Source organism: Citrus sinensis, chromosome 9 (genome assembly GCF_022201045.2).
Source record: "Citrus sinensis cultivar Valencia sweet orange chromosome 9, DVS_A1.0, whole genome shotgun sequence".
NCBI lineage: Eukaryota > Viridiplantae > Streptophyta > Magnoliopsida > Sapindales > Rutaceae > Citrus > Citrus sinensis.
This window is the reverse complement of record NC_068564.1, coordinates 20,965,591-21,037,679: the sequence shown is the minus strand read 5'-3', so window position 1 is coordinate 21,037,679 and position 72,089 is coordinate 20,965,591. Positions and strand designations below refer to the sequence as shown.

General features: G+C 34.1%; 2 protein-coding genes and 1 long non-coding RNA gene across 6 annotated transcripts; all 3 read right to left on the bottom strand.

The window, feature by feature from the left end:
- Positions 1–614: 614 nt before the first annotated feature.
- Positions 615–1,031, bottom strand: LOC127899932 (S-protein homolog 2-like). Its single transcript, XM_052434078.1, has one exon. It carries the CDS (start codon positions 1,029–1,031, stop codon positions 615–617), a length of 417 nt encoding a protein of 138 aa, XP_052290038.1.
- A 29,903-nt stretch (positions 1,032–30,934) lies between these two features.
- LOC102614431 (coumarin 8-geranyltransferase 1b, chloroplastic-like) lies at positions 30,935–36,298 on the bottom strand. Its single transcript, XM_006494788.3, has 12 exons — positions 36,102–36,298; positions 35,692–35,894; positions 35,506–35,589; positions 35,355–35,429; positions 35,181–35,264; positions 34,987–35,076; positions 33,912–34,013; positions 33,606–33,701; positions 33,424–33,495; positions 31,717–31,812; positions 31,258–31,362; positions 30,935–31,155 (listed from the first exon to the last, which is right to left on the bottom strand). Exons 4-12 carry the CDS (start codon positions 35,406–35,408, stop codon positions 31,114–31,116), a joined length of 741 nt encoding a protein of 246 aa, XP_006494851.2. The 5' UTR covers positions 35,409–35,429; positions 35,506–35,589; positions 35,692–35,894; positions 36,102–36,298; the 3' UTR covers positions 30,935–31,113.
- An 8,525-nt stretch (positions 36,299–44,823) lies between these two features.
- On the bottom strand, positions 44,824–49,326 carry LOC107178223 (uncharacterized). 4 transcript variants are annotated; one of them, XR_008052000.1, is made up of 4 exons: positions 48,998–49,326; positions 48,318–48,407; positions 45,229–46,508; positions 44,824–45,084 (listed from the first exon to the last, which is right to left on the bottom strand). It is a non-coding gene; the product is annotated as an uncharacterized LOC107178223 (long non-coding RNA). The 4 variants fall into 4 exon arrangements; XR_001509011.3 differs by having other exon boundaries at positions 46,284–46,508; positions 48,998–49,312; XR_008052001.1 differs by having other exon boundaries at positions 46,346–46,508; positions 48,998–49,308.
- Positions 49,327–72,089: the final 22,763 nt, after the last annotated feature.

Below are 72,089 nucleotides of genomic sequence, written 5' to 3'. Positions count from 1 at the left end.
CCTTCGAAATAAATTGAAAATTTAACCAAAAAATAAAACCAGTAATCTTTGAAATTTCAGATTATTAGTTTGCAATGTTTTTTCCTTAAAAGGTGTGCTTGTCTAGAATTTGGCAATAATAGGAATTAAACAATTCTCAAATGCCGGCTCAAGAATTAATTTTCTTAGCTCATTAGGGACAAACAACTTTGAAATAATTTTTTACTAGGCATTCAAGTCCGCAGTGGGTAATTACTTGCGACTCGTTAAGTTAGAAAAGTTTTTTAACGTTGGGGATTATTCAACTGTTCATTGCAAGCTTTCTGGATTTCATTATAAGCTTATATAATACACCCACCCTTGCGCCCTATTAAAGGTCGTATATATATTTGTTGAGATTTCTATTTTTAAAATTTTATTTTTATAGCCTGAATTGGGATGAGAAACCTGGTCCGGTTGTCCCTTAACCTCTACTGCTACCGATCAGTCAGATGTTGCCTATATCTATCCTTTGACATTAAATACATAAATCATACAGAAAGAATAGAAGAAAAATAAACCAAATTATGAAAACAATAGTTACGATCAATTATTGAATGTAAAGGAGTACATGGTCTTATTTCATAGACAATTCATCAATCTTTCCACTCATAAGCCATAAACCTAATTTTACCATCATTTAGCATCAACCGTGGACCATCTTCTCTTATTTTCCAATCACACAGCTCTTCGCAATAATCATCATCCCTCAGTTGGTTGTAGATTTCGAACCAATGAAACGCACCGTTCCACGCAAAGCTGCAATAGAATAATGTGTCGTCCCTGTATACACTCTTTCGGAAATGAAAATCAAAGGTCTGCCCATGAGAGAGAACACGTTCTCGAAGGTCATTATCCCCAGATTTACAATGAAAGGTTAGATTTAAGCCTGGCTGTAAATCGTTGGTGATGTGAACGTGCACGTTACCACTGAAATAAATAGCATTGGACAAAGTAATGGAGAGGACAAAAAGTGTGAGCAACAACAACATGTATTTGGTGAAAGCAGCCATTTTCTTTTTCTCTAAATTTTGCAATTGTTTTGGACGACTTTGGGAAGTCAGGACGTAGTATTCTTAAATAGAATTGTTCATGCGGATTGAAGATTGATTTATTTTTGTTCTTATCCCATATTTTGTCAATTTGGTAAGGATGCATGCATATATGGTATGTTATTAATTTTTTGCATAAATTACGACTTTGCCTTGGTGGATTAGAGAAACGCATTCACCTCAGTGATGTCATTTACTATTAGAAGGAATATAATAATCGATAGTACTCTGTAGGTAACATAGAGTACACTCGTGTATCTCACGTCTCATGCATATTACAAATCACTAGGGACCAATTACGTATAATGTTACAAGGTCAACTTTATGGGCTCCGAACCTTTGATTTCCTAATATTAGTCTTAATTGTGATTCCAATTCCTAAATACTTATTGTAAGTATGACAATCGAAACATTTGTCTATTTTTTTTAATTACCAGAAAATAGTTAGAGGATAATAGCCATCAGAAGATGTAGAGTTTAATAATGAAAGCAAAAGTAAATCGTACAAGGTTTTAGATGACATATGTCATAATCTCCAATAAAATGTAAGGAAAATTAAGTTAGAAGAGAATGCAAATTTTTAATGTTATATCTTATAAAATTATTAATTACTTCATTTTACATTCAAAAATACAATATTGATTGAAAAATATAATATTATTCTTCATATTACTAGTGGAATTTAAATCCAATGCTGATCTAATTCAAAACAGTAAAAGAGTTTCTCTACATAGTTATTATTTTGTTATAAGATAATTTAGGACCGTTACAATGCCTGATATTATTTTTGTGTTGATTTGTTGAAGTGTAACCTGTCATTTCGTTATGCCTTAATTTAGTCTTTATAAGCATTGCCCAACGCTACCCTCTTTAATGAGCATTAATTTGTCACTCAAAAAATGGGAAGGTTTTATTTAACCCGATGTCATAGTAACTATTATTGATAATAATAACTATTATTTTTCGTTATGACCGAACATATACAGTGGTCTCATAATACCTTGTTTATCCGTGTCCTTGACAAATGAAATGGGGTCCTTTCATCTTACATGAATTGTTAGTGACCCTTATTTTTTTTTGTTTTATTCTTTGCATACGTGATTGGCGCAAAATTAGAGTTAAAAGAAGACGTAAGGCATAATAAGATTGGCCCAGGCGTTTGTTAGGGGCGCTAATATGTATTTGGTTTAATTATTAATTTTAATTCTTATAATTGGCTTCAAATTAGTGAATAACTGTAGTCCTGCAGATTGCTTCTATATTTTCGTAGGAAATGGTTGCAGTAGGGAGTAGATTGAATTCTTTTCCACTTTTTGGGGAATTATAGTCTGAAGCAATAATAAGAATATTACTAACATAACATCTTTCACAATCTCTAGAGATAGTTCACCAATAGACTGGAATAAATAATTCTCTCATTCACATTCTGACCATGAATGTTTGGAACCCATATTATGTTTGGAACCCATATTATGTCAGGTGACATTGCTTTTGTTAATTCAAGTTAAAGATTGATATTAAAATCGACCTATTTCTGACATCATATTAATAGTCAGCGCATTCATCATAGTAAAAAGCTCCAGCTCCATATCAAGGTCACAATTAATATGGTCACTAGCATTGATATCGTTACTGTCATCATGGATATCATTAATAAGAAAATCATTAGTCTTGTTATTCAGGAACTTGTTTAGAAATACTGTAATGAAAGGAACATAGGAGGTTGCTGTCACGTATCTGACCAAATAGGAGCATCTGGTTGAAAAGAATTGCAACTACTCCCTATTGCAACCACTTTCTACGATAATATAGAAGCAATTTGCATTAGACTAGGACTACAAGTTATCCACTAGCTTTTGTAGCCAATTATAAGAATTAAAAATAATATCTAAACCAAATACGTATTAGTGCCTCTAATAACTAATAGCAAGATAATAGCTAAAAACTGTAAACAAACTCTTGACGCAATCTAATGCATAAATCGCGCTAGCCAATGGATAGAAACGAAGTCCTCCATAATTCTTGACAAGCTGTCGTCAACTCCATGCATGCCTCAATGCACAATAACTTCAACCCACGTAGTTATGATTCTACACACCAACATGCTGAGACCTACATGGAAGCTTATCAATACCTTCCTCCTTCATTGGATCCTTGTACTCAAGGTCTAAGCTAATGAACCTCCCTTGATGTTCATTGGCATTTTCCCAAGTGGCTTCGTCAGCAGGTAGCCCGCCATTTGACCAAACTTTCCTCGATGAATTTTGCTCCTCTTTTCACCTAGCATGTATCCAATACAGCCTCTGTAAGAAATATTGTAATATCTCTTTGAATAATTAATTAGTTAATTTATTTTAAATTATTAAATGAAAAGATATATCTACTCTAAAAGGTGCCTTTATGTGAAGAGTTGTATTATTTATGAATAGATGTATTTTTTCATTAAAAGGTTGTGTCACTTGTGTGTAGACAAGTCTCTTCATGAATAGACCCTTTATTTCCTATAAATACTCCACCTTATTACAGATTCAAAACATGTTCTGAAATATAATTTTACTGCTAGAGATTGTATTCAAGATTTGTTGTATTTTGGGGGTAATTTACTATTCAACTCTATAGTAAACCAAGTATGGTGAGGGCAAACAAAACCTTAAAAGGCAAGTGTCTATCCACGCCTCAAACCTATCTATTTGCTTTTCCTCGTTTGCTTCTATATTATTAAAAAAAAAAAAAAAAAAAAACTCCAACAGCCTCTTGCTCCAAAATCATTTCCTTCTGGTCAGTAAAAGAGGTAAGTCAGGACTTGGGGTGCAGGAGTCCCGCAGCTTCTTTTTAAGTAACAAAACATGAAAAATTGGATGGTTTCGAGATCCAGCTAGACGCTTGAGTTGATACGAGCTTGCCAATTATCTTTTCAACGAAGTAAGGACCATAGAGCCGGCTTGCTAGTTTTTGAGCTGCTCTCTTGAAGAGTGTGTGTTGGCGGTAAAGCTTAAGGTAAACCAGGTATCCCTCTTGGAATTCGATGTCGCATTGATGACCATTAGCTGTCTGTTTCATGCGGTTGTTGGCAGCATGTAAATGTTCCTTGAGTTGGAGCAGTAAGTCATCTCGTGACTTAAGGTTTTAGACTACCTCATTCACTGGAGAGGTGCCCGCCTGTTAATGAGTAATGGTGGGAGGCAAAAGACCATACAAAGCTTGGAATGATGTCATTCCCATCGATGCATGATAAGCCGTATTTGTTGGAGAATTAACAAATAAAACACATAAAAAAAATATTATTTTATTTCTTCAACAACACTCCTCACCAATTACAACTCTTATTTTTTACTCTCTACACCTTAGAGATTTTGTTACTTCACTTGATGCTTAAACCAAAGGGGAGAGGGGATATTTATACATGAAACAAACTAATCACAACCATTCATTTATTCAAATAATACACAAATACTCACCATCCATTAAAACCTACCACTCACCTACTTCACCAACCACACCTACCACACATAACACAAATAATTCAAACCTCACCAATCATACCTACTCATGGAACCTTCCATGAATTGTGCTTAAATTTATTCATCTTGGATCAAGTTTATGATTCAACACCCCCCCTTAAACTTGATCCTGTGACACCAAGCAAACTTCTGAATTTTACGAAGTCTTCTTTCTTGAGTGGCTTAGTGAAGATATCAGCTGCTTGATCTAGTGATTTTACATACTTGATTTCCACTTCTTCTCTTGCAATACACTCTCTTATGAAATGATTGCGAGTGTCTATGTGTTTGCTTCGATCAGAACGACTGGATTCTTGGATAGGGCAATTGCTGATTTGTTATCAACACAAATCTCAGTTGGCTCTTCTTGTGGCAAACCCAACTCCTTCAGCAAATTTCTGAGCCAAATTGCATGACAAACACTTGATATGGCAGCTACATACTCAGCTTCACAAGTGGATAGCGTGACAATAGGTTGCTTCTTTGACATCCATGTGAAAGCAGTATCTCCCATGAAGAACACAAATCTTGTGGTGCTTTTTCGATCATCTACATCTCCACCCCAATCGCTTTCGCTATATCCAACAAGCTTGTAGTCATTAGAAAATGAGTATAACAAGCTGAAATTAATTGTACCTTTGATGTAGCGAAGGATTCCTTTTGCAGTTTTAAAATGGGTGGTCTTTGGATTCTCTATGTATCGACTCACAAGTCCAACAGTATAAAGGATATCTGGTCTCGTGCATGTCAAATAACATAGGCTTCCAACCAAACTTTTAAAGAATGTTGGATCTATATCTTCGCCTTCATCATGTTTGGATAACTTGACTCCATATTCCACTGGCGTGCTTATAGGCTTACAATCATTCATCTTGAACTTCTTGAGAATCTCCTTTGCATAGCTTTCTTGGGAGATAAATATGCCTTTTTCCTTTTGTTTGACTTTAATGTCGAGATAATATCCCACCAGTCCGATGTCAGTCATCTCAAACTCTTTGATCATCACTCTCTTGAACTCTTCAAACAAGCTTGGATTACTTCCAGTGAAGATGAGATCATCCACATACAGGCACACAATCAAAATATCTCCATCTTTTTCTTTGATGTAGAGAGCATGTTCATATGGGCATTTGGTGAAGCATTTCTCTTGAAAATACTTGTCAATCTTGCTATTCCATGCCCTTGGTGCTTGCTTTAACCCATAAAGAGCTTTCTTCAATCTCAAAACTTTATCTTCATGTCCTTTCACCACATAGCCCAATGGTTGTTCGATGTAAACTTCTTTAAGGAATCCATTCAAGAAAACAGACTTGACATCCATTTGAAAAATCTTCCATTTATTCTGAGCAGCCAAAGAAATAATAAGTCTAATAGTTTCAAGTCGAGCTATAGGAGCAAATACCTCATCGTAGTCTATGCCAGCCTTTTGACTATAGCCTTTTACAACTAGCCTCGCATTGTGCCTTTCAATTTCTCCCTTCGCATTTCTTTTTATTTTGTACACCTATTTGACACCGATCGCCTTATGCCCTTTGGGAAGAGTAGTAAGCTCCCAAGTATCATTCTTCACAATGGCTTTGATTTATACATTCATTGCAATTCTCCACTTCTCATCTAGTGCAGCTTCTTCGAAGTTGACTGGCTCATAATCAGCAAAGAGGTAAAAGAGAGTGAGATTATCATGTCTCTTAGTTACCTCATAAAGATCTTGAAGACTCCTTGTACGTTTTTCGGTTCTTTCATTTAAGAAAGATGGCGGTGAATCTCCACATGTGGTTGATGCTGGTGAGATAGGTGGAGTAGCTGGCTCTTGTTGTTCTTCTACTTGTTTTATCTGTGTATGATCATCTTCTTCAATGGGAAAGAAATTGAAGTCATCCACACCAGAGCCAAAATCTTATTCTCCTTCTTCATCAAAAACTACATCTCGACTGATCACGATTTTCCCGTTGTTTGGATTGTAAAGCTTGTATCCTTTGGAGTTGTTGTCATAGCCAATGAAGATGAGCTTCTCACTTTTGTCATCCAGCTTAGCTATACTTTCGTCTGGTACATGTACATGGCAATACTTCCGAAAACTCTTAGATGAGTGATGCGGCTTTCTTCCACTCTAAGCTTCTTGTGGTGTCTTGCCCCACACACTTCTTGTTGGAAATCGATTGGATAAGTAGACTGCACATGCAACAGCTTCAGCCCAAAATTCTTTAGGTAGCCTCTTACTTTTAAGCATGCTTCTTGCCATGTCAAGGATGGTTCTGTTCTTCCTTTCTGCAACACCATTTTGTTGGGGGGATCTTGGAACTGTCAAAGGGCGTCGAATTCCATTTGCTTCACAAAACTCTAAAAATTCTTTGGAAGTAAACTCTCCACCTCGATAAGATCTCATGGCTTTAATTTGGTATCCACTTTCTTTTTCTACTGCAGCTTTAAACTTCTTGAAAGTTTCAAAGACTTCTGATTTCTGCTTTAAAAAATACACCCAAGTTTTTCTTAAAAAATCATCTATGAAGAGAAAGAAGTAGTTACTTTTACCAAGGGAGCTTGGCTTGAATGGACCGCACACATCAGTATGAATGAGCTCGAGTGGCTTCTGAGCTCTTGAGTTTGACTCCTTTGGAAAGCTCTTTCTGAACTGCTTTCCAAGTAAATATCCTTCACAAAGTTGATCAGGGTAATTGATGTATGGTAAGTCTTTCACCATGTTCTTCTTGAATAGTAGCTCCAATCCTCCAAAGTCGAGATGCCCATACCGAAGATGCCAAATCCAGGATGGATCTTTGTGACAGGCTTTGAGACACTTTGCAACATCATTTTAAATATTTAAAGGAAACATTCTATTCTTCGACATTTTCACCTTTGTAATTAGATTTCCTTTGTCATTTCATAGGAAAACACTACAATCTTTTAAGTTAATATCATAGCATTTTTCTAAAAGTTGACCCAAACTAAGGATGTTGCTTTTCATATTAGGCACATAATAAACATTCAAAATTATTTGGTGACTACCATCTTTTGCACAAAAACGAATGTTATCTCTACCCTTCACTGGTACTTTTGAATCATCTCCAAAAGCGACACTGCCATTCACAGATTCATTTAGTTGCACGAACATGCTTTTGTTTCCACTCATATGATTGCTAGCACCTGTGTCAAGATACCATGTTTTTTTTTTACCTCCACTTGTGTCATTGCGTGCTAGTAAAAGTGTGTCATCTTCACCATTTTTCTCTTTAGCATAGTTCACTTTCTCCTCAATTCTGGTGCTTGGAGCTCTGTATTATAAAGCATAATGCCCAAACTTTTGACAATTATAGCACTGTACTTGAGATTTGTCATACCTCGATCTTGGATTGCCTTTGCCTCGTCCTTTGGTTGAGCTTTCTCCTTTGGCATAATTGGAGTTGTTGTTGAAATTCCAACCTCGTCCATGACCACGACCTCTACCTCGTCCTCATCCTCTACCTCGGACATAGTGCATTTTCTCGTTGTCGGAACTTTCTTCTCTTTTCTTTGGATTGACCTCCATCTTGAGAAGTTTTTTTTTGATTTCTTACTTCTTTTTTAGTTTTTCTTCGTTGGCTTGCAACCTTCCTTGAAGTTGCTCGATCGTCATATCCTCTAGATCTCTTGTTTCCTCAATTGTCACAACAATATGGTCAAATTTCGAGTCTACTGATCGAAATATCTTTTCAATGATCCTTACCTGTTTTAACTCCTCGACATTTCTTTTTAATTCATTAGAAACGGTCACAACCCGAGTAAAGTAGTCAGAAATTGACTCAGACTCCTTCATGTGTAAGGACTCAAATTCTCCTCGTAATGTTTGGAGACGAACCTTCTTAACTTGCTCCGCTCCTTTGTAAGAGGTCTCTAGTTTCTCCCATGCTTCTTTTGATGAGGTTATACCAGTAATCTTTTCAAAAGCATCTTCATCTAATGAATGAAAGATGAGATACTTTGCTTTATTCTCTTTCTTCTTCAAGTCTTTTAAATTCTCCTTCTGCGCCGCAGTTAAAGTGGCTTCATTTTCTGGTACAATAAAGCCTTTCTCCACGATATCCCATACGTCATGTGCACCCAATAGAGCCTTCATTTTAATACTCCAATTATCAAACTTACTTCCCTTTAATTGTAGAAATTGAAATGACATCATAAAACCGTTTGCCATAACTCACAAATTGAGTGAGAATTTAGAGATTCTGAATGCACAGATGAATTCGGCACGTCGAAAAACCTTGGGAAGGACTCGAGTCAACTTTCGGTCAACGGTCAATGCCGGTGAACGGTCAACGTCGGCTTAGTAGTCTTAGTTTGGTCCGGGTTGGTTCGACTGGAGTTAGCTCGGTTCGACTTGATTCGGTTCAGCTCGGCTCGGCTTGGTTCAGTTCGGCTCAGCTCAGCTTGGTTCAACTCGGTGAGTCAACTCAGCTTCAGGACAGAAAGCTTCTGGTGGCAAGTGTGGGCGCGTCCGGTCTCGGATCTGGATGATTTTTAGGGCGCCACGTTCCTCTTGTCGAGATCTTCGATTTGATATGCTATATAACTATATATAACATCACGTACTAGCTCGGATACCACTTTGTTGGAGAATTAACAAATAAAACACACAAAAAAACACACTATTTTATTTCTTCAACAACACTCCTCACCAATTACAACTCTTATTTTTCACTCTCTACACGTTAGAGATTTTGTTATTTCACTTAATGCTTAAACCAAAGGGGAGAGGGGGGTATTTATACATGAAAAAAACTAATCACAACCATTCATTTATTCAACTAATACACAAATCCTCACCATCTATTAAAACCTACCACTCACCTACTTCACCAACCACACCTACCACAAATAATTCAAACCTCACCAATCATACCTACTCATGGAACCTTCCATGAGTTGGGCTTGAATTTATTCATCTTGGATAAAGTTTATGATCCAACAGTATTGTACCATAATTTTGCCCAAGAAAGCATAGAGCTCCACTTTTTGCGCTATTGATGGACAAAACAGTCGAAATATTGTTCTATACATCTATTGACCACTTCCTTTTGGCCATTGGTTTGCGGGTGTTAAGCAGAAGTCATCTTTAATTAGTTCCGTGCCAAAAAATTTGAAGAACTCCTGCCAAAAGTTGCTATAAAACACAGGATCTCTATCAATAGTGATGGACTACGGCATGCCATGATGTTTGACCACTCCCTCTACAAATCTGTCAACCAACATCTGAGCTATAAATGGGGCCTTGGAACTGGAGGCTTTTTACCAATTTTTTGCCTCATCATCTACTTTTCAAAATTACTGTGATAAAGCCTCCCAATGTGTATGATGAGGATGATCAAATGTACTGGGCTTATTCCAAGTCAGGAGAATTCACAACTAAATCGGCATACCTAGATTTGTCAAAAATGACGGTTAATGATGAGGACTCCTTTTGGAGCTTTGTTTGGTACTAGAGAGGACCCCAACGTATCAGAATCTTTCTGCGGGTGGTCGGACAGAACAGACTGAAAACTAAGGCTGAACATTTCATAAGGCACATTGGAGCTGATATGAGTTGTGCGAGACGTGGCTGTTTCATTGAGAATACTCTTCATGCTTTGAGAGATTGCCCCGGTGCTAAGCATGTTTGGTTAGCTTTGCTACCCTTTGAGATCAGGCAGCAATTTTTTAATCTGAATCTCAGAGATTGGATGCTATATAATTTGAAGAACTTGTGGAAGTATGAAGGGTTTTTTGACTGGACATGTCTTTTTGGAGTCACAATTTGGAGGCTTTGGTTTTGGCATAATTAAAAGCTTCACAACGGTGTAACCAACAGCACGAGCCACATAGTGATGGATATTAAGTGTCGTACAGAGGAAATTTAGAAGATTAACCAGAGCTTATTTGGTCTTGCTGACATGAAGGTTGAAAAACATTTTGGATGGGTGGCCCCGAGCTGGCCATGGTTTAAACTTAATACAGATGGAACCCATAAAAGTTATGGTTTATCTAGTGCTGGGGGCTCAATTCGGAACTGTGATGGGGAATGGATAATTGGTTTTGGCATGAATATTGGTGTTGACTCCATCATTGGAGCTGAGTTATGGGGCCTTTACCAGGGATTATACTTGACCTGGAATATAGGAATTCGACAGCTTCAAGTTGATGTTGACAGTATTTGCGTTACTCAATTGGTGGCTAATATCGGTGTTAGGACAAATGCGTATGCCTCACTTATCAGGAGCATCAAAGATTTGTTGAACAGAGGCTGGCAAGTGCAGATCAAACATGCCTACAGAGAAACTACTTTACAGCTGGCTTCCTTGCAAACTCTGCTCTATCTTTACTTGTTGGTCTGTACATTTTCAATTCTCCTCCAGTAGGGGCTGATTTATGGCTTCTGCATGATTGTACTGGGGTTTCATACCCTCGTTCTGTTTTGCCTTAGCCTTTAGATAGGCTCGTTATTACACCCAAAAAAATAAAAAAAAGATGAGCTAGAGCCATAATGCGCTGATTTACTAAGTCGATCGACCACAATGAGAATCGTATTCTTGTTGTTGGATGAATGAAGTATTTCGATAAAATCCATGGCGATGTCCTCCCATTACTTGGCATGGAATAAGCAATGGCTGAAGTCTTGCTAGTGACAGCGTGTCGCTCTTCACCTTCTGACAAACATCACAGAAGACACATAATCACTAGTAGAAAATGGTCCTCACTATCATTAGAATAATATCAGTAAAGACTTCTAGTGACGCTTGCTCACGGTGTCAGTAATCTGGCAATAAAAAAAATAGTCATACTTATTTGTGGTGTCAAAAATATGGTATCAATGATAACTATTAATATAGTATTACAACATCTATGACACCATGTGTTACTAGTTACTAATAATTTTTGTATGTCAACAGTAAGTTTCACTATAGTATCACGAATATTATGATACTCTTTAAATATAGTGTTTATTAACAAACAATGATATAATGAATGACAATAATACTTTAGTGTTAGTAATTAATATTACTATAGTATCACTAGTATTATGACAAAGTGGAGTAGTATGTTCTTATAAATTTTTTAGTGTTAATGACTATTTTAATTAAATTTGTGTTTTCGCATTTCTGTTGTTAGCGTACTATTTTCATTGTTCTTTTAGTTTTGCCAATCAAATGATGTTATTCAAAGAAAATAACAAAATTAAATTGAACTAACCTGAACAATTAAATATAATCTAATGATGTTGTTTAAAGAAAATATTAAAATTAAAATAAACTAATCAGAATAATTAAATATAACATTCTGATTAAAATTTAAATAAGTATCAAATGAAAGACTAATAGAAAATATCTAAAATATAGCTAAAAACTTTTCAAATATAATTTGGAAACAATATAATGGCATATTGTATTTGACATATTGGAAACAATATATGAATCAGTTGTCCCCAACTCATCTACTTCTTAACCTTTACCTTTCCCACCTACAAGTGTAGTATATTGAACAATTAACTTTGCAGCATACATGGTCCACTCGTCGCGAAGTTGTGAAAGGTCGTTTATAGTAACTCATCTAGCCATTGCACTTATATATATATATATATATATAATTATATCTTTTTCAAAATAAAACAACAAAATATATACATATATTGAAGAAATTATTTTGACTAACATCAAAAAATCACCACAAGCAAATAATTTATAATAATTTTTTTCATTCACTCAAAATTTATAATAGAACACACAAAAACTTAGCATCAATTTTGCCAAAGACCATACTGACTGCATTCAACAAAATTTTGATCAATTATGTTGAACTAATTAATCTCCCTACTCTATTTAAAAGTACAATAAGATAAAATCAGGATATAGTGATGTGGCTTTGACCTATAATAAATATGGCAAGTAAAGTGCATGTGATTATCCTAAACATACAAAGTACCCCTAGCTACTATATATGTAGATATTGCAAATTTCAAGCACCAAGCAACAAACAATTCACCCATTAAACATCTTCACAATTCATATAATTGATAAGTAATTTCTCATAAACAGTGGCAATTGATCAATTAAACACAGTTGTTAAGCAAATTCATCTCACAACTTATATTGTTTTCAAGAATGTACAAATTTCGAACAGTATCTCCGAGGTACTTCATCATATAATAGCCACATTAAAAGGTTTCAGGTTGTTTTGGAAACTAAAAATAAAACTTAGTTTCCAAAAAATTTGATGAAAGTAACAAGGAATATTTATAACTTTGTTTCGTTAATACCTTGATGGAGGCTTATTGCACAACCTTCTTTTGGTTAATCTTCATTTGATGCATTGTTATCCCACTATAAGAAATAAATAACGGATGTCAATAAATTAATCCACAACATAAAAAAAATTTTAAAAAAAGGTAAACTAATGAAACTTCCTTATTGACCTAAGCCTGAGATCGATCTCAATAGTCTCCCTCCCCGGGGAGAAGAAGAGATTCAAGCTCCTATAGATGCCGATGGGGAAAGGAAAGGGACCGTCTTCGACTTTTTTTTTTAGAATCAACTCCGCGAAAAGATCTCTCAAAAGAGGGATTCCATACGCGGAATTGTGGAAGACATCGTGCGAACCCAAATTCAAAAACGAGGGGCCGACCCCGACTCGGAGATCGTCGATCTCGAGGGTCACGTAAACGACATAATAAGGGAATTTGTTGGCAAATTCCCGGATGGAGATTTAAAAAAAGCCTCACTATCTTGCTTTTTAAAACGACTTTCCCGCGACCCCCACAAAGTGATAAATGCTATCACAAAAGTTGTTCGGGAGTCATTATAACCCTGGAGCGCGGGGAGTTGTATTCGCTATTTCGTGACGTACTGGAGTTATACATCACTGGATTATCACCTAATGGATCAAGATAACATACTTTGCGCATCATCATATCTATCACAACTAGCATCTAATGCCCACTAAATAAACAATTAGAAAATTAACAAATAGATTAGAAGATAAATTTAAATCATTCATGTAAATAAAGAATATGGACAAAAAATAAATAAACTATTTCTTTTGTTACATGGGAATGCAATGATCTAGGCTATCTATGTCTTGTCCAGAAGGTTTGAAATATATGAACTTAGATATAGTTGAATGTAACTTAGCTATACATCCAAATTCAATTGGAATGACATCACCACCATGATCTATCTCCTCATACAAGTATTTATGAAAAAAAAACATATACCACTTATAAATATAACGGATAAATTAACATATCTCTAAAATTAAAAACATAACATAAACAAAAATTAAGTTTTTTTCTTACTTTCCATATCTCAATGACAGAATTTGAGAGCCCTATAAACTCAATGGTCATTGCAAATTTATTTGTCCAATCAGCTCTCCTAACAGATACCAAAAGTTTTTAGATCATGTGCAATCATAATCGATCGTGGTAGGGAGCTTTCATTCATCAAAGAAAAGATGCTCGTTTGTGCACCCTTGTTCTCTTTTCTTGCTTTCATAGTTCCATGAGTGTTCTTTCTTATAATAAGTTTCCTTACTATCACTTATTCACAATAACAGGTTCTTTTGTTGTTCCTTTCTTTTTATATAGATATATTAGACCATTTACACGAGACTTTGGGCCATCAACTTTTTTCTTTGATGGTTGAACTGTTGTCCCTTCCAATTTTGGAGTCAATCTTGAAGATTTTTTTAGGATTAGTTTTGAAGTGGCTTTACAATGTACTTGGAGTGGATTATGTGTAAGAGCTAGTAGTGGAAGTGTGTTGATGTTTTTGTCAAAATGTGACAAACTGTGAGGTCATCGGTTACTGACTTTGGAGTAGGATTAAGGTTATTGGTCACTAACTTTAAAGTAAATTTTGTGGAGGATCGACGATTCATCTCCATCTCTATCTAAACTACAACCACCTTTAGAGTTATAAAGTTGAAACTGGCAACTTCATTGTTGTTGTAGCTATTTATCCATGTATTCATTTTATCTTATCGAGCTTGCATAAATTGAAAACTCTCCTGGTACATTCTCCATTTTTGCACCAACTTAGTAGGATCAAGAATATTTAAGTACATTGATGGGCTGATGAATTGACCTAATCCTTGTACCAGACTCCTATTAGACTTCTTCTTTCAAGGTTTTGCCTAGGTTATAATTTGGCCTTTGGGATTGGAATGTCGACTACTTAACCTGGCTTTTTAGCTCGCTCTACAAAATAAATACAAAAAGATTGATTAAAATTAGGAATAAAAAAAAAGTTACATGATGATAGTTGAAACATGCATGTCATTACTAGCATTTATCAAAAGAAACAAAGCGATCCAACTAGTTAGTTTAGATGCACTTGGATTATTATTCAGTAAAATTCATCAATAAAAAAAAAAGAATTAATTGCAAGCTTTTAATCAAACAAACTTAATAGATGCGAGTAATATGTCACAATTAGTGATTATAAAATCACTAATTAAATCGACAACTTTTTATGTACAATTAATTTTGTTTTATTGCTTGAAATATACGAACATAACTTATAAGCATGCAATAGCTAATAACAGTCTTTTTTTTTCCACTTGTTTCAATTATTGCAAGCACATTAATAAAGACTCGAACTTAAGACTTAAATCTTATATAGGACGCTAATTGTAATTGCAAATAAATCTTATGAAATTTGGTAAAAGCACTATACCAATTACGATATAATCAACAAATGCAAAGCAGTAGATGGATATATGAATTACTAATGAACGTCTCTAGGAATACAATTTAAATGTAATGAAAATGAGATATTTGTTCAACATAGTTTATGCGATAAAAAGTAACATAGCTTTATCTTATATAGTTGAATCATAAAATAATACAGCTAACTTTCAGTTTCAGGCAATTTGTATGTTTCATTTTCTTAAATGTACAATAGTGGTAGAAACTTGTTATTCGTTTAGCCACTTGTAGCACTTCGGGGGTGTAAGTTCCATCCTTTTTCTTGTGAGCCATTAATCATGCTTCACTGCAATCAATCTCTTACTCAGAAACATCGAGTTCTAATTTCTGCAATAATTTGATAAAAAGTAAAATGATAACTACTCTAACTCACCTTGTTGTTTGTATTAAAAATATTCTAAGTTTGTATTGTAGTGGTTATTGTATTTACTCTTTTATGCAATAGCTCAACATATACCTATGCTGCCTAAATGATGATTGTACATATTCTTTGCTCTTTTACTCTTTGCTGCCTTACTTTTTTCTAGCACAAAGTGGATAATGATTAAAATGGTTACAAGTGCTTAATAGTATTTTCCAACTAGTAGAATTTTAAACATAGCTAAAAGTCTTCAAACAAAAGCTTGTCAATAAGGCTCTTCCGGTCTGTTTTTCTAATCCCTTCATACTTAAAAAGAGGCTTTTTCAGTGAATTCAAGTTGTTTGCATTGGACAAAATATATCTGTTTGCCAGCTTACATCTAAAGCCCCTTAATGCAATTTCCATCTGTTTGAACACTTGGATTTTAGCCTTAAGGCTCAACTTGAACTTTTCCGGAAAATGAATCCACAATGTCCCATTGATGTCTAGTGGTATTTTCCTCTAATCATCATTTATGATTGGAATTCTTTCTCAGATAATCATCCCGATGTATTCTTCAAATTTTAACTGAAACTCCATACAAATTGTACATGAGCTCAATCTTGTCACTAGCTCATTTTTACAAGTCTTTCTTTTTTGTAAGGTTTCGTCTTAGCCATCCTTCGAGATTTGGATCATGTGTCTGCTCATCATTTTCTATCGTATCTCCAACAAACTTGCAAATGCATAAAGTTGGTAAGTGCATAAGATATCAATATAATAACTTAATAAAATAATAATATAATAAAACAGATTAGTTGCTTATTTATAGGAAGTAGTGCTAACAAATTACAATAATTGAATTATTTATTTTCTGCCTCAATATTTACATGAATAGCATCACCATATGATCTTACACAAATTTCTCATCATCCATATCCAACCTACATTGTGGAAGATTGTTAATAATGGTGTATACACATCCATGACATCACATCCAGATCTATTTGAATAATTACATTTTTCACTCACTAAAAGGACAATTTATTTACTATTATCTAGCTAGTCTTTCACATAAAACACTTACTTTGCGTGACTAGCTAGAATGAAATAATTAGATTTGCAACCTTTCTGATCCAAATTAACTACTGTGAATCTTAACTCATCAATGTTAAAACTGTCATCAACCCAATCATGCTTGAATAGTATTTTTTTAAGCCCCAGATAATGAAGCTACCAAATTTAATTGATAACCCCATAAAAAAGGCATTTCCTTAGAATAAAGGCTTTTTTTTTCTTTTAAGCTTAATATTTGTAAAGCTTTAGCAACAACATGTACACTACTATTTTGTGCTAGATAGTTGTTATCCCGATCTCGTAGCAAAATTAAAAGCATTAATATAGTAGCCTTCATGTGTCACCATGCTTGATTGTGGTTTGTTCGCCAGCCACCAAACTATTTTGTCAAGCAATACATTATTAGTTTATCAGTTGTTACCTATTGATTCAAATAATAAAACCATAGTAATTTGTTTCAAACCATAGTAATTAGTTAAAAAAAATTTTGTTTACATTTACTTGGATACTTTTATTAGACCTAATGAAGCTAATCTAATATTTTCTTTCAGCCAATCAGCAAATGTACGACAGTGCTCGGTTGGCAACCACAAAGGTTTTTAATTGAAAAGCATGCAATAAACCAAATGCTCCCTAAAATTATACCAATAGAATTAAAAAATTGAAAAACATTTAACATAAATTAAGAAAAGTTTTCAGTCACGTACTATATGTATGGTTGAATCTTGGGAGTGTTCAAAAAAATACATCGATGTGCTTGTGCCAATGTAGGTGCATCAACCACCTTAATATTTGCACCTCCTAGTGGATTTCAACTATAAAATCAATTAGACAACAAGTAGGCAGTCCAATTAATTCATAATTTGAAAGGTACTTAGCATAATATTCAAGTGCTTCCTTAGTAATATTGCACTCTATAAAGCAACCTTCTAGGCAGTTTTGGTTATGACCATAACACTTTATAGATTTTATTTCTCTTATAAATTGATACATCCATTGAAGGTAAATTGGGTCACAGAACTTAATTTCTTTCATTAGATGGTTTGTTAAATGGACCATTATATCGAAAAATGCAGGTAGAAAGTATTGTTCCAAATTGTATAAGGTGATTTTAAGTTCCTTTTGCAATTAGTTTAGAGAATCAGACTCTATTACTTAGAACACAAAGAACTAAAAAAAAGGTGCAACCAAATTATGACAGGTCTGACATTTTTAGGCTAACGACTCTGAATTGCTGATGGTAGTAATTGTTGCATCAAGGTATGACAATCATGAGACTTAAGCCTATGAAAATGACAAACATCCATTGAAACAAGATTTATAAATTTAGAATGATAACCATGAGGAACTTTAACACCTTATAAGGTTTTATAGAACTTTTTTTTTTCTTTCTTACTTAAAGTACATGGCGCAAGGGTAGGATTTTGTTTTGTTTATTAGGAGCTAATGCAATAAATGTTTTATTCATTTTTTTCTCTTAGCTTTAGATATGTATGATCGTTTCTAGCATTAATTCTATCTTTTTTCCCAATTGATGGAATAATGTGTCATAGATGCTCTCACATATATTTTTCTCAATATGCATCACATCTAGTGATGGCAAACTAACAAGTGTTTCCAATATTCTAAGTGAAAGAAGATTGACTTCTTTTTGTACAACAACAAGTGATGCAGCGGAAGTTTAATGTTCAAAATATTCCGTTGATTCTAGAGAATACCGGAATAAAAGAACAACTAAATTCACGTTGATTCAAAAGAATACCGCGAATTTAGGGGTTAAGACTCGTTGATTCCGTAGAATACCGAGAATTAACTGTTCAAATACTCACAAAGAGATTTGAAATTTGAAATATTATTGAACTCAAAATTCTACCTTCAAAGGTTACAAGAGGGAGCTATTTATAGTAGTAGTAATTATCCTAATTCATGAAGTAAAAACAAAATCCTAAATTGAAAGGGAAACAAAATTCTAAATTAGAAAGGAATTTAAAAGTCTTAAACTTTAGTTAATAAGGAAACTAATCCTAGTATAATATGGATTCCTACTCTTCATCATTCCCCAAGGGTGGAGAGAATTCGCCCTCGAATTCGGATTGTCAACAACAACATCTTCATCATGATCACCTCTGTAAGGAATAAGATGCTTAACATTAAATACATCTGCAGTGTGGATATGACTAGGAAGCTTTAATTTGTAGGCATTAGGATTTATCTTCTCTATAATCTCCAAAGGGTCGATTTTCCTGGTAGAAAGCTTGTTGTACTCACCAACTGAGAATCTATCTTTAGTTAGGACAACCCAAACAAAATCTCCCACTTGAAATTCCAAAGCTCGACGTTTTTTGTCTGCCATAATTTTATAACCTTCGGTCGTCTGCTTCAAAGACTTTTGCGTAGTTTCATGAATCTAATATCGAAACCTGCAACAACGTCTTCTAATATAGGAGCAAAGTAAGGATCAGAAGCATATAACTCTCAAAATGTGTCAAATTTGAGAACTTGATTATGCATCTGTGTCAATAAAGAAGTTCGTCGACTAAGTGCATCTGCTACCCGGTTGGATTCACCAGAGGTATGCTTCACCACAAAAGTAAATTGTTGAAGGAATGCTGTCCATGTGGCATGTCTGTGAGAGAGTTTGTCTTGACTATTGAGGTATTTTAACGCGGCATGGTCAGTGTATAAAACAAAGTCTTTATGAATTAGATAATGTTGCCAATGTTTTAACGATTGGACTACTGCGTAAAATTCCACGTCATAAGTGTTGTAGTGTGCCTTTGCTCCATTCAACTTCTCACTGAAATAAGCTATAGGCTTACCTTGTTGGCTAAGAATAGCTCCAATGCCGACCTTAGAAGCATCACAATGTACCTCAAAAGTGAGCGAAAAATCTGGTAGAGCAAGTACTGGGGCAGTAATCAACTTTTCTTTGATAATCTTGAATGCCTTAGTAGCTACCTCTATCCAAGAGAATTTTTCTCCTTTCATGCAATCTGTGATTGGTGCCATAATAGTACTAAAATGAGGAATGAATCGCTTGTAAAAAGAGGCTAATCCATGGAAACTTCTGGTGGCAGATAAAGTAGTTGGCGGAGGCCAATCTTGAATAGGATCCACTTTTGATTGGTCAACAGATATACCATCTTTCGACACCACATATCCCAAAAATAATACTTTCTCTGTTAAGAAAATACACTTGTTTACTGCTGTGTATAAACTTGATGCTCTTAAGGCTGAAAGCACTTCTCTCAAATGTTGTAGATGTAACTCGTGGCTGGTGCTATATATAAGTATATCATCGAAGTAAACAATCACAAACTTTCCAATGAAAGGGCGAAGAACTTGATTCATGACTCGCATAAAAGTACTCGGAGCATTGGATAAGCCAAACGGCATTACCAACCACTCGTATAACCCTTCGTGAATTTTAAAAGCTGTTTTCCATTCATCTCCAGGTCGTATTCGAATTTGATGGTAGCCACTTTTCAAATCAAGTTTGGTAAAATTTGTTGCTCCATTGAGTTGATCTAACAAGTCATCTAATCGAGGGATTGGAAAACGATATCGAACTGTAATTTTATTGATAGCTCGACTGTCCACGCACATCCTCCAAGAACCATCTTTCTTTGGAATCAATAAAGCAGGGACTGCACAGGGACTAAGACTTTCACGGATAAATCCCTTTTCTAGTAACTCTTCCACTTGGCGCCTTAATTCTTCATGTTCTGTAGGACTCATACGATAATGAGGTCGATTTGGTAATGTAAAACTTGGTACCAAATTAATTTGGTGTTGTATATCCCGAAGAGGTGGTAAACCCTGTGGTAGCTCATTGGGGAACAAATCTTGAAATTTCGCCAAAATAGGTGTCACAGCTTCAGGAATCTTCGAATCACCGTTACTCTCTTTTCCCAATAAAATGTAGACTCTCTTTGTCTCTGCTACAACATCTATAAATTGCTTCTTGCCTAACAAATAATTACCCAAGTCTTGCTGGAGAGTAAACTCCTTGTTAGGTAGGAGAACGATCTTGGTGTTGTTAAACATAAAGCTGTAGGTGTTTCTCTTCCCATCATGCACTATGTTTCGATCATATTGCCAAGGTCTACCCAGTAATAGATGACAAGCATCCATAGCCACAACATCACACCAAATTTTGTCTTTATAAATTAAACCAATGGATAAGGAAACTAAGCAACGTCTCGATGCTGTCACTTGATTTCCCTTCTTCAGCCATGTGAGCTTGTATGGAGTTTGATGAGGTTCTGTCTTTAAATTTAGCTTTGTTATGGCTTCTTCTAAAATGACATTCTCGCAACTATCGGAGTCTATGACCATACGACATACTTTACCCCCAATTGTGCAAGTAGTTTGAAAGATATTTTGTCGTAGCCACTTGTCTTTGTCTTGACCTTTAGGAGTGAAGAATGCACAGTTCACGATCAACATTGGTCCGCTATCACCATGTTATTCAACAGATTGAGCACTACCACTACTATCAAAAGTTGGTTCTATAGCAAACTCTTCAGTTTCTTCTTCCTGATAGTCTTCGCTTTCCTCTGTGCCTACGAATAAGCCTTTACCATATTTTCCTCCCTTTTTACATTCTGTCATTCGGTGCCCATTTTCTCCGCAATTAAAACAGCGTAATCCCGAACCCGAGGATTGGGTTTTGCTGCTTTGACCGATTTTACTAGGCTTACTAGTTTTATTTGGAGGATTTGGAGGAGTGAAAGTACGAAATTGGGAAGTCGGGTTTGAATTATCACGAACAACACTTTGAGCACCCCGAAAGCTTGAGTTATTAGTATGCCGAATAAATTGCTTCTCCAACTGCAAGGCTTGTTGGTGTGCCTCTGAAACAGAGTATGGGTCAAGTAAATTTAATTGGTCTTGAAATTGAGATCGTAGGCCTCCAATGTAGCGGGAAACCTGTTGTTCTTTTGTCTCTGTCAAGTCATTGCGTGCCACCAACCAATGGAATTCTATAGTGTAATCATCCACTGATCGATTACCTTGCCTTAAATTCTATAGTTGTTGGTATAACAGTTTGGCGTAATTATGAGGCAAGAATGCTCCACGCAAGTGCTTCTTGAACTTTTCCTAAGAATCAATCTTCTTTTTGCCTTGCCTAATTCTTGTGAGCTTAGTTTGTTGCCACCAAGCTGCTATTCTTCCACGAAATCGAGTTGCAGTAAGCGAAACTAGTTTATTTTCAGGAACTTCTTTGTATTCGAAAACTTCCTCAATGGCGTTAATCCAATCCAATAATTCTTCAGGTCGACCACTTCCTTGAAATTGGGGAATGTCAATTCTCAACCCAGATTCCCATCTTCTGTCATCAGTAGACTCAGTTCTAGGTCGACGCCCAGAGAATGGGTTAGCAAAGCTTCCACTTGATTTGTCTTCACGTTCTGCAGTACGATGGTGTTCGTCAAGTAACTCTGCCATTCGTGCCATTTGTACAGCTAACATATCAATTCTGGCTGTCAAATTCGGGTTGTAAAAAGGTAGTGGGGCTAAACTGGAAATAAATAAAAATTTTAGGTTGAAACTGTAATTAAGCAAAAGTTTTAGATTTCCGATGACGGTGGTCGGAAATCGAGTAAGGATGGGTGGATCTGAAAGATTTTGGGTTGGTAAGTATGATGGTGGTGGTGGTTTGCCTGAAAAAATGGTGTTTTGGCCAGAAATTGTAGATAAAGCCGACGATTTTGGTGGGCTTCGGTTTCCGGTGGTTTGAGCGTCGATCGGCGGTGAGGAATGGTGGGAAAGGTTCAGCTGATGTAGAGGAATGGATTGATGGTGGTGCTTCTGGCCAAATCGTGCCAGAAAGTGGTGAACGGAGGTGGCGGCGATCGCGGCTGTTTTGGCTCTTTTTCCGAAAATCTGTGGCTAATCGACGGTAGAAGATGCTTGGGGTTTGATGGCCGGCGATTTATGCTCGGTTTAGTGGTGGTTGCATCCTGATCGGTGACGGAAAACGAGAGCCGGCAGCCTTGGACGGTGGCCGCGGGCTAAAGGTTTTATTTATGTTCTGTTTCGGGTTTTTTTTTTTTTTTTAACTAAACGGAAAAAATCAAAGAAGAAAAAAAGGAAAGGTTTGGTGGTAGATGGAGTTAGATTGGTGATACCAGGTTTTGGCTCTGATACCAAACTGATGCAGCGGAAGTTTAATGTTCAAAATATTCCGTTGATTCTAGAGAATACCGGAATAAAAGAACAACTAAATTCACGTTGATTCAAAAGAATACCGCGAATTTAGGGGTTAAGACTTGTTGATTCCGTAGAATACTGAGAATTAACTGTTCAAATACTCACAAAGAGATTTGAAAATTGAAATATTATTGAACTCAAAATTCTACCTTCAAAGGTTACAAGAGGGAGCTATTTATAGTAGTAGTAATTATCCTAATTCATGAAGTAAAAATAAAATCCTAAATTGAAAGGGAAACAAAATTCTAAATTAGAAAGGAATTTAAAAGTCTTAAACTTTAGTTAATAAGGAAACTAATCCTAGTATAATATGGATTCCTACTCTTCATCAACATGCTACCTCATATTTACCCTCACCCTCATCCTTACTCTTACCCTCATATTTACCATTACCTTTGCACTTACCCTCATCTTTACCGTCATACACATCACATTTGAACTTGTTTTGGACTTTTTACCCAAACTTGGTGTCAATGTCAGCCACTAAGTTTAAGATCTCCACACTTGACAAAGGCTTAGAAGGGTTGTCAAGAAACTGACTATAGCCCATATATGACATTTTTCGACTATGTTGTAGCCAACATGCACATGTATTTATCTCATAAACTAATCAACCATAGTATCCTTTAACAGTACACCTGGACAGGTTCCCATATGCTGGGAATTTACTGATTATTCACATCAACTCAGCCTAGAAATTAAAAGTTTGTTTCCTATATGCATCAGGCATATAAACACTTACATCCCATAGGGTTTTCAAGTTCTCAATCAAAGGTACTAGATATACATGTATATTATTTCCATGCTATTTGAGGCCAAATATCAGTAGAGACAACATTATAAACTTCCTCTTCATACACAATCATGGAGGAAGATTATATGTTGTCAATGAACAGGCCAACAATTGTATGTCATGCCAAGTGTGCTATATAGTTTAATACCATTAGATGATAAAACCAATTGAAGATTTCTTGGCTCTTGGGCAAAATCAGACAATTTATTGTCAATTAGCTACAAAGCTGGTGAATCTACTAGGTGGCGAAACTTGCCATCTCTAATTCTTTTATTTTCATGCCATCTTAAGTTCTCAGTAATTTATAGTAATCGAAGCATCCTTTTGATCCTATAAGTTATAGAAAAACATCATAACATCATTTTAAGTACCCCATTCTTTATTTTTTTTTTAATTCATTTTTTCTTATTTGCCACCTAGATGCTCTATAGGTTAAGCATTCACTAAGATTTTTGAACTTTTTTCTATAAAGAATGCAATCATTTGGACATGTATGTGTTTTCACATATTCTAAGCCTAATCGCTTCATTGTTTTTTTGGCCTTATAGACTTAAGCATATTATTACCATTTGGTAATATCTCATTGAGGACTTTGAATAAAGTTTAAAGCCTACTATCAAACCATCCCCAATGTCCTTTTATATTGTACAATTTTATTAAACCTGGTAGCTTTGAATGCTTTGAACTCAAATATAAAGACCTTTCAACATCTTTAAGCATATCCTTAAAAGAATTTGGATCTTTGCCACAATGATCAAAAGAATCATGAACCATGTCACCTAAATTACTATAATCCTGACATTTAAAACATTGATTTTGTGGCTAGTCTTGGCACTTTTTAGAGGTAGGTTTTGGGTCCACCTTACCATGTCAATTCCAAACTAAATATTTTACTAGAAAATTGTTTTTAAATAGATGTAGCCTCACTTGTTCAAGAGTCAAAAACTCCATATTACAATAAGAGGTATAAGGATATCTAATCTACATTTATCTTCAAAATTAAGAATGGCAAACTCCAATAAATCATTAACCCCATCATAATACTCATTGGACAATCTATCCCAACATATCCAACTTTTGTCCATAACATGCATTTTTACTCGTTCATTAATTACATGTTAGCCTAACAAGTCTAATTATATTGCACAAATAACTTCAACCTTTTAGGTTTAAATTAAAAATTTAAATTGCAAAATAAAGCTAAGTTTTATTTGTTTAAATCATTTAAATACATGTACACATTCAACAAGCCAACAAGACAAGCCATACATATTTTTCAAAACTTTACTTTCATATTATATTAACAAAAGTATATGTATATCAAATAAACAAACTTTTTAATTCCAAAATAATCTATGCAACAAAAATGAAACTAACACCGTGTATGTAAATAATTAAAACAAGTCAATACACGTAAAACTCAAAAGTAGATAAATAATAAAAGCTGAATAAAAGCAAGTGATTTGTAAGACTTACCTCGAAAGCTGTTACACCAAATACTTTTGTGATTCTCCAAAAGCAAGAAATAGAACTAAACATATTGATTTAAGTGATCAAAATTACTCATTTTCAAGAAACATACAAGATATAACAAAAAGTAATAACAAACTAAATATTTTGGTCAAAAGTCGGTGATGGAATATTAAAAAGCAAACAAAAGTTTCCTATATAACAAATAAAAGGTTGCCTTCAAAAATTTATTAAGTTAAAGATTATGCAAAAAATAAAAAAATAAAAAACAAACAAGTCGTATGCCTTAGTCAATCATCCATGTTCAATTATTCACGTATCAGTCATTGAATAATTAATTTGTATGTGGTTTGTGGCATTAAAATGGCCAAAGCTATATCAAACAATAAAAATATGACTGAAGATTTCATTATATTGTCAATTACTATGTGATCAGTAGAGATATAGAAGGGAAACTACACAAAGAAAATAATAATGACAACGCTTGTAAGGGTTTGTATGGTGAGATATTGTATTTATACTAAATCTAGCTAAATCTAGCTAGTGTATAATGGGGAAATGACTGGTGAATTGACCCAAATTGGATATGTGTCTTTATCAATGGCTAATTAAATGAAACAAGTTAGGCTCAAAATTGAAAGTATCATGCAAAATTTAAATGCAATATCGATAAATGGGGAAAAGAAGAAGAATCCAAATCTACATTGACACTGTAATCCATCGAATGTAGTGGAAGCGTATATGAAATTCAATAATGTTGTGAAATATCTAATAAGTCTCCTTAGCTAGAAACCATAAGTAAACCCATTCTTTTGAACGTGTTATTTTGTAAATATGATACTAAAATCATAGTCATTAGTAACAAAACTCCACATGTACATAAACTAAGATCATTAAGCATGAGGTAATGCCTTTGATTTGTAAATACATAATCACCAACTTTCTATTATTTTGACTTGCGTTTAATAAAAATAGTTATTAGAAAAGGGATTAAACTCAACAATGGTACTTACGTAATGTCATTACAATATTGTCACTCAAAGTGGTACCATTAACCAAAAGTCTCATGAATTAATTTAATTTTAATTAAAGACAACCAAATGGTGTACCACTGATAATTCAAATCAAATAAAAATTTATTTCAACAGATGTCAAAAGCGAGTGACATGGCGAATAAAGAAAGAGAGAAAAAATTATTTGAATCAGGTACTTACAAAAGCATTGTTAATTAAACACCCTAGTACAAATGCTCAGCTTCAGTTGCCTTCATGTTTCTGCTCTGTTTTCGAGGTCTCAAATTACGAACAATCATGTTTGCAGAAAAAATAAGAATTTTAACATCCGTTCAATGGTTAAACTGCAACCAAACAATATGCATGAGCAAAATATAAACTATAAGCTAGAAAATTAACAATTAAAAACAAAAAATGGTACCTTTAGAAAGGAGTTGATCGGTGGGGAGAGGGAGAAAGAAAACCAAATCGTGATAGAAAGGAACTGCATTGATTTGGGCTTGGTTGGGAATTAAAGTGGGGCTTGATTAGAATGTGCAGTGTCAACAATGGGGATAGGATTTTAGGGTTTTGTTTACTTAGCTTTGTAGAGAAAAATAATCAAGAGGTGAAGAATGAGCAAATGACTTAGAAAAAAATTGCTTTGATTTTTGTCTTAAGGTTAGGATAAAAAGGTGCTTTTAACTTATCTTTTTTTTTTTTTTTCAAGTGAAACGAACCTGTTTCTACATAGAAATAATAAATTAACTTCAAAATTTTCGATACAACCCGCTAAAATGTTCAGTTGACCCCATTAAATGCATTTGTTTTTAAAAATTATATGAAAACTTTTTTTCTAACAAATACATTAGTGTAAATAACAAAGAGTTACAATGAATTTTATTTTAAACTTGAAAGCTTGGGTTTCCAAGGTCTTTGGTTCGAATTCAATTTGGAACAAGATTAGAATTAATTTCCTTTTACTGGTGTGTTATGAAAGTTCCAATGATCTTTTTCTTAAAATCAAGCACTTAAATATTGGAGGTCCTTGGTTTGAGTTCTATCTAGAACCTGATTTGAATTACTTTGTTTTTGTTATTGATATTTTAGTGTTAGAGATCTTTGATGTCTACCTTACAGATACTAAATTATCAGTAATTTGTGGCACATCTATGTTAAACATGGAAAATGGTTCATATATATGAAAATATTGATACTTTTTAATAAAGTGTCACAAGCCAAGTGTGAGTAAGGACCATATTTCTAATAGTGAATCTTGTACCACTTGATGCATAGATGGCCAATAAAATTGTGGGTCAGTCGTTTGTATATGCACAAACTGTGGAATGGCGGCCAATTGGTGAGTCGTGGAATTCTCGTAGAAGATGAGTAATTATTGATGGGTTTGGAGGTATCACCACACAATTCTTCTACATAACAGTCCATTATGTCGTAAGTAAAGAGCACCTGGATTTACAATGGCCATGTTCTCAATTTTCTCCATATATGGATGCCCAACAACAACTTCTTTGATCTCATCCTATATATGAGCCTACAAAACAAAAAGAGCATTAAAAGTAGGACTGCCCCTACTCGTAATAATACATTAGCTGCCGAACTTTCTCGACTTGGTTTATAGAGTATTACGTAGTCATATCCTAGGAGCTTAGCCACATTTTTATTACTCCAGAGTAACCATATGCTGCTCCAACAAATATTTGAGGCTTTGTTGCTCAGTTTAGATAGAGAATTTTCATCCTATCAAGTACAGCCTCTAGGTTCATATGGCTTAGATGATGGTTAACATCTCCTTAGCATTAATGGAGCATGATTGTTTCGACACCCTCAAAGTTCGGTTCATCTAAGCAGTTGGCTTTCTTTGTTGAGTTAAAATTGCTCCAATGCCATCCCCTAAAGCATCAGTTTCAATACCAAATGGCTCATTAAAATTAGGCATAGCAAGAGTTAGAGTAGAGATCATAGACTGTTTGAGTTCTATAAATGCATTTTCTACTTGGTCAGTCCACCCAAATTGCATTTTTCAAAAGGTTAGTAAGTGGGCCAGCCAATATGCTATAATTGCGAACAAACATATGGCAATAACCTGTAAGTCCTAAGAACCCACACAATTTAGAAAAATTAGTAAGTCTAAGCCAATCTATCATAACATTGATTTTGCCTAGGTGGACAATAGGAAGTAATAATATTGTTATAAAAGGAACAATAAAGCAAAGACAATTAGCTGAAAGTACACTATTTATTTATAATGAGATCACTTTAGTAGTACAATAACAAACTCAACATTGGAACTAATGAACCATTCTCCCGCGGATATTGCAGGTACTCTTGACTACTGTAACTATATCTAAAGACCAAGTAAACAATAACATCGCTGACGAACTCTCTAAAGATTAAGACAACATAAGTACTTTGTTGACATAACTAAAGAATTTCCAACAATTTCTTCCTTTAAGCTAATACCATTATAAACATTTAGTTTAAAAATAAAAAATTATGGAAATCCCCCCTTAAGTTGAATCCTCCAGTTTGCAAACTCCAAGTAACTTTCTCAGCTTCAAAAAACTAGACAATTTGAGAGGTTTAATAAAGACATCAGGAGCCTGGTCTTTACTTCTACAGTAGACAAGATCAATTTATTAAATATTTGTGAGATCCCGCAAGAAATGATACCGGACACCTATACGCTTGCCTCGATCATGTAGAGTAGGATTTTTAGAGGGTTTTATTGTTGAATTGTTGTCGTAATAAATTGAAGTGGCTTCATTTTACTTGAAATGCAGCTCGCTGTTGTAGACCATGCCCACAACTTGGCCACGTCTTCCACGCATGCATGCCTTTTGTACACGATCTTCCTTCACCCCACATGTTCGCATCCTCTAGGCTGATCAATACCTTCCCCTGGAAGTGGACTCTCGTCCTCAAGGTCCATATTTTTAAACAGATTCAATAGCTCCTTTATCATCTGATAAGAAATGCAATGAAATTTTTTGTTTAGCATGCTCTGTTGGTCTACTTGCATGCATGCCAAACAGATAGCTTCTTTCAAAGACTTTGGCTTGAACATCTTGATGCCATCAGATATCTCAGGATGAAGACCTCCCATGAAAGTTCCAACTAAATCTTTTTTGCCCAGCCATGAACCCGATTGCCTAATCTTTCAAACTCCCATTGATAATCACATAAGGTACCTACCTGTCACACCCTGGATAGAACTTCATCAAAATCTTTGCATTCCGTAGGACCAAAACGTGCCCGCAATTCTTATTAAAATATGTCTATGTCACCATTCTTCCCTTGTCTTTCTATGCTTTTTGTAGCTATTGCCACCATTGGTTTGCTTCCACCTTCAAGATGGAATGATGCCAATGCAACCTTTTGTGCCTCCATGGCTCCCTCGAAGTCAAAGAATAGTGAAATTTTGCTGAACCGCTCCGTAGGATCATCACCAGCATACCTTGGAAATTCTAGCTTAGCCATTTTTTATGAGAAAATCATTCAGCTTCCATCTACTTCCTCCTTGGTATTCTCGTTGTAAGAATAGCTAGTATGATTATTGATGCTGTGACTAAATCCTTCTTTGTTTGAAAATAAAGCCTCAGACATGTGATTGATGGTTTCTTCGAGCTGATGCATTATATCATAAACGCCAATCTCCATTTACTGCGTTCGATTTTGAAGTTCGTTAAGACCAGCTTCTAAGCTCTCAAAATAACGCAGTTCTGATATCAATGATAGGTGCCAGTCAGAACTACAGTTATACAATACACAAGATTTTCTTTGGGTGAATACAAACAACTATAATTGGATAAAATATTTTCCCCCCTTCTATTAATGCATCCAATAATTTAAATAACAATAAAATAACTACTTCTCCTAAACTTATTATTGATTATTGTAACATACTACAATAATCAATAATATAATAGACTAGACCATGCCCACAACTTGGCCACGTCTTCCACGCATGCATGCCCTTTGTGCACGATCTTCCTTGACCCCATGTGTTTGCGTCTCGGAGAAGATTTCAAATTATCTATTCAAATATATTTTTCAATATTCAACCTGCTAAAGATAGTTATTTTATGCCCTCTATTCCAATAGATTTAACAGCGCCTAATAAAATTGTGTTCGATTTATTATCATCCCGGATTTAACACAGCCTAAATTTGACAAAAGGATATACACTGATCATTCAAATCGGAGAAAGATTATTATAATTAAAAGGTTTGAATACAAAATGTATATCCTAACTAATAATTATTTTCAGGTGTAGGCATCTCATTTTTCTAATGCAAACATATTGTTAAACTGTGCAACTTAAAAGAGTTAATTTTCAATACATTATAAAATCGAGTGGTTTAATAAATTTAAAAATTAACTTTATGAAATCCCACATTTTAATAGTGTGTCTACAAAATAAAATAAAATAAAAATCATGAAGCCCCCACTAGAGAAGGACTCACCTAACAAATATGACATATGTTTGATTTTCATACAATTTACCATATTTTAATTAAAAGATAAGACCAGTAACCATTAGTCACATGACAGTTGTTTCCAACCTGTGTGGGCTCATTGTCACGGGAAGCCTCTATTTGCGGGAGATTTGAGCAGGTCGTGACATCATGCTGACTAGTCGTGTCTCTTCATTTCTGCGTACCCCTTTATTTCTCTCTTAACGAAGTCCCTTGCTTTGGCAAGGTTCACCCGGAAGAAAAATAATAATAAATACAAACATTTTTGGCTGTGTCGGTTAAAACAATCCAATTTGTGTTTATTGGATTCTTATTATTCTTTTACCGTGTACATAATCATCATTTCGGAAAAAAAAAAAAAAGGTATTACTTTGTTATAAGCGACGCAATGCTTGAGCAGGCAGAATCGCGAAAACTGTGTTGTAACAAGAACTTCAACTCTTCTTTCCTCTCAGCGTGCGAAGTGAATAAGGAGGTATTCAACTTCAAACAGCTGCAAACGCAATATAACATAAGAAGTCAGTATATAATTAAACGATTATCGAACTTGATTAAATTTGATTCAGTATTCACACATCAAATTAGAATCACTTGCCTTCCAAATGAACATGTAAAAAGAAAGGATTGATGCATTCTCTGAGAGATCAACCATTTGAGCTCGAAACCACAGAAAGGAAGCAATTGCACAATGGCTTATTATCTACAAGGAAGGGGGAAAGAAAGAAAGGGAAAAAAATGTATAAGTTTGGGAGAATGAGACTTTGGTCCTTCCTATAGATTAATTTTACAATTTAGGTCCCTGATAAATTTTTAGTGGAACATACATTGAATGATAAATTTGCCATTTTCACATGCAAATTAATATATCCGTGGCTTTTAAGAATTAAAACTAGTTAATTTGTTTGCGAAAACGATATATTTGTGACTAAATAGTTTATCTTTTGTGTTATTACTTTAACACTAAAGATGAAATGGTGTATTATAAATTTATTAGGTACTGAAAACAATTTCTAAGAGTGATAAAACTTCTTGTCAAAATTAATACAACTCTTACTGTGATAAGCTTGCTTAGCAAAGAAGATGAATAAGCTCCAAATATTGCAGCAGCTCCATAAGTAATTAACAGCATATAAACGCCAACCCGAAATACCTTCGAGAAGGAAACAACATTTGTAAGTAACCTCTTGCAAATAAAAATATCCACACACACCAATTGAAAGGGATGTAGATTGTAGCACGGTTTGATAGCGCATTTGTTTTGGGAATGAAATTGTTGATGGCAATTCAATCTGCTCTAATTTAGGTTTGGGCTGGGGAGCAAGGTTTTTTCCAAGACCAAATATTTTTAATTCTTTTAAATAAATAAAATTCTAAATATTTGTAAGCAACTTCTTGCAAATACACACACACACACACACCCCAATTGAAAGGGATGTAGATGGTAACACAGTTTGGTAGCGCCCTTGTTTTGGTATGAAATTATTTGATGGCAGCTCAATCTCCTCTAAGTTTGGGGTCGGGACAAGCCCGACTCTCGCTCGTCGGAGCAAGGCTTCCAAGCCCAATTATTTTTTTAATTTGTTTTAACAAATAAAAATTTTAAATATTTTTTACAGTCAAAGAAAGGAAAAAGAAAAAGAAAATTAAATGTTTAAATATTTCTAGTGGCCTGTCGGATTGAGCTTAAAAATTTAGTTATTAAGTGCATTTAGAATAAAAATTAATAACTGGCCCCGTTTGGGCATTTTATGTAAGCCTATGCCGAGGCCCAACATTTAAATTTAAAAATAATATCCTAGCCCGAGGTTGGATTCTTCTATTGGTTAGGCTTTTAACACCCCTCAAAACACCGTATACCCTTGTTTAATTTAAATTACCATAATAACCAAATACGATTTAAACCATTTTTATAAATAAAAATTCAATTAAACACTTAAACAAATTATTCTTTAGACAAAACATTTTACTTCTATCTAATTTAATAATTTTTATTTATTTATATTTTAATAGAAAATATTTTTTTAGAAAAGTATAACAACTTAGAGTTACGAAAATAAAAACTATATAACAAGAAGAAAATAAGTCAAGATTTTAAATTTTTTTATATAGTCTATAAATAAATGTTTTAAAAATATGCATCTTTAAGGTAAAATTTTTTATGGGAAGATTATGTGTTTATATTTTATGAATTAAACAAAGGGTATTTTAGAAAATAAAATTCAAAAGAAATTTGATAACTATTTTCAGGGAGTGTTAAAAGCTCCATTCTTTTCCTTAAGTAAGCCTAGCCTCCGATTCAGCCCAATCTACACATGAAAAAATTAAAATCCAAATGAAATTGGGGCCGATATGAGTTTCTTGCTATTACCCACCTGAGGAAGTCGAGGCTTTAAAAGTACACACACACATATATATACACACATACATACCAACTTTTCTATTATGAATACCAAAAACAGTTTGTCACACTGATTGAAAATTGTTAAATTGACGTCAACATTCTTTTTTAATTCATTCACTATTTGTCATATATGCATGCATATTATCATGATTTGTTGAAGTACACACATTATAGAAAGTGAATGAAAAAGGAAGAGTACTTTAGGAGCACCAATGAATTTTGCCTTAAAATGCAGTCAGAACTATTTAATAAATCACTTGTCGCATTCTAGTGTGCCACATGCAGCTAACTTTAATCCCTTGAAGCTTCTTGGAAAAGATAAATGATAACAATAAATAACATAGTATTTAATTTACTTACTCTTTCTTTCCCTAGCATGACACTAAATGTTCGAATGCCATATTCTTTGTCACCGTCTACATCATGTAAATCCTGTTAAAAGTACGAAGCAAATAAGTTAGAAACCACCAATTTTTGCTTTTGATGTCTGGCTATATATGCAATTAGCTTGTGCAGGCACACATAATTAACTTATGAATTACCTTGAGAAGTGCCTTTGCTAGGGACATGCAGGTTATGACACCAGTGGTAAATATCAATGATCTTGTAATTACTACGGATCTGCCGAGCACGTATTTCTGTATATAATAACGATATTAAGTTTAGATTCACAATCATTGATTTATATTTTAGATTATATTTGTGAAATGTTTTATCTATTACATATTCTTTCTTAACATAATATTGTATTTACTATAAAATATATAACAATTTTGTCCTTCTTTTCTCAAATATTCATACTAATGTAATTTTTATTAGAGACAGGAATAATCAATTGTTGTATATACCTGGATGTGTATGAAGAAGGAAAATTGAATTCCAACTCCATAACCAATCATGATAGAGATTGCAGCAAGAAAAGCATTTCTCTTCCATCTAAGAAAGGGAAGCTGCAAGATCAAAAAGACCAATTAGATCATGAATTTAGATCAGGTAATCAATTTTGAGAGAGATAAAAAGAAAAAGTTTGGCAAAAATTATACTATTAGGGGAATTTTTTGGATAATTCAATGGCTCCAAATTCTAATAAATATGCACCGTAGGCTCTAAGCTTTTGAATTACTATTAGTTAGGGAAAAGGGCATTTAGGGTTAATTTTTTAATGATGTACCTTTTTAGAATAATTGTGTTAGATGTACTATATAAATAATCAGCCGTCAAGAAAATCAGTTAAAGTTTAGTAAAATTTATTTTTAAAAGTACTGTAAGTTTTAAAAATAGTCGTATGTGTTTAATAAATCTTATTGTTAATCTACTGTAAGAATGTAAATGATTAAATAGTCATAATGTTGAACGGAATTTATTTAAGTATTTTCAAACATGTATATAAAATAATTTTTTATTGTGTATATATAATAATTGATAACTAAAATAAATATTTTATATCATAGTTTTTTATTATCTTAATATAATTGGTAATAAATAATAATCTTATTAAAACTAATAAGGATAATTTTATATTTTTATAATATATATGAGGATATATATGGAATTGTATTAACTATAAAAGTGATTGTCAAAATTAGATTTTGAAAAGCTACTCTTTCCCTCCTTTTCGAAATGTGTTATGGGATGTGATAATTTTACCAAAAGTAATTTCTAAAAAAATTTACCAAATACCAAAATTAACTTTTAACTTTTCAAAATTACTCTAAAGTCTCCCGAAAGTAATTCTAAATGGACCTTTAATATAAAAATATAAAATTGGACTATATCATGATAGGCTCAAGACATATTTATGATTTTAAAATTTTGTAGATTGGTGATAATAACATATCAGTTGTTTTTTTTAAATAAAAAATGAACTTGAATTTCAATTACTTTCTTCAAATATGCTATATAGAGAACCAATTGGGTGCTTACATCAATGGAATAAGCGGTTACAAGGATAAACCATAGGATGAGGCCCCAAACAAGTGGGGGAGATCCAATCATAATTCCCATCGCCAGACTCTAAAAATTTAGATAAATGGATGATTGTTACAAAATTTTGAATAGCACGCATATCTTCCTCTTGATAAATAAAAATTAGTAGCTATAGTGGGACATTTCCTTACCATCATTGCACATGTTAAAGTTATTGCAACTCCAGTTTTTATTGAGAAATCACCAGAAACAAGGGGAAGATCAGGCTTGTTAATCTTATTTAAATAATAAAAAAAAGTAAGTACATTTTAAATAATATAGCTTCAAATAACAATGATATTGACCAGCTCTAATGAATAAATAACCTTGTCGATTTTAACATCAACCAATTGGTTTATGGCCGTCATGTAAATGGCCATCAGTGCTGCCGGCACCACGGTCTGAAACGTCAACAAAAATAATGTCATTCAAATAACAATTACAACTAGTTTCTTCCTGGAACTCAAAATTAATCACCTTAAATACTTACATAAAAAATGTCGGAGTTAAATCACCAAGATTCTGTAGTGGAAGACAACAAATCGATGTCACCGCTATAACCTGATAAACTAAAAAAAAAAACTGTCAATCTACAGAAATTTCATTCATTAAAGCATATACAGTACTGATTCTAAAGAATAGTAGCAGCAACAAGTAACTCACAAGGCCATTCAAAGTGTTGGGACGGGTAAAACGGTATAGTGAATTTAAATTCTTGAGGAAGCCACCCTGAAAGATCTTCAATTTATTATCATCCTCGGATTTAACACGGCCTAATAACATTGTTTTTATTTTATTATCATCCTTGGAAACACAGCCTAAAATTGTCTTCAATCTATCATCATCATCCTTCGATATAACATGACCTAAAATTGACAAAAAGATATACATTTATCACATTAAATTCAAATAAGAGTAATATTACCATTAAAATGGATACAAAATTTATATCCTAATTGACATGACAAATATGTGATTTTCTTATAATTATCATGTTGTAATTAAAAGATAAGTTAAGTAACCATTAGACATACGGCAGTGTAGAATAACGCAACATAAACTTTGTATCCAACCTGTGTGAGCACATGCTGGTTGTAGACGAGCTGGGTTATTAACTTTGTATCCAAATTTTTTTATTCTTCTTTGAACTGATTTGGATCCAACCTTTGTAAGCATATATTGGTTGCCGATGAGAGACATACAAGGCTGTGCCAGAGGATCATATTTTGATAAGTACCTAGTACGAAGCATGATTTGCTCAATCCCTCCCTCTCTCTCTCTCTCTGTCGACTCTATCGAGCAACGAGTTTAACAAAAAAAATTTATCCAACACCAGATATTTATATGTGGTGGTATGGGGCTTAGTCAAAAGAGCCTCAGGACTTCAAAAGTTGTATTAAATTTCGCATTAAGGAAATGAGAGAATCTTTTGACTTCAAAAGGTAAAGGGTTTAATGGAAGAGAATCCCGAAGCTATTAAAATAGTTTTCCTTGCCTACTGCTGGAAAACGACTTATTCAATTGTTACAACTTCAGATGAAGGCTTCAAAATGGATGAAGTTTAATTACAGCCTGACAGGGGCGTAACCCACCATTAATTCGCCAGCATTCATCTTGTAGATGGTTAACGCCTAACATAAACGTTCTTACAGCAATATGAGAAGATTCAAAACCCAAATCCTTTACTTTAGGATTAAAGCCATAAAGGAAAGAGGTGGCAATCATAGTTATCTTTTCTTATTAATAAAGCAGCATAACTTTAAATTTTAGAAACAAACCATTGAGAGTAAAACGGTATAGTGACGGTATAGTGACTTTAAAATAACATTTAAAGTTGTAAAGAATGAAATATAAGTTTAAAATTGTAAAGAATGAATAATAACTTAAATTAATGAATTATGGGAGAATTATCTTTCAAAAAGAATTTAAAATTAACTAACTTTTAAAGCTTCCAATGTATTTTTTTTATCTTGGTTGTTAACTTAAGATAAAAATTTTAGTGTAAAAAATTTATCCTATACGCCTCTTTAAGGTAAAAATATTATTATCACATGATAATTTGGTAGGTCCAAGCTATGTTATTCTTAGTTCACTTATTTATGCCAAACACTATATTAGGATTAAATTTTAGTAAAATAAGTGTATCCCACCATCTTTAATTGTAGGGTCTAAGGGAATGCAAGACGCTCCTTTCTTATTACATTGGTAAGAAGAAAATATAAACACAGTAGATATCTTTTAAGAGAATGCAAGAATTATTTTTATGAGGTTTTGTGTTTAATAATTAACCTAATTTATGTCATTAAAAATCTCTCTGTTCTTTTTATATTTTAGAAGAATTATATGTTTGAGAATGAATAAATAAAGATTTAAAGAAGGACGGATTGATTGAGAAGGAGATAGAGATAATAAATTTTTTTTAAGAATTTTAAAATTGTTATATTGGGGCTTATTATATAAAATTATTGAAACTTATAATTTTTATTATTTACAGAAAATAGTAGCGAATGCTGAAGAAAATGTCAAATAATTTTTTAAGAATTATAAAATTATTATATTTTCATTGGGGCTTATTGTGTAAGATTTTTAACTTATTGTTTTTATTATTTATAGAAAACAATAGGGTTGCTAAAGAAAATGTCAAAATTGAGTGTTTGGTACAACGGGGGCAACATAGTTTGGTCCTATATTAAAACATACGCATAGGTGCCAAAACTCTACATTTGGATAAATAAATTTCATAGTAAATTAAATCATATCTTTATGATAAATTACCGTTACGAAGAGAGAAGCAACAAATAAAAGCTATAAAATATACATCTTTTATCATGGGCAAAGTCAACGACGAGAGACACTTGTGTGAGATAGACGCTGAGGTGGTTCACCTATCTAATAATGACCTATCATTTGATAAGTCTAAAGGATCTCTTTATGGGAAGTAATTTTTTAGTTTTCATTTTTAGACCCTATCATATGTGCTGAGGTTATCCCACATTAGTTGTGGAAGGAGGTGGTGGTAACTTTATAAGTGTAAGGGAAAATCTCACCTCATGAGCAAGCTTTTGGGGTTGAGAGAAACCCAAGACAACCTAGCACCAGTATCAAAACCCTAGTTAACCAACATCTCAACCCAACAGTCTAATATGGAGAATGGGTGTCTATACTTTTGACCCTATGTGAGGGAGAGATTGTTGGAATTATCTCACATTAGTTGTGGAAGGGGTTGGTGGTAACTTTATAAGTGTGAGGGAAAACCTCACCCCTTAAGCAAGCTTTTCAGGTTGAGAGAAGTTCAAGACCACCTACCAATATGTGAGTCCCACTATGAAAAATATATATTTATTTCATGGGTGCATTGCCTAACATTTGTTTTTGATATATTGATATATTACAATCAGAATACTACTGATATTATACAATGAGAAATCAGTCGGGATCTCCTATATTATTCTATTGTGGCACAGCCCAAAAAACAACACTCACTTTAATATTGAAGAGAGATCTAGACTACCCCTAATACAGGGAGCCAAATAAATCCCCATTAGAATGAGCCCATTGGCGCCTAACATTTTTAATAAAACAACAACTAGAAAGTTCATTAATTTTAAAGAAAAAGTCAAATTCATATTAGTAGTAAATTTTAAATTTTGTAATTAATTATTCCTAAAACAATACTCTAAATCCAACTTCCCTTATATATAATTCAAACTGTCATCTTGCCATTATATTATAACTAAATGTAGTACTAGACAATTAACGTTGACCATTAATTTGAAATCTGAAGAAAACTATGGGTAATCAACTATGGGTAGATGATTACGATATCTAATTATTTATGCTATAATTCTTTTTGTAGATTCTTTAAGAAAAATTAAATTTGGATTTAAAAATCTGTTCTAAATGATTATTTGTATGTAGTATTTAACAACTAATACTAATTTGCCATCTCAAGAAGCAATAAAAGTAAAGCTTAATTTATATTTTATATAACCCAAAAAAAATTGGGAATCAAATATTGCAAAAAACTCACTCAAAACAATGTGGTCTTATATGAGTTTCTGTCAAGACTTCAGTGTGCGTGTGTGGGTGCATATAGCCTCTTTTACATGACTTTAATAAAAAGGAACTTGTACTTTTAACCATAAACAGACAAAAGCCCAATTGTCTAAGTCCTCAATTAATGTAAAGCCGGCCCTGTTTTTCATAGACTTTTTGGCATTGTTTATAGAATCGGTCTAACACAGTGCATTCTATTTAATTATGACGCTGTTTCGAAGTGAGAAACTGCATCATAACTGTATTGTTTATTGTTTTGTATCTTCTTAATGTCCTGTAATTAACTCGGTCAACTTGTCAACTTGCACGGCGTCGACATTTGTTCCAATTTTAATTTATTATTAGTTTCAACGAACTTTGAAATGGATCAAGTATATGTCCACCGGTACTAAAAGCGGATTCGGAAATTACTGTCGAAACAGGAATCACAAGCACATCCTTGGCAATAAGTGACAAAATTGGATATTTGCTGCAATTGTTCTTCCACCAACTTAAAATATCGAACTTATCATTGCATGCATACTCACTTGGTCAACAAAATATGTTTCCACCTCACTTTTCCCTATAGTCTCTTTCTTTCTCTTTTTTCTTTTGGAAGTGTGAAGCTGTTAGTTTGATTTTGGTAGTAAATCTGCTGACGTGGCAAGCTGAGTTGGTGATGTGGGCCCGCTATTAGTTAAAAGTCGTTATTATTAGTGGCTGAGTCCAAAAACAGAGGCATGCATATATAAGTGCTGGCTTGTGGCAGAGTTAACAAGTGATTTTGTGAGAGATAGTAAATTCTATAAACAAGAGATTTAATCTCTGCACTCCATAGATTCTTTGTGTAATCATCTCCATTAATAAAGCTTTAGCCTCTTGCTATTTTTCCAGCCGTGGATGTAGGTACCTTGGTACTGAACCACGTTAGTTCTTCTGTGTTCTTCTTCTTGCTTTATTCTTTGTTCTTGGTTAATCTTGCTTGTGTTGTTGGGTTATGTTCCTTTGTTCTTGATTGTACTTAGTCAATTTAGATTGGTTAGCTGGTTCGAGTCATTTGTGATTCACCATTTTCGTCATCAAGCTGGTATCAGAGCCTGGTTTCTTGGGGTTGTTCTTGATCTGAAATGGCTACCACCAGATTTGATCTCGAAAAATTTAATGGTGATAACGACTTCTACCTTTGGAGTCTTAAGATGAGAGCAATCCTCATCCAACAAGGACTAGATAGTGCTCTTGATGATGGAGATGAAGATCTAAAGGGCAAGAAAGACCATATAGAGGGTTCTTCAAAATCAGGGGGAGATCAGAAAACCATTAACAACAAAGCACACAATACCATTATCCTACATCTCTCTGATGAAGTGCTGAGAGAGGTTGCAAAAGAAAGGATTGCGTTAGGATTGTGGTCAAAACTTGAGGACTTATATCTGAAGAAGTCACTGGCTAAGAGGTTATATATGAAGAGAAGACTGTATACTTTCTCCATGAAAGAGGGAGTTGCCATAAAGGATCATCTGGATGAATTCAACAAACTAATCTTGGATATAGAAAATGTGAATATCGATTTGGAAGAAGAGGATAGGGCTCTAATTATGTTGAGTTCCTTACCTGACTCATTTGAACATTTTGTTGATACTCTCCTATATGGAAGGCAGACTCTCACATTAAAAGATGTCAAGAGTGCATTGGAATCAAAAGATTTAAAGAAGAGATCAAATGGCAAATAGCAAAGCTACGGGAAAGTATTGTTTGTCAAGTCAAAGCCAGAGAAAAAGAACAACAAAGAAGAGAAGAATGCTAATCAGAAAGACAAATCAGAGAAGAAGAAAAAGAAGATGAAGTGTTACTTCTGTCAGAAAGAGGGGCATTATATAAAAGATTGCTTTGAGAAGAAGAAACTAGAAAAGCTTCAAAAGGAATCAAATGGAAAGGCTGCTATAGTATCAGAGGATGAAGGAGACTCAGAGGGTGTTGATGTTCTGGTAGTTACAGAAAAACACCCAACTGGTGAGTGGATACTTGACTCTGGATGCTCCTTTCATATGTGCCCAAATAAGCACTTCTTTAAGACATTCAAAAGTGTTGAAGGTGGTAAAGTTTTGCTGGGAAATGATTTAGCTTGTAAAGTTGCTGGGATTGGGACCATTGATATAAAAATGTTTGAGGGTGAAATCAGAAACTTAGATTATGTCAGATATGTACCAGAACTTAAAAAAAAACCTTATATCACTAGGCATGTTTGATCAAATTGGCTGTAGTATTAGAGCTGAAAATGGTGAGATTCATGTGATGAAAAATGGTACTGCCATTATGAAATGAGTTAGAAGGAATGCCTTTTATGCTCTAGTAGGATCTTGTCTTTTGCCTGGAATTACAGCTACTGTGAGCAATGATAAAACCAAGCTGTGGCACACGAGATTAGCACACATTAGTGAAAGAGGGTTAAAAGAATTAAAGAAACAAGGTTTGTTTGGTGAAGACCACATATCCTCATTAGAATTTTGTGAAAAATGTGTTTTTGGTAAAGCAACAAGACATAAATTCAATACAGGAAGAAAAGAAACACAACAGACCTTGGACTACATTCATTCAGACCTATGGGGACCATCACAAGTTCCCTCTCATAGTGGAGCTAGGTATTTCATAACCTTTATTGATGACTACTCAAGAAAGGTTTGGGTCTATGTGTTAAGACAGAAGAGTGAGGCCTTGGAGAAATTCAAAGAATGGTCAACACTTGTAGAAAATCAGACTGGTAAGAAGATAAAAAGGCTAAGGACAGACAATGGATTAGAGTACTGCAGCAATGAATTTGATGAGTTTTGCAAGAACAAGGGCATAATAAGGCACAAAATAGTAAGACACACCCCACAGCAAAATGGACTTGCTGAAAAGATGAATAGAACCTTACTTGAGAAAGTCAGGTGTATGCTGTTCAATGCAAACCTATCTAAGCATTTCTGGGTTGAGGCAGTCACAACAATAGTTTATCTTGTGAACAGAAGCCCATCATCAACCTTAAACTTCAGAACTCCACAAGAAGCCTGGTCAGGTAAACCACCAGATCTTAGTAACCTTAGAATTTTTTGCTGCATTGCATATGCTCATGTTAGTCATGGAAAATTAGAACCAAGAGCAGTGAAATGATACTTTATAGGATATCCAGAAGGCACTAAGAGGTATAAGATCTGGTGCATAGATGGCAAGCCCTCAAGGACTCTAATTAGTAGGGATGTGGTGTTTGATGGAGACTCAATACTTCTGTCCAAAGTAGAGACTGAGGTAATGTCTTCTGGTTTAGATGGGAAACAAGATGTTGAGTTAAAGGTGGAGTATACTGATGGCTATCAACTTGCAAAAAAAACTCCAGGAAAATCTGAAAAGGAGTCTAAATCCTTTGAGCTGGACAATTATCAACTTGTAAGGGATAGAGAAAGGAGAACTATTAGAATGCCTGAGAAAAATGGCATTGTTAACCTTATCTCATATGCACTACGTGTTGGTGAAGAACTAAGTGGTGAAGAACCCATGAGTTACAAGGAAGCCATGTGCAGAAGTGATAAAGCTAAGTGGCTTGCTGTAATGGAAGAAGAATTAGCCTCTCTTAGGAAAAACAACACCTGGATCTTGGTTGAGAAACCCTTAAATAAAAGACTAGTAGGTTGTAAATGGATTTATAAACTTAAGGATTGAGAGCCTGGTGATAAATAACCTAGGTACAAGGCAAGATTGGTAGCTAAAGGTTTCACACAGAAAGATGGGGTAGACTTTAATGAGGTGTTCTCACCAGTGGTCAAACACAACTCCATAAGGTTGTTACTTGTTGTCACTGCATTCCTTGACTTGGAATTAGACCAAATGGATGTAAGAAGAATGGATGTAAGAACTGCCTTCTTACATGGAAACATTGATGAAGAAATCTTTATGGCACAACCTGAGGGTTTCATAGAAGAAGGAGCTGAAGATATAGTGTGTTTACTTAAGAAGAGTTTATATGGCTTAAAGCAGTCTCCAAGGTAATGATATTTGAGGTTTGATCAGTTTATGAGCAAGCATAGTTATAACAGAGTCAATATGACAGTTGTGTGTATAAGTATTTGTCTACTGAAAGTCACATATACTTACTTCTCTATGTAGATGACATGCTTATTGCAGGTAATTAGAGGGAAGCCTTAGAGGAACTCAAAATGCAGCTCAATACTGAGTTTAAAATGAAAGACTTAGGTGCTGCTACAAAGATTCTGGGTATGCAGATTGTGAGAGACAAACTAGGAAAAACTTTGTTTCTTACTCAGGCTGGTTATGTAAAGAGTGTTGAATATGTTCATCATGGACAATGCTAAACCTGTGTTGACACCTCTGTCAGCTCATTTTAAGCTCTCTAACCTTCAACAACCTACAACTGATGCAGACATAGAATACATGAAGAAAATTCCCTATTCAAATGCAGTGGGGAGTGTTATGTATGCTATGGTCTGTTCTAGGCTTGACATAGCATATGGTGTTGGGGTTGTCAACAAGTTTATGGGAGATCCAGGCAAGGAGCATTGGAATGGAGTCAAGTGGATATTGAGATATCTTAAGGGGACTTCTGATCATGGCATTCTGTTTGGGAAAGTTGATGGAGCCACCTGTGAGGTTGCTGGCTTTGTAAACTCAGACTTTGCAGGTGATCTTGACAAAAGAAGATCCATAACTAGTTTTGTTTTTACCATGTGTGGAGGTGCTATTAGCTGGAAGGCATCCCTGCAGTCTGTTGTTGCCCTTTCAACAACTGAAGCAGAGTACATTGCACTGACAGAAGCAGTAAATGAGGCAGTCTGGCTAAGAGGATTAGTCTCTAAGTTGGGTTTCAAGCAAGAGACAATCACAATTAACTGTGATAGCTCGAGTGCTATACAACTAAGTAAGAATCTTAAATATCATGAGAGAACTAAACATATAGATGTGAGATTACACTTTATAAGAGAAGAGATTAGTAGTGGCATAGTGAATGTTGTTAAGATACCTTCTGAGGTAAATCCAGCCGACATACTCACTAAGCCATTACCAGCAGTCAAGTTCATGAATTCTTTGAACTTGATTGGACTTGGTAACATGTGAACCAAGTTTTCGAAGTGCTGAAACAGAGTTGGGGGAAGGCTTGAATGTCAGAATAAACTAAGGTGGAGATTTGTGAAGCTATTAGTTTGATTTTGGTATTAAATCTGCTGACGTGGCAAGCTGAGTTGCTGATGTGGGCCCGCTGTTAGTTAAAAGCCGTTATTATTAATGGCTGAGTCTAGAAACAGAGGCATGCATATATAAGTGTTGACTTGTGGCAGAGTTAACAAGTGATTTTGTGAGAGATAGAGTGAGAGATAGTAAATTCTGTAAACAAGAGATTTAATCTCTACACTCCATAGATTATGTGTAATCATCTCCATTAATAAAGCTTTAGCCTCCTGCTGTTTTTTTAGCCATTGATGTAGATACCTTGGTACTGAACTACATGAGTTCTTTTGTGTTCTTCTTCTTGCTTTATTCTTTGTTCTTGGTTAATCTTGCTTGTGTTGTTGGGTTCTATTCCTTTGTTCTTGATTGTACTTAGTCACTTCAGATTGGTTAACTGGTTTGAGTCATTTGTGATTCACCATTTTCGTCAACAAGAAGCTTCTTCCGTATCATGTATTTTCCCGTGACTCACTTCCTCCCACATTCACATCTACATCACATGACAAAATACTAGGAGTCGTAGAGTACAAGGCATGACAACAATTATAAACCGCTACCAATTAATCTTTGATGCTTGCTACCATTGCTTAAACTTTGTTGGTATCATACAAAGATTCAAAACAAAATGAGACATACTCCAACTTATATCGAGGATCAAGGACAACTGCAATAATCAATAATTTGTTCATGTTTTCCACCGAACCCCAATATTTATCAGACTGTCTTCATTTTCTTTGCCATTACACTCAACATAGAATCTGAATCTTGACACTTCGCAATCAATAGAGATTGCATAGTACTCACCTAAAAGAATACAAACAAAAGAAACAAAAATTGCCTTAATAATAATAAATATCATGCTAATCAAGAAATCAAACAATTTAACAAAAGAGTTTAAAATTTCAAAAATAATATAATAACAATTAATAACAAACAAGTTATATTTACCCGATGAAAATATAAATTGGAAGTTACAGTTAAAGAAACACAACTTCACGGTCGCATTTTTAAAAATCTCTAAAAATTGAACAAAAACAGCTGCATTGTCCCAATCTTCAGGTTTAGGTGGCCTTGTGTTCCCACTTCCATCCACATCCTCTTTGAAATAGTTACGATAATGTTCATCCTCTTCTTCCAACCGTTCAAATGCCTTCCGAAACTTAAATGCAGTACTCAACATCAAGTAGAATTCCATCAGGTAACAACATCTAACACCACAGACCCTTTACTTTTAATCTTCTCATGTTCGACACTTTTTAAATCTATTCTCCATTGCTGGAGATGATCTTACATGCCTCACTGCATTACGGATGCTAGTAACTGAACCTTTTAATTCTGTCAATCCTTCACCAACAATCAAGTTTATAATATCTACACAACATCGCAAATGTAGAAATTTACCGCCTAACAATGTTCCATCTAGTTGCCAACTTTTTAACTTTCTCTTTACATACTTGACAGCCAAATCATTAGCAAAAGCATTATCTACAGTAATTGTAAGTATTCTATCTATACCCCAATCATGCAAAACAGTCTCTATCTCTTTCCCAATTAAGTCCCCTTTATGGCTTGTTATTTGACTGAAACTTAAGATTTTCCTCTGCAATTGCCAATTAGAATCAACAAAATGAACTGTTACAACCATGTAATTAATATTTTGAAGAGAACTCCACATGTCAGTGGTAAGACACCCTCATCTTACTAGCAATGAAGATATTTTTCAGTGCTATCTTCTCATCTAAATACAACTAATAAACATCTCGAACAAGTGTTCTTCGAAAAGGGAGCTCAAACTGCGGACGAGCAACATGACAAAAATAACAAAATCCTTTACCCTCAACAAAACTAAATGGTAACTCATCAAGCACAACCATTTTAGCACAAGCTTTCCTACATTCTTCTTTATCAAAAGAAACAATTGTAGTACTAGAAGCACTAGTGTGAGGAGGTTTACTACTTTGCTCTGATTCATCTACTTTAGTTGCTAAGTAATTTTCACAAACCTTAAGATGATTGTTCATATTAGTAGTCCCATTTTTCACAGGATGACAAGCATAGGTTTTACCACAATAATTACATGCAGCCCTTGGTTCTCCGTTGCATGTAGTAAAATGATCCCATGCATCCGATACTTTCTTTCTTGACCTTTTTTTCTCTCAATTGAACTGAACTTTACTTTGTACTTTGCTCTGCCACGATATCATATTCTGGATCCATTTTACCTAAACCTGTTGTAAGAAATAATTAACAAGTATTAATTAGATGGGTTAAAAAAAAAAATTCTACCAAAACAGACAAGGATTAATTCAATTCATAGAACAATATTCATTTCATTAATGGCATTATTTGAAGTGAAAAATGGGCTGTTATAAAGCAAGACAACTTTCAGTTTAAGACTTATTATATGCCTTGTATATTTATAATAGTTAAAAGAGTCAAAGCAAGAAGGAACATTAAGGCTCCGTTTGGTACAGCTTATTAAATAGAGCTTATAACAGTAGAGCTTATAGCAGTAGAGCTTATACCAATAGAGCTTTTGGACAAAAAGTCATTGGGTGTTTGGTTGTCAATAAAAAAAGTACTTTTGAACCATTAAATTGAATGATATTTTTTATATTATATATTTTTAGGAAAGCTCTATAGCCTCTACTCCCAAAAGCTCAAATTTTGGGCTTTTGCTAGTAGAGGTAAATTAGCTTATTTAAGCTAAAAAAACTCTACTAAAAAAATAACCAAACACCATAAAAAATTTTTAAAAGTGCTTATACGATTAAATAAGCACTTATGGCTCTTAAATAAGCCATACCAAACAGGCACTAAATAATCAAAAGTGACAAGACATAGTTAATAATTACAAGTAGCATCTATGAATGTAGTCATGTAGACTTTTCTGCATTCAAAATGCACAGAGTGAGTTGTCTTTTCCAGGCCTCTAAATTCCTCATATATAAAGTTCCTTCTCTAGAGACATCCCATTAAAATTTTTGGAAAATTACATTATTTCTAACAACACCCACTTTGCTTTAAAAAAATTAACACCTGCATTCTTATTTGTCAACAAAATCTCATGAGCTTAATTTGAAGCTTTCACGCTGTAAATGGTAATTATTTTCGGATAAAGCTATTAGTTTCTAAAAGTTCTCAAAATAATGATTAACTAGAAAAGACAAGGGACTCAAAATCAATTAATATATTATTAAAAATCACATCGAAGCTTCAAAAGACAATAAAAAATATGAACACTACAAATTCTTTTCTCTAAAAAAAAAATGGATCATTGACCTCTTGAGTTTTCTAAATTTTGGGAACCTGCCACATTAATATCCTAATGCTAGAAATGGCCATGGTGAAGCCAGGGACTGTCGGAAATGGAGTGATTAGAGGATGCCGTGCCACTAGCTTGACTGAAGTGTCAAATGGAAAATATATGTTGAATCTGGCATGTCTAAAGGCTTGTGTGGAGGGCCTGGAGTTGCAGGAGAAGTCTATCATTGGGTCAAGTCTTTAATGTTAATGGGCTGGCTGATACCTTTTCCATTTGCATGACCTTAGGCCCTTGGTGGAGAAGGAGTAAAGGATACTGCATGTCAAAAGCATGTCAAAGGGTTCGCCACGCCAACAATTTAAGATTGATGCAGCAAGCAGGTATTTTTTTTTGGTATGCTTAGCTGGCAATTCAAGGTGGTTAAAAGAAAAAAAGAAAAAAAGAAAAAAAATAAAGTTGATGCATATGCATACACTCAATACTCCAGACAAGACTCAATCTATTTTGTGCATTGTGATTGATTTAAGCAGGCAAACGATTGCTTTAGGAGTTTGAGTACAGTTTCACTTCGCATTCATACCAGTAAGATTTAGGCATAAATAATCAAAATGTAAGATTTAGCATATTAATTAATTGACAGAGATTGTAACAGCATAAATAATCAAAGCAGCTATCTAAGTAGTCATAACAGCAAGAACAACTAAACTAGAGGAAACATATATAGTGTAAATCAGAGAGTAATAATGGCAATAAATCAAAGTTGAAAACTTACACAAACTTCACTCTCAGCAGGCTTCAAAGTCACTGTTCTTCGTAGCCCCACCAAATAGTATCACAGTTGCTACTGCAAATTCCTTTCCAACTACAGAAAAACCATTAATAAAGTCCATTAGAATGAGCTTAAAAGTTAATCACGCCAAAAAAAAAAAAAAAACATAGCTGCAAACAAAAGAGTCATACAAAGCCAAATCAAGTCTTTTTCAGGCATTTTCTCAAACTTATGCTAAGCGAACTCGAGCCCAGCTTTGAACTGCGCAAAACCATTAAGCATCAAACAAAACATACCCACCACTCATGGAATTATAGGCATAGAATCAAACGACTCACGAGCTGACTCAATGTTACCACTCTTTAACATACCCATCAATCATGATATTATAGGAAACCGAGTCTCTCATTCCTATTTTATCAAAAATAAATCTGACCCAAATGTCACTTTCCTCAACAACTCATGAATTTGCAATCTTTCCAAAATCAAACCCAACAGAGAACATGCTTTCAAAACTAACGATGCTGAGAATTTGTCAACAGAAACCCCATTATCAAGCATTAAACAAAATATAACCAGAGCTTATTTTGGGTCGAGCCCATAAGAATAAACAGAGAGAAACTAACCAGAAATAAACAAAAACAAAACTAGAAAGTGCGGCAAAGATAGAGAGAGAAACTGACCTTAGATGGCAAGCTCGACTGCGGCTGACGGACGGCGACGGCTGGCTCTGTGAGACCCGACGGCTGACTATGTCAGACGCGACGGCGACGAGGGTTGTGAAATTTGGATAAGAAAGAGGAGATTTGTGAGTTATGTTTTACTCGATGGTGATGGTTTGGTTGTTAGCTTATCTCGGTCCGGTTTCGGTTTTCATCGATCCCAACCGAAATCAAACCGTCTAATTGAGGTTATTAGACAACCGAATAAATTATCAAACCGAATAGAACCGGTTCGGTTCGATTCTTTAATTTTCTGCCCACCCCTAACTTTGACAACTGGTAGGCGCACAGATGGAAATGTATTACAATTTTGTACGTTACCACACTTGTCCAACTCAAGTTTGGCGGCGACGAGCTTGCAAGTTGCAAAAATGGTTAATTGATAATGAGTTGTGATACTTGAATACCTCTATTTATTCCAATAATCCTATTTTTAAAATTAACTACGTTTATTTTTAAAAATTAATCTCATTAAAAGTTTAAAAGAAATATATATTTTTAGACCTTTTATTTTTTTCTCTTATCTGCACTCTGTTTCTCTTTTAGGAATCACCAACAAATAAAAGAATTCTTTTGTTTTGAATTTTTTTTTTGGTGATTTGATAGATATGGAAGGTGTTTTGTTGTTTAATTTGCTGATTTTTTATTAGTATTAAAAATTATTTAATTATCAAGCGATAATAATGTTATTTTACACTTATGTTATAATTTATATTCGTGTTTATTAGGGATTATTAATTATGTTTTAAATAAATCTAATTTTGTGTGTTTATTAGGTAAAATATTAATTTCACGTAATTCGAGGCTCCAAACAAATAAACAGATGTCAAATTTGGATTCTGGAGGTCCGAAAACCTTAAGATGAGTCAAGATCGCCTTAAAATTAAGTTTGTGTAAAAAAAATTGACTTCCTATTGACCGAGCACTAATTGAATAATAAAATGAGCTTACAATAGATATGAGTGCATGAGATAGCCGTCAATTTTGACTAAATCTCAACCGTTCATGATTCAATGGCCATGATTGTGCCACGTGGCAATGGTTGGTGAAGCAAGTTGTAGGATCCGAATCTTTGTATTCGGGTTGACCCGATCCACCCATTAACCTGTCAAATCTCAACCGTTCTTTGGCCAAATCAGACGAGTCAAATGATGCATGTGTGATGTTGACTTTTGAAGTTTGATAAGTCGTTGGATCTTGATCTAATGGTTGTGAGGAGTGCATGTACGAAGCTTATGATGAATCACAAGACACTGGATTATGAATTTATTTTCTATAAATAGAGCCTCATTTTTATGTTTTTAATCATCTCTCTACATCTCTTTTCTTCTCACATTCTCTCAATCTCCCAGTAATCTTGTTTTTCAGGTGTGTTTTTAATATTTTGTGTAATTATTTTTATAAATAAATTTAGTTTTATTTTCAATTTTAATTATTTTTATTACTTTTAATTATAAGTAATTTAATTTTAATATTTCTTTTTATTTCAATTATTCTTAACTAAATAATAATAGTTAGGGTAAGATGAAACTCTTAGGAAATAAATATAATTTAATCAAATTCTATTTTTAATTTTATAAATTAAATTATTTTCTATTTAATGTTAAACATTTTTATATTTTAAAATTTTGATTTATTGTAGACAAACAAGCGAGTTAGGCACAATAAATTCTTAATATCTTAATATAAGGTATGGTAAAATGATATTTTGAGTTATTGTAGACAAATTAAATTTTGGCACAATAAATACTTAATCCATCATAAAATGAAAGGGAAAATAATAATAATTTATATAATTAATCTTTTGGACAATAAATCTAAAAAAATGACAAAAGGAATTTATTAAGTTTTATTTACTATTAAGAGCGGATCCACAACCCTATCTAATTCAATTTCATAGTTTTATTTAAATTAAGTTGTTTATATTCAAGTTTTATTTTTTTCAGATAAAATAAAATAAACAAATTAAATCTTTTCTCTGAGAATCGACCTCAATCTCACTGAGCTATAATATAATAAGACACTCTTATACTCGGGAGTTAAAAATTTCTTTTAAGTTGTGTCAAGTTTTCGGCGCCGTTGCTGGAGAAAAAGTTTTTATTTTGCTTTATTTTTCCCTTTTTTATTTTTTATTGTAAAGTTTCCTTTACACCTCTTTTACTTTTCCTAAATTTTGTTTTGACCACAAACCTTTCAGAATCTTCACTTTCATCCCACATGGCTTAATTCTAAACTTCTAAAAATTTCAGTGTGGCCATAACATTATAAAGAATTTGCAATAAGATCCCTAGACGAAATTGCTCACAATAATCAGACTTTGGACTTACATCTTGAGCTTATTTGGACTCAATTTGGACTTAATTTGGACCAAGCAAACTAACTACTAACTCTTAATTTTTTTTAATTATTTAATTTTTAGTATTTTTTTTTACGGCCGATTTGATCGCCTACTGTTATTTAATTTTCAGCTATTTTATTGTTTCACATTTTTTTGTTGCTTTATTTTATTTTGTTAATTTATATGGTGGGTTCAATTTTATTTTTATTTTATGGCTGGTTTGACCGCCTACTGTTATTTAATTTTCAGTTATTTTATTACTCACATTTATTTTTTGCTTTATTTTATTTTTTTAATTTGTATGGTGGGTTCAACCACCAAAATTGTTATTTAATTTTAATTTTTTAAATTTTTTGTACACTTATATTATTTGCATATTTAATTTTCATTTTTTATGCAATTTTCATTTAGTTGTTTTGTTACTAATTTGTTTGAATATTACCTTTGTGATATAATTATTGCATGAGACGTTGGTCTTAAACTTCAAATGGCAGGTTAATTCATAGATCTAAATCTCCACCACCAATAATGGACAAGAACCAAGATGAAAACTTTTTTGGCAAACCTAATCCCAGATTGATCAGGGAGACAATCGTTTCCAATATGGACGTGATTAGAATCAACCAAGAACCTTGAGAGCCTACATGAATCCAACCAGAACCGGAGCACCGTCGTGTATAGTATCTCCTCTAGAAGTATATTGATTCAACTTCAAACCAGGTATTATTCAATTTTTACCAATATTTCATAGTTTAGAATGTAACAATCCATACTTACACCGAAAAGATTTTGAGGAAGTTTGTAATATATATACAGACCAAAATTGTAGCATGAACATAATTAGATTAAAGCTTTTTTCTTTTTCATTAAAAGATAAAGCTAAAACTTGGCTGCAAAACTTTAGATCTTGATCAATAAGAACTTGGAATAAATTCTTTCCACCTCATAAAACTAATTCTTTTAAAAGGAAAATCACTTCTTTCATTAAAAAAAATGGAGAAACATTATACCAATGTTGGGATAGGTTTAAAAAATTGCTTAACATATGTCCACACCATAGTTTTGAAACTTGGTGATTGGTCACTTATTTCTACGAGGGCTTGACACCCTAAAGTAGACAGGTTGTTGAAATGATGTGTAATGATGAATTTAGGGATAAAAATCCTAAAGATGCACTAAATTATCTTGACTAATTAGCTGAAAATGTACAACATTGGGATACTGTTGGAACTTTTGAATTGACAAATAAACCACCACCATCTCCATCTAGTGGAGGAATCCATAGCGTTAGGGAAGATCATGATTTACAAGCAAAATTTGCATCCCTAGTTAGGAAAGTTGAAGGTTTGGAGCATAAAAAGAGTGATCAAGTAAAATCTGTTCAAGAAATTGCACTACAATATTTATAGTTCGAATGATCATTTCACTCAAAATTGTTCCACTCTGCCTGCACTTAAAGAATGTTTAAATGATCAAGCTAATGTCATTAACACTTTCAATAAACCAAACCCATATCACAGACTTATAATCCTGGTTGGAGAAATCATCCAAATTTCAGTTGGAGGAATAATAATAATGCACAATCTTCACAAGCACCACCGCCACAAAATTTTCAAAATGCTCAGCCTTATACATCATATGTTCCACCACCATGGAAAAATCTGGAAGACACGATGCATTCATTCATCAAAAAGTAAGATGTTATTAACAATCAAAATGCACAAACTTTTTCTGATTTGAAAGATACTCTTGCTAAAATTGCTTCTGCACTCACAATTCAAGAAAAAGAAAAATTTCCTGCCCAACCACAACCAAATCCTTAGATTCAACAAAATCCACCGATGGACCAAGTCAAGTTAGTTATAACTCTTCGTAGTGATAAGGTTGTTGATAGACCTATACTTGAAGCTTGTGAAAATGATGAAAATTCCAAGGGTAAAAAAGGACTAAATGAACTTTCATCTAGTGAAGAAATAAGTAGTGTTCCACCTGAACCACCATTTTCGCATTCATTGAATAAACCAAGGAAATCAAACCACTCTTCTGAAATTTATGAAATCTTTAAGCAAAGTGAAAGTTAACATTCCTCTATTAGATGCAATCAAGCAGATACCTTCATATGCCAAATGTTTAAAGGACTTGTACACTATCAAGAGGAAATTGAAGGTAAAAAGAGTGCTTTCAATGCCGAACATGTAAGTACAATTCTATCTACTAATAATAAGTTGAAATATAAAGATCCTGGTTGTCCTACCATTTCTTGTATTATTGGTGATCCCAGAATTGAGCATGTTTTATTAGATCTTGGTGTTAGTGTTAATTTACTTCTATATTCAGTTTATCTTCAAATTAATCTTGGTGAGTTAAAATCAACTTCAACTACACTTTTGCTTGCCGATAGATCAGTTAAAGTACCAAAAGGAATAATGGAAGATGTTTTAGTACAAGTTGATAAATTTATATACCTAGTGGATTTTATTGTCTTAGAAACTGTACCTGTTGTGAATAATTATAAATCAATTCCTGTAATTTTAGGATTAATTACTAAAAGAAACACGATGCCTTTAAATCCCATACTTGAGATTGAAATATTTGATTGTTGGGGAATTGATTTCATGGGTCCATTTCTATTATCTTTTGGATTTTTGTATATATTAGTTGCAGTTGATTATGTCTCAAAATGGATTGAAACAATTTCTTCTCGAAATAATGATAGTAAAATTGTGATTAAATTTTTAAGAGAAAACATTTTAAGTCGATTTGGAATCCCTCAAGCCATTATCAGTGATGGAGGTAAACATTTTTGTAATAAGTCAATTGAGTCTTTAATGAAGAAATACTGAATTACACACAAAGTTGCTACCCCTTATCATCCTCAAACAAATGGTCAAGTTAAATTAGCAAATAAGGAGATAAATTTTTTTTTTTGGAAAAAACAGTTAACCCAAACCGAAAAGATTGGTCTCTTAGACTTAATAATGCACTTTGGGCTTACCGTACTACATTTAAGACATCATTAGGAATGTCACCTTATTGGTTAGTTTATGGTAAACCTTGTCATTTACCTGTTGAACTTGAACATAAATTATTTTGGGCTATTAAAGTTTTTAATTCAAATTTGGATGATGCTGGTAATGTGTGAAAATTGCAATTGAATGAACTTGAGGAATTAAGGAATGATGCATATAAAAATTCAAGAATTATTAAAGCAAGAACAAAAGTTTTTCATGATAAAATAATTTTTCTGAAAATATTTGAGCTTTGTCAAAAAGTGTTGCTTTATAATTCTCGTCTTCATTTATTTCCAGAGAAGTTAAAGTCAAAATGGAGTGGCCCATTTGTTGTAAAAAATGTATATTCATATGGGGCCATAGAAATTGAGAATCCAAAAAACGGTGTCACATTTAAAGTTAATAGTCAAAGATTTAAATCATATCTAGAACATCACCCACGTGAAGAAGACACCAAAATCAATTTGGGTGACCCACCAATTATTGATTAAGTCTTTAATTACTTATTCATTTTTTTGTTTTCCTGTTATTTTGCCATTTCATTGTTTGATTTTTTTTCTCTTGATTGATGCACTGTAAATATTTTTTTAGCATTATATTTCTTGTTTAATCGTATTTGTTTGACAGTTGTAGTTTCTCTCATCAATTTTCATTATACGTCATGAGTACCTCAATAAGAAAGTTCTTGTTCAGACATCTTAAAAGACTTCTGCGTGTGAAATTTTACTTAAGAGGCCTGATACAAAGCTGTAAATCACATTCACTTTGGGATCTGCATCCACCATTATTACTGTCCTACGTTGAGGATCTAGAAAGACACCTTAGAGCAATAGAGAGCGATATATATGAATTTCAATTGGAGCTTGAGGTTAACTCAATAAAAGGACGAATTTAAGTTCATTTTTCTTTTTTATTTTCTTTGTGTGATTTCTCTTTGTTGTTTTGTTCACTTTCACGTTTGATTCGATTCGATTTTGCAGTTTTGATTCTTTTTATTTTGGTGTGTTTTGATTTATTTTCCTATATAAATGGCGGATAACAGTACTCCATGACTTCTTAAGTCAGTATCTTCAATTTCCCATAATAACTAAAACCTCAAAATCAAATATGAAAGAAATACAACATAAACTGCATAAGCATTTTCCCTCTCTCCCTTAGAATGCCCTCAGGAAAATTTATAAAACTCATCGTGAACGACTGCATTTTTTAATGATCATTGGCATTCTTTCTGACATTCGTTGGTTAATTGAAGCAAATGTCTGGTTAGCAGGTGAGTTTTCTGATCCATTTGTTTCTTTCATGCCTGATTTTGGTAAAAGTACATTTGCTAAAAAAAAAAGAGAGCTAAACGACTTGGCTCAAAATGTCATAATTGTGTACGGCTTAATTGCAAACGACCAGATTGTAAATCTTTAGGAATTGTTTCTAATAATCGTGAAGATAAAATTAAATTCGTTTAAGATGACCTGAGTAAAGAATCGTTGGATGATATCTTACGATCTCTTGAGACGCATCAAAGCAGATATGTGTAACGTGAGATTAATAATTTGTGGATGCTATTCCAAAAAGAAAGTGCATAGTTTAGTCTTGGGAATCTAACTCAAAAAGACCCTGTTTGCCAGTTAATAAGAAAACTGGATGGGAAGCTTATCCTAGACCCATAGAGGGCGTTCAAGCCGTTACTGGACATAAAACCAGAGGAAGATGTGAGCCACAATCACAATTACCAATAAATATCCTTTTATTTTTTTGTTCTTTTATCATTTGCATTATTGCATTTAATGGTGTGATCTTATATTTAATAATAATTATTTTCTTTTACTGTTTGCTTTTTCTAATCACTATTTTCTTTTTTTTTTATTGTTTGCTTTTGAATTATTGAGTCACGAGCTTTACACATCATTTGACAAATATGCCAACCCATTTATAACTGTTTCTCATTATTTCTGTCACCAAGATCTTAAATATGAGCTCATTTTTCAAATACTCACAACTTGTTTTTGAAAGATTATTTCAATGGCAGCATCTTTAAGTAAACAATTCAAAAATATTTTTGTGCTTTCTGGGTTTCACTATGAAAAGTACAAAGAGTTCGTTCAGGCAGCTGTAGATATTGGTCGTGTCATAGCAGAGAAGAAACTACACCTTGTATATGAAGGAGGTGAACGAGGGTTATGAAGGCTTGTCTAAGAAGTTGTTTTTACTAGAGGAAGCCAAGTACTAGGCATTATCCTAAAAGCCATTAAACCTCTAGGATGCCTGTCTGGCCCACCAATTAGAGAATAATTAGTGGTATCAAGTATGCAAGAAAGAATATCTGAAATGCTGAATCATGCTGATACTTTTATTTTCTTGCTAGGAGATCTTGCAACTTTTGAGGATCTGATTACATTTGCATCTTGAGCCCATTTGAACATTTATAAAAAAACTCATTGGGTTGTTAAATGTTAATAATTTTTATGATGATTTGCTAACTTTTATTAACCATGCAATTATGAATTATTTTATTTCACACTCTGTTAAAAAACACTAGAGCCAAATCCCAAGACTTATGCGCTGGATTGGTCGATTGATGATGGTAGTAGTAGCGGTAGTAAAAAGTGTAAATTAGATTTAATTCTCTGTCTATAAATATTTTCTGTTGCGTGTTCATGTGATGTCTTCTAAACTCTTCCTCTTTCTTTTTAAAATATTGAGGACAATGTCTCTTTCTGGTTAGGGGGAGGGAATAATTGATAATTATAGAATGTCTTAGTCCTGGTGATGTTGTTACAAAGTTTTTTCTGTGAAGACTAACTTTGGACTGAATTTGAGTTGAAAATGGCTGGATATGGAGAGTGCAATACCTCTAGAAACGTATCTTATTAATCTTAGAGTTTTATTAAAAGAAAATGTAACATTTGCTTGTTCTTTGTCATCTTCTTTTAAGCTTCTGCATCGAGTTCAGATGAGATCTCTCGCTCTTTTTTTTTTCTCTTTTATTATTTTTTATGCATATTTGTAAAATTATAAAATGTTAAGATAATGTTTAGATTAGGTTGGGGTGGGGATAATTGACGTGTGTTTTTAAATATGTGTGTTTGTTTTTCTCTTTTCTCTTTTCTTTTTTTAAAAGCTTAAAAAATATTTTTTTTCTTTTGTCTAGGATGGCTGTGTAAAGAGTCAGGAGTTTTGAGACGCATCCTAATAGTCATGTTGTATTATATTTTGATTTTGAAATTCATAGTAAGTTATTTTTGTTCCTTTTTCTTTGAATTACTCAAATTTGTGAACACTCCAATTAGTTATTAAGTCATTTAATTGTTTACTCATTTAATATGTATTATTGAATCATTCTTCGCGCACACACTATGACATATATTAGTGGGTTGTAAGTTAAATTTTTTGCAGCATTTAGTTCTTTTGATTTATTAGGGATGCAAAAAGAAAAAAGAAAAAAGAAAAAAAGAAAAAAAAAGAGAGAAAAAGAAAAAAGTGAAAAAGAAAAAATGAAAGTTTTTAATTTTGCTATATCTAGAACCCGAGTGATTAAGTCCGTAGGGGTGTTTGGACACCTAGTGCCCTAAGGTCAACTGGTCTAGGAGTCACTGGCCTAAAGCTTGCTGCGTGGGTAATAGATATATTGTTTGCTTATTAGAAACCTGAGTAATTAAGTCCGTATGGGTGTTTCAACACCTAGTGCCCTAAGGCCAACTGGTTTGAGAGTCACTGGCCTAATGCTCACTACATGGGTTAAAAATGTAATATTTTTAATTTATATGTGTGAATAATCTACTGCCTAAAGATAGAATTTCTAGTGAGTTTTGGAACAAAAATATTGTTTTTCTTTTAATGAAGCCCTATAAGTATTGTGTTAATTACTTGAGCACAAAAGAAGATTTGATAATATTCTGGATAATGAGTGAACACCAAAGAGGTAAAGAAATTTGGGAGAGTTTATTTATTTGGTAGTTTAGATGATAGACGAACAACTATTAACTTGCATGTGAATTTTCTAAATCTTAATTTAATATAACGCTTTAATTGCGAGGGGCTAGCAATAAGCAGGTTAGGGGTGTGATTTGTTAGCCTAAAGGGCTACACATATTGTAATTTTGATGATAACAAACATGTGTCTTAAGTAAATTTAATAAATATTGTATTTCACATTTTCACTAGTTTTTGAAGGATAATATTTATGCAAGTGAATCAAGTGAAATCAAGTTCAAGACACTCAACGGACAACAGCGAAATTAAGAATAAAGTTTAAAGCTCAACGGACAAATTATTGTGATAAATTCTTATAAAGCCGGTATGATTTAATTGATGCATGATTTAGCATTTGAGAAGCTCAAGAGATTAATTTAATTAATTACTTTTTATAAACTAAAAGGTTTTATTTTCATAAGATAAAGTACCTTGTGGTTTTGAGTAATTTGGACTTAAATGCAAAGTTTTGAAATCTTTGATTTTAATAAGTATTATTATTGAATTTCGGAGTTCGACCCTTTTACAAACATTTGAAATGTTTTGGACCATACTATAATTTATGAATATTTTGGACTAAAGTGAAAGATTTTGAGAACTTTGAAAAATATGGGTATTATGTTGAAATAGACCTTTTTGCGAAAGAATAATATCTTTGGGGCCATATCATAATTTCAAAAAGTTTTGGAAAGACAACTATTATTAAAAAATTCTGAAATTGGACCTATTTGAAAAGTTTTATGACGTTTTGGGCTGTAGTATAATTATAGAAAGTTTTGGGCCAAAATATAATTTTAGTGAACAATGTTACTGTAGCAAAATTCAAAAATAACGGTAATATCACTGTTCATGAGCGGCTAGCCGGATAAATCAAGCGACTAACCGCTTGGGCGCTGGAATTTGCCTATAACGGCTAGTTTTTAGGATTTAACTATAAAAACTCAACTTCAACTTCATTTTAAGAACTAATGCAAGCAAAAATGTAATCATATAACATATATTGAGCTTCCATTTCGTAAATCATCATTTATTGAATCATTATTGAGTTATAATTTGTTATCCATGTTGTGCAAATTTTAATGTACTCGCAAGCGCACGAATCTATTGTAGTGTAGATCAATGGTGACGAGTGTCGATCCCACGAGGAGGTGGATTTTAATTATATATAGAATTAATTTTGTAAATGGGTGGTTGGAATTATGGTGGAAATGATTTGGAATATGCTAAAACTTAAATTAAAATGGCGAGAATAAATTCTAAAACTGGAATTGCAATGGAGAGAATAAATTGAAGAGAAAATCTATTAAATTAACGTACTTGGGTATCTGGATCCGTATCAACATGCATCATAGGCTAAATAATCCGTATTAATGTCAATTAAATCATGAGGGGGGAATCCACACCTCATGAACCACGCTCTAATCAATATGGTGCTAAGGGCTTATCGTGCCAAATAATAATAACCTTATACTAGAGAGCCGGTGTAACCAAGGCGGTATCTAGACAAGATTAGTATTATTTGTCGACGAGAAGTCAAAACATCCACAAAAATTAGAGGGGAAGAGAAAGTAAATTTACCAAATTAAGCCCATGACACATGTTGAGACTTCACCTTCAACCCAAGCTTGAAAGAAAATTAGCCACTCATAATTGAACTAGGGGCAAAATGGAAATTTATTAAAATACGAAGAAAATACAAGATGGAGAAGGAATTACAGAAAATGGATCCCAAAAATGGATTCAGAGATATCCAATTAGGGGGGGGGGAGCCCCCTTTTTATAGATACATGGAGTAAATCATGGCCATCGGATTAAAAACAGTTTGGACGCTCAGGATTGCGCCACGTCATCAGTCAACAGTCAACAGTCCACGGTTTGACCACGCGGATGAACAGTAACACGGTTTGACCCGATTTTGAACAGTAACACGGTTTGACCCGGATGAACAGTAACGCGGTTTGGTTGAAAATAATCCTGTGTGATGCATGCACCGTACGCGAGATTTTTCGGCCACTGATATGCTGCCACGTCACCATCAACAGTACATAAGAATTTTAGTCCAACAGGATCGTGACACCTCATCAGTCAATGCCACATCATCGGCCAATGCCACGTCATCATCCGTCTATGTGAACAGTGTCGTGAACAGTAACGTATACAGTACCGTACACATGAATAGTATCGTACATATGAATAGTGCCATTTTCCCTTTTATGCTCCTCCTAAGGTTTTCGACCGTCCTGAGTTCAAAAGTGATGTCCGTTTTGCCGTCTGATCTCTCCTTTATTGTGAAATGACTATAATGCCCCTAAAATACATAAAATACTTAATTAAAATAAAACACATGTAATTAAATTACAAGAAGGTTAAATATATAAAAGTAAGGGTTGTTAGTAAGACTTAAAATGTAAAATGACGGTTTTCTCCTTTATAAATATGCATTTTCTAACACTCAACACACCCCCCAACCAGCTTATTGCTAGTCCCTAGCAAATAAAGCGAAAACAAAATTCAAATTCAAAATAATTTTTTTTTTTGTTTTAATAGAAACACTCGTATTTATTCCATCAGATTAATGATAACACTCAAATAAAAGTATAAGCATTATCTCCAGTCTAAAGTAACATCACACCCACATCAACCATCCACATGAATCAGCCCAGTAGACTTTGTTATAGCTACTTTCAAGAATGACATGTCAAACCCCAAAATCTCACTGGAAGTAGTGACACTCTCACAAAGAAATTAAACCCAATAAAAATAGTCACTCCAATGAATGATAATTGAGAGAAAATAATGAAGAAGTGATATCACATGCTCTCACCAAGATGAAATAAATATGCCCTCAGCTTAAAAATAATACGATCTCAAGTCAAATAAAAACTGTTAGTCAACCCAATTTATTTATTTATTTTTTTATATGCACCACTACATCTTTTTAGCCCATATAACTAGCTTCTACTTCAGATTATAGTTCCCTAAAATCAGGAAGGACTTTTATTAGGATGTAACGTAGGCTAGGGACATGGTTAATAAAGAAAGGAAATAAGGAAAACAAAGTGTATGTTTGAGAAAAATGCAGAGAATTTTTTTTTTTTTTTTTTTTTTTTTTTTTTTTGAAAGTTGCAAGGTGGATTTCACCTATTATTTTTATTTTTATTCTTTTGAAACAACAACTTTTGTTTTGTTGTTTTTTTTTTTTTGCTTTTTTTTTTTTTTTTTGTATAACTTCACTGAACAACATAATTATTTACATTTTCTCAAACATAAATAGGTGATGGAACTTATAAGATATCGGGTAATACTCCAAATCGGAGTGGGTCAAGATGATAAGTTGACAAAGAAAATGTTTTTTTTTTTTTTAAAGGCTCAAAAGAGTTAACTATGGATATTTAATAAAAGGGATGGCTAGAAAGGCTCAAACGGATCAAAGATGGCCTTTCCATCGTCTTTTAGGGCTCTAAATAACCTTCCATATCTACTAGTTAGATGGGCCTCCAAATGGAGCAACACACTTTTTTTTTTTTTATTATTAAGGGTTAACTCAAAAGAAATCTAGAGATCGTGTATACAATAATAAACTGTTAAGCTGTATAAAGAATGGGCAAAAGGGTTACTCTCCAAGAAAAATGATAGGCTCAAAAACTCACTTGGTACTTATTATGACATGTTCATTCCTTCAAGCAACTCATATTTGTCTCCAACATCAACATGTAGAGTAGGAAACATAATGTAACATCACTTAAGACCAAAGATAATACAAATACTAAAATTTGAAATTAATCATGTCATCCAATGTTAAAACAAACCACACAAATTTTTTTTTTTTTTTTTTTTTTTAAACAACATTCTACCCCCCAACTTATTCTAAACATAAAAAAATATGCATGCAGAAATGTGAAAATGATGTAGAAAAATTAATTTAGAAAAGTTACATTTAAAATGATAGAAAAAGAAAATGATTTTTTTTTTTTTAAAGAAGATGCGTTTCTAGAGTCACTACACTCTATATTCAGCCATCTTCGACTCAAAAGTTAGAAAATGTATATTTATAGAGGAGAAAATAAAAAGAAGAAGAAAAATAAACATAGAAACAGAATAAAGAAAAAGAAAATGTCTGAAATTTTTTTTTTTTAGTTTTTTTTTTTAATTTTTTTTTAAACGATGAAAATGCGTTTCTAGAGTCACTACACTCTATATTCAGCCATCTTCAACACAAAAAGTTAGCAACAGTTAGTTTCTACAACAAAAAATTAGTAAAAACTTAACCAAAGTTCCATAATTGTCGACGACTATTCCCTCCCCCCAACCAGAACGAAACATTGTCCTCAATGTTTGAAATGAAAGAAGTAGAGTTTAGAAGACATCACCTGGGTGGTGCAACACAGAAGAAAATATTTACAGGCGGAGAGTTAAATCTAATTTGTACTTCTTACTGCTGCTACTGTTACCATCATTATTTGGGCGCTCCAACACAAAGGTCCAGGGGTCTGGCTCCGGTTTATACGCTTGTAACAGATCAAGTAGCTCATTAGCAGTGTGAGCACAAATAAAGAGTTTTTTCACATTAGCGGGAATGAAATAGTTTTTTATTGCATGGTTAAGAAATGCGATAAAGCCATCATAAAAGTTATTGACATTTAACAAACCGATGGGTTTTTGGTGGATATGCAGATGGGCCCAAGATGCTAGCGTGATAAGTGCCTCTAGTGTTGCAAGATCTCCTGGAAGGAAAATAAAAGCATCAGCATGATTAAGCATTTCAGTTATTCTTTCTTGCATACCTGAGACGACTAACTCTTCTCCAGTTGATGAGTCAGACGAACTGCCCAATGGTTTTAAGACTCTTGGGATGATGCCTAACACTTGACTTCCTCTGATAAAAGCTGCTTCGGAGACCATTTTTGATAACCCTCGGTTACCTCCTCCATACACCAAATGTAAATTTCTCGCTGCTATGCTTCGACCAAGATCTATGGCTGCCTCAACGAACTCTTTATGTTTGCCATATGTAAATCCAGAAAGCACACAAATGTTCTTGAATTGTCTATTGGGAGTAACTGACATTGTGATACTTCTCAAAAACAATTTGTGAGTGCTTGACAAAAAAGAAATCACATTTAAGAGTCTTGGTGATAGTGGGTCATGGTTGTGTATGAGGTAATATGTCAGTGTCAAATAACGCGTAAAGCACGTGGCTCGCAAGTCAAAAAGAAAACAGTAAAAAGGAAAAAGCAAACAGTAATAAAATTATTAAAGACAATAATGCAAACAATAAGACAATAGTGAAATAAAATAACAATAAAGTAAAAGGATATTTACAGGTAGTTGCGACTGTGGCTCACATCTTCCTCTGGTTTTACGTCCAGAAACGGCTTGAACGCCCTCTATGGGTCGAGGATAGGCTTCCTATCCAGTTTTCTTATAAACTGGCAAACAGGGTCGTTTATAGTCAGATTCCCGAGACTATATCGTGCATGCTCTTTCTGGAATAATGGCCATAACTGGAGAATCGCTCCTTGCACATATCCACTGGGATGCGTTTCAAGAGACAAAAGGATATCATCCAATGACTCCTTATTCAAGCCATCCCTAATGAATTGAATCTTATCTTCCCTGTTATCAGACACCATTCCTAAAGAACATGGGTTTTTATTGCAACTCATTCTGGCACACTTATGACAAGCAACAGAAATTCTTCGAGCTCGTCGTTTTCTTGCATAATTTCCTTTACCACAACCAGGCATGTATGCAATAAATTTTGGAGGTAACTCACCTGCCGATCGTACTTTAGCCTCGATTAACCAACGGATGTCAGCAGGTATGTTATTCCTCATGAGTAATCGCATGCGTTCGGACCGAGCTTTATAGATCGTAAGGAGGGCATTCTGAGGAAGTGAAGGGAATCGCTTGTGAAGCTTCGCTAGAATCTCGTTTCTGTCCATACCTTCGCCTCAGAATATCAGTTATTATGGGAAACTGAAGTAACCGACTTGATTGTCACGGAGTACCGTTATCCGCCACTTCACCGGGGTAACAAACTAAAGCACACAAATAGAAAAACAAATTAAAACACACAAAGAAAATTAAAATCGTCCTCTTATTGAATTTACCTCAAGCTCCAACTGGATGTCGTAAACACTTCTCTCAATGTCTCTGAGTTGGCTTTCTAAACCCTCAACATAGGCTACTAACTCTGGTGGTTGTAGAGCCCAAATGCGTTGTGTTTTACAAAATTGAATCTGTCTTTTGAGATGAGTTTTGACACGTTGAAGTGGTTTAAGAATGTTCAGGAGGAACGGTCTAAGTATGAGACTCATGATTAAAAATGATAAGAGAAAACTTAATGGTAAAATAAACACACTTATGCAAAAACAATTTCAATTAGCAAAAGAATAATAATAAAAAGAAAGAAAGAAAAATCAAATCAACAAAAAGAAAAAAATCAATTCAAATCTGGTGGGTCACTCAAATTTATTTCGGTGTCTTCTCCATGTGGTTGGTATTCTAGATATGGCTTTAATCTTTGACCATTAACTTTAAACGTGACACCGTTCTTTGGGTCCTTAATTTCAATTGCCCCATGTGGAAAAACAGTATGAACAATAAAGGGACCAGACCAACGAGAGCGTAACTTACCTGGGAATAGGTGCAAGCGAGAATTGAATAAAAGCACTTTCTGACCTGGAGTGAACGATTTTCTCATAATTTGCTTATCATGGAAGACTTTCATTCGTTGCTTGTAAATCTTGGCATTTTCGTACGCGTCATTGCGAATTTCTTCAAGTTCTGCCAGCTGTAATCTTCTTTCTGAGCTGGCTTGCTGCATGTCAAAATTGAATTTCTTGATGGCCCAATATGCACGATGCTCGAGCTCCACAGGTAGGTGGCAAGCTTTTCCATACACTAGCCTGTAGGGTGACATCCCAATCGGGGTCTTGAAAGCCGTTCTATATGCCCATAATGCATCATCAAGTCTTAATGACCAATCTTTCCTGTCTGGCCTCACCGTCTTTTCTAATATGTGCTTTATTTCTCGATTGGAGATCTCAACTTGGCCACTGGTTTGCGGATGATACGGGGTCGCCACTTTGTGTGTGATTGAATACTTTGTCAAAAGTGCTTTGAATGCTTTGTTACAAAAGTGGGCACCACCATCACTGATTATTGCTCGAGGGAATCCAAAGCGTGAAACAATGTTGCTCTTCAAAAATGCTATCACCACCTTGTGATCATTGGTCCTACATGGAATTGCTTCTACCCATTTTGATACGTAGTCAACAGCAACCAATATGTATTGATGGCCAAAAGACGGGGGAAAGGGTCCCATGAAGTCGATACCCCATACATCAAAAATCTCAACCACTAAAATTGGATTTAGTGGCATCATGTTCCTTCGTGTCATGCTTCCCATTCGTTGACACCTATCACATGAAGAACAGAAAGTGTAAGCGTCTCGAAATATAGATGGCCAATAGAAACCACATTGTAAAACTTTAGTCGCTGTTTTCTTAGCACTGAAATGGCCTCCACAAGCTTGTTCATGGCAGAATGAAAGGATATTCTGAATTTCACTTTCTGGGACACATCGTCTAACAATTTGGTCTGCACAATACTTGAACAAATACGGGTCATCCCAAAAGAAATTTTTTATCTCTGCAAAGAATTTAGCCTTGTCTTGCTTGGTCCAATGCTCTGGAAGTTTACCTGTAACAAGATAATTAACTATATCAGCATACCAAGGTAATACTTCCACATTCATTAATTGTTCATCTGGAAATGACTCATTCAATGGTAATGATTCTGTAATTGTGTCAAAATGGAGACGAGAGAGGTGGTCCGCCACAACATTTTCTGTCCCTTTCTTATCTTTGAATTCCAAGTCAAATTCCTGCAAAAGTAACACCCAACGAATTAGTCTAGCTTTTGCATCTTTCTTTGTGAGAAGATATTTAAGAGCAGCATGATCTGTGAACACAATTATTTTACAACCAATGAGATAAGATCGAAATTTTTCTAATGCAAACACTACTGCTAGCATTTCTTTTTCAGTAGTTGAATAGTTCAACTGTGCATCATTTAATGTCATACTAGCATAGTAAATAACATGGGGAATTCGATCAACTCTTTGTCCTAATACTGCTCCTACTGCATAATCAGATGCATCACACATAAGCTCAAATGGTAAGTTCCAGTTTGGGGCCTGAATGATGGGTGATGATGTCAACAATTGCTTTAATTTTTCAAAAGCCATAAGACATGAATCATTAAAGATAAAAGGTACATCCTTAGCAAGTAAATTGCATAAGGGTCTAGAAACTTTGCTAAAATCTTTAATGAAACGTCTATAGAAACCAGCATGCCCAAGGAAAGATCTTACTTCTCTGACTGTTTTAGGTGGAGGAAGATTAGAAATGAGATCCACCTTGGCTTTGTCAACCTCAATACCTTTGCTCGAAATGATGTGACCGAGAACAATACCTTGTTTTACCATAAAATGACATTTCTCCCAATTTAAGACCAAGTTCTTCTCGATACATCTCTGCAGAACTAGTGTTAGATAATGTAAACATTGATCAAACGAGTCACCGAAGACAGAAAAATCATCCATAAAGACTTCAAGGAATCGTTCCACCATATCAGAAAAAATGCTCAACATGCATCGTTGAAATGTAGCAGGTGCATTACATAATCCAAATGGCATTCTCCTATATGCAAATGTGCCAAAAGGGCAAGTGAAAGTAGTTTTCTCTTGATCTTTTGGTGCTATGGGAATCTGATTATATCCTGAGTAACCATCTAGAAAGCAATAAAATTCATGGCCTGCTAATCTATCAAGCATTTGATCAATAAATGGTAAAGGAAAATGGTCTTTACGTGTGACAGAATTCAATTTTCTATAATCAATGCATACACGCCATCCTGTAGTTACTCTAGTGGGTATCAATTCATTATCTGCATTCGTAACTACTGTGACTCCTGACTTTTTGGGGACAACTTGTACAGGACTGACCCATGAACTATCAGAAATTGGGTAAATGATACCTGCGTCTAATAGCTTAAGGACTTCTGTTCTAACAACTTCTTTCATATTAGGATTTAACCGACGTTGCATTTCCCTAGTAGATTTAGCATTTTCATCAAGGTGAATGTAATGCATGCAGTCTACTGGGTTTATACCTTTGATGTCTGCTATGGTCCATCCTAATGCCCCTTTATGCTCTTTTAAAACATCCAACAACTTACCTTTTTGTTCGTCATTGAGGGATGATGAGATGATTACCGGCAGAGTGCTTTCTTCTCCCAAAAACGCATATTCCAAAGTGTTGGGCAATGGTTTGAGCTCGAGTTTCGGTGGTGATTCTGATGATGGAATGAGTTGCTTCTCTGATGGTGCTAGTTGTTCAACTCTTGATTTCCATTTATTAGTGTCCAAGGATGGTGCGGAGTCAAGCAGGGCGTTGACCTCATCAACCGATCTGTCAATATCAAAATCAAAACCAAAGTGAGTTAAACATGTCTGTAAAGGATCATCACTAAGGTTTGAAACAAAAGTGTCATCAACTAATGCTTCGATTAAATCCACATCAACAATTCCATCATCTGCACTGTGAGGTTGTTTGGCAATGTTGAAGATGTTCAGCTCCATAGTCATGTTGCCGAAGGACAATTGCATATTTCCGGTCCTACATTGAATGTGAGCATCCGCAGTTGCCAAGAAAGGTCGGCCTAGAATAATGGGGATGTGCTTCCTTGAATCCTGTATTGGTTGAGTGTCAATTACAATGAAATCAACAGGAAAATAAAATTTGTCTACCTGGATAAGCACGTCCTCCACAATACCACGAGGTATTTTTGTGGACCGATCTGCAAGTTGTAACACCACTGGAGTTGGGTGTAATTCTCCCAGTCCAAGTTTCACGAATACAGAGTAAGGCAAAAGATTTACACTAGCTCCTAAATCCAACAAAGCATTCTCAATTGTGTGGTTCCCTATACTACATGAGATAGTGGGGGAGCCAGGGTCTTTGCATTTTAAAGGAATTTTATGTTGGAGTATAGAACTAACATTTTCTGTTAAAAATGCCTTCTTTTGAACATGCATATTTCTCTTTTTAGTACAAAGGTCTTTAAGAAACTTGGCATAAGATGGAACTTGTTTAATAGCATCAAGCAAAGGGATATTAACACTTACCTGTTTGAAGATTTCGAGAATCTCACCTGTGGATTTTCCTTTTTTTCCTTTCGCTAACCTTTGAGGAAATGGAGCTTTCGGAACGTATTCTCGTGGGTTGGTTTCTTCTTTCTCCTCTGGTGATGAGTCATCAACATTCACAGGTACAATTTGATTTTCTTTTGTCACTGGCATCTCCACCTTGTTGTCGACTTCTTTTCCTTTTCGCAAGGTCATTACTGCTTTGACCTCTCCATGCTGTTGTGGTGAACTGGTACTTGCTTCATGTACTCCTTTAGGATTAGGCACTGGTTGACTTGGAAACTTACCTTTCTCAACGGTCATTGCCAAGGTTTGAACTGAAGAAGCAAGTTGTCCCACCATCTTCTCGAGGCTTGAAACAGATTGAGCTTGTGAGTTGAAGCCTGCTCTCAACTCATTTCGTAGTCCATCAATGGTGCGGTTCTGTTGCTCAATCGTGGAGTGAGTAACATTCCTAAAATTCTGGAATGCATCCTCCCATGGTCTAGGTTGAGAGTGGTTCTGGTTCTGATTGTATGGTCTAAATGGTGGCTGAGAGGCTTGAGGATTTTGTGGAATTGGTGGGGCTGGAGCTATTGGTCCATTCTGTTGGAATCCTTGAGACCATGAAAAATTGGGGTGGTCTCTCCATCCAGGGTTATATGTGTTGGAGTATGGGTTGTAATTTGATGGCTTTCTCATTACACCTATGGCATTGGCTTGATCTGAGTATGAGTCATGGTCATGTGGCTCTGTTGATTTAGCAGTCGATAATGATGCTATTTGTCGAGAGAGACCTTCAATTATCGCTTTGACTTCTTTAATTTCTGAACTTGATTCGCCAATTTGAACCTCATTCACTCCTTTAATTCTTCTAGTAGTCCTGAGTGATCGACTCCGTTGTTGGGAATTATCTGCTTGTCGTTGGAAGAATTCCCAAATTTCTGACGCACTTTTTGACATTAGCTCTCCTCCACTTGTTGCCATTAGCCATTCTTGCACATTTGGTAGTAATCCCTCCAAAAAGTATTGGCATTGGTGCCATTTCTCATACCCATGATGTGGACACTTCAAGAGTAGCCCATTGAATCGCTCCCATGTCTCGAAAAACTGCTCGTCCTCTCTCTGAGTAAACTCTGAGATTTCCCTGCGAATAGCATTGGTTTTATGCACTGGGAAATATTTATTCAAAAATTTCGTTACCATTTGTTCCCATGATGAAATGCTATTAGCAGGTAAAGTATTTAACCATGAACGAGCTCTATCTTTTAAAGAAAATGGGAATAGTCTAAGTTTAACATCATCATCTGAAAAATTCTCATATTTGAATGTTTGACAAATGGCATGAAAATCATTCAAATGATTATATGGATCCTCATTTTCTAGGCCATAAAATGTAGGGAGACAATTTAACACACTAGGTTTTAATTCAAAACTCCTAGCAGCTACATTTGGGTATCTTATGCATGACGTGCTCAAATTAGCTAAGGGACTAAAATAGTCCTTAAATGGCCTCTCCTGTGGTGCTTGTAAATCCATTTTATTTTTAACGTGTTTGTGTGTGCGAAGTGTTTTTTCTAATTCAAGGTCTATAGGTTCAAGATTAGGTAATAATGACCTACGACCATGCATGCAAATAAATAAAATAAAAATAAAGATGCAAACAAAACAAAAAATAAAGATGGGAACAAAACAAATAAAAATAAAGAAGAGAGAGAAATTACGATACTAACCTTATTGCGCTATTACAACCTTTCTATAAAAATACACAAAAATAAATACGTGAAAGAAATTAACTAAAAATTAAATTAATAAGATAAACAAAAAAAAATTACAAAGAAAAATAAATGAAAAATTAAATTACAGAATTTTAAAGAAGAGAAAAAGAAAAGAAATACTAACCTTTAAATGTAGATTCACTTTTTTTTCTTTTTTTTTTTAATTTTAAAAAAAATACAAGAAAAAAAAATAAAAGAAATTATTCAAAAAAATTAATTCTATGAATTAAAATTACTTACCTCCCCGGCAACGGCGCCAAAAACTTGTTGTGCAAATTTTAATGTACTCGCAAGCGCACGAATCTATTGTAGTGTAGATCAATGGTGACGAGTGTCGATCCCACGAGGAGGTGGATTTTAATTATATATAGAATTAATTTTGTAAATGGGTGGTTGGAATTATGGTGGAAATGATTTGGAATATGCTAAAACTTAAATTAAAATGGCGAGAATAAATTCTAAAACTGGAATTGCAATGGAGAGAATAAATTGAAGAGAAAATCTATTAAATTAACGTACTTGGGTATCTGGATCCGTATCAACATGCATCATAGGCTAAATAATCCGTATTAATGTCAATTAAATCATGAGGGGGGAATCCACACCTCATGAACCACGCTCTAATCAATATGGTGCTAAGGGCTTATCGTGCCAAATAATAATAACCTTATACTAGAGAGCCGGTGTAACCAAGGCGGTATCTAGACAAGATTAGTATTATTTGTCGACGAGAAGTCAAAACATCCACAAAAATTAGAGGGGAAGAGAAAGTAAATTTACCAAATTAAGCCCATGACACATGTTGAGACTTCACCTTCAACCCAAGCTTGAAAGAAAATTAGCCACTCATAATTGAACTAGGGGCAAAATGGAAATTTATTAAAATACGAAGAAAATACAAGATGGAGAAGGAATTACAGAAAATGGATCCCAAAAATGGATTCAGAGATATCCAATTAGGGGGGGGGGAGCCCCCTTTTTATAGATACATGGAGTAAATCATGGCCATCGGATTAAAAACAGTTTGGACGCTCAGGATTGCGCCACGTCATCAGTCAACAGTCAACAGTCCACGGTTTGACCACGCGGATGAACAGTAACACGGTTTGACCCGATTTTGAACAGTAACACGGTTTGACCCGGATGAACAGTAACGCGGTTTGGTTGAAAATAATCCTGTGTGATGCATGCACCGTACGCGAGATTTTTCGGCCACTGATATGCTGCCACGTCACCATCAACAGTACATAAGAATTTTAGTCCAACAGGATCGTGACACCTCATCAGTCAATGCCACATCATCGGCCAATGCCACGTCATCATCCGTCTATGTGAACAGTGTCGTGAACAGTAACGTATACAGTACCGTACACATGAATAGTATCGTACATATGAATAGTGCCATTTTCCCTTTTATGCTCCTCCTAAGGTTTTCGACCGTCCTGAGTTCAAAAGTGATGTCCGTTTTGCCGTCTGATCTCTCCTTTATTGTGAAATGACTATAATGCCCCTAAAATACATAAAATACTTAATTAAAATAAAACACATGTAATTAAATTACAAGAAGGTTAAATATATAAAAGTAAGGGTTGTTAGTAAGACTTAAAATGTAAAATGACGGTTTTCTCCTTTATAAATATGCATTTTCTAACACTCAACAATCCACTCTTAAAGAGAGTTTCATTGTTGTTATTTTCATTTCTCATCAAATTGTGAGTATATAAGTGTGAGAAACACTTGGGGTGAAGAGATTGGGGAGATAATC

Bases quoted from the DNA above. Each gene is read 5' to 3' on its own strand.
- LOC102614431 (XM_006494788.3), bottom strand. From the start codon at position 35,408: ATGGCCATTTACATGACGGCCATAAACCAATTGGTTGATGTTAAAATC. The intron at 35,265-35,354 runs GTTATTTATTCA...TATTTAAATAAG, and splicing joins TTGATGTTAAAATCGACAAG to ATTAACAAGCCTGATCTTCC. The intron at 31,813-33,423 runs GTAAGTAAATTA...TCCTTCTCGAAG, and splicing joins TCATGCTAGGGAAAGAAAGA to GTATTTCGGGTTGGCGTTTA.
- LOC127899932 (XM_052434078.1), bottom strand. From the start codon at position 1,031: ATGGCTGCTTTCACCAAATACATGTTGTTGTTGCTCACACTTTTTGTC.